The following is a 72089-nucleotide window of genomic DNA, read 5'->3' as shown; positions in this document are numbered from 1 at the left end:
AAGCTAAAGCTCCAGCCACAGTCAAGGATCTGCATCTAGCAACACAAAAGCAGTTGTGACTTTACCTGTGCAGCATTGCACAGTACCAAAGCAGTGTGTGGGGACTCAATCTGGTCTCTGAGTGTGTCCCTTGTGTGTGCTTGTCCCTCCAGCAAACATGAGTATTTCAGGCTCTTTCATCATTACTCCTGGCTCAGTGGCAGAGGGATACAATGATGTAAACCACCAAAAAATGTCAGCAGCAAGTTGCAGAAAGCAAATAGAGGCTTTGCAGCACCTGAAGCCTCTGCAGGTTTCCAACATGCCAGCAGAGGTGAAGCTTTGGAAAGGAAAACCAAGACTTTTGGTACCTTGCCTGGTCTCAGCCAGCCTTGTACAGCCTGAGCTGCCCCTATTCATGCTGCAGCACCAGATGCTAATATCTAGCACAGGTGCCTGGCATTTTTTAATGTGAAAACATGCCAGAGGTGGCTGTGATCATCAGCTAATGGGACAGCAAAAGCCCCATCTGCAGTCTTTCATGGCTCTCCATCACTGGCTTTTACTATAGTTTTGTTCCACTCATTGGTCTCAGAATGTTAATACTCTATTGGTTAAGCATGGCATAACTTGAATAATATAATGTAAGCGATAAGGAATTCCAGTTCCAGGCTGTTTATAGGCTAACCAGAAATGTGGCTAAAACAACTCAGATTAGCAAAAAGCATACTAAAAATCATAGGCTGTGTGTGTGTATTTTATGAATAATAAATAAATAAATTAATGGCATGCACTTCTTGGTGTGAATTGCTTGCCTGCTTCTAGCTGCTAACTAGCAGATGTTCCCATCTGAACCTGCTGTTTTTCACATATCGCCCTTATCCAGCTAATAATATAAATGAACCACCAGAATACAGTAATCGATAACTGAAATGTTAGTTAATTAGCAGCTACCCTACACATTATGTTGCAATAAGTACAGCCAGAGAAGTAAGATAACTTTGGAAATCCAGACAGGTATGTCTGTCTTCATACAAAGGAGAACATGAATACTCAATAATTAAAATTTAAAAGATGAGGAATTTTCAGTTTATCTGTACTTTTGATTTTGATAATACAAAAAATGGGAGATAATATTCATCATTAATCCATATCAAATGTCTAATATTTTTGGCAGGCTGTTCTCATATGGAGCCACAAAATCTCTACCCAGCCCATTTCCAGGGACCGGATCCCCCAGCTGCAGGAGAGCAGGATTACACAAAAGACAGCCTCAGAATTGGTTTTGAAAATAACCAGATTTTGAATGCTGAGGAAAGAACAGATAATAATTGAATATCTATTAGAAGATGCTCTCAGAGAACAAACACAGATATGCCAGTGGCACATGTTGTTAATGCATAAACATAAATGCCAGTTTGTAAAGAAAATTAACATTCATATCCCCAAGTGGCTACGATTCAATGAGATGTTTGTGTTGAGATATTAGCACAGCCAGGTGAAGAGACAGACTCTGACAGAGGAAGCACACAAATTTCAGATGCTGGCTCTGACCTGGCAGTTTGAGGCCATGAGCTCTTACTGGGAAAGGTCCAAAATGCAGCTGCCATGGTTACAGCTCATCCTCTCCCCGCAAGGGGATGACTTCTTTTCTGTGTGAGGTACCACTATGGGAAATGTACAGACAAGATGCAGAATGCGTCCTCTCTTTCCTAAACCCATGTTCTTCAGTGTAAAGCAAAGCAAGCGCATACAGACACCTGACCACATTGCTGCCTCCTGGCCAGGACTGACCAAAGCTCATTTTAGCACTATAACATTTCTTTTCAAAGGATCAAGCCATAAAAAGAAATTCATTATACATTATACATTAAATAACATCTATATTCCAATAGCAAAACGAACAGCAGCAGAACTTCCCCCCAAAACTTGGCAAGAACATGTTGCCTTCTGCTTTTCTTGTCTCTATCCTCCTTCTCCCTTTGACTGACTTTCCCTTCTTTCTTTTCATCTGTCTCTCTCCACCCTTGCATGTTAGCTATTTTCTTGTGCTGTTAGAGAACTTATTTCAGGCAGTTTAAAAGCTCTTGGAGGCATATGAAAGGGTGAAAAACTGTACTAGGAGCCAGGAGTTGCATCTTTATATTAGACCTGACACTTAGTCAGAGGGTTAGCAGATGGGCATGTGTTGCCAGAACACATTTTGAATTTAAACAAAATTACACTGGCTCTTGCCAGGCTGCTGCAGTAGCACAGTGACCTCAGGAGCCATTTCTACCTATGTACAGTGGTCAACGGTGAGATGTGCTAAGGTTTAATTTACTTGATTTAAAACCTCTCTGTAAGAGATGTGAGTAATAGAGATCTAAAAAATATTAAAATAGTTCTCATTTTCCCTAACCTCCTTTCCTGCAATTCTTTTCACCTGTTTTTTATTATTCTGGCTTTTGAATAGCTCTAAGACATATGTTTTTTAAGTATTTCTATCTAACAGAAGCCTCTGGCCTTTGCTTTTGAAGACAAATATATAGCTGTAAATAGCAAAATAATGAAAAGCAAACCCCAAAGCATTTCTGTGTCAGTTGGCTCCAACTATAAACACGAAGTAAGAGGCTTGCATGGGAAAAAGTCTCAAGAATATGGCTTCCAATGGAGAAGCGGTAGCTGTGCCGACACCTTTAGGTTTTGGATTTTAGAGACTCGTGAATAATTTAAACTAAACGCAGACTTAAGACACCACTCTGCTTTGGACTGGGTAGCATACCACTTGTGGGTGCTTTAAAGCCTGTGGTTACTGTCCCTTGCAGATAGACCTTTATGGAGGAGTTTGCTGAAGCGAGGTATGACTTTGATACATGGGATTTCTGTCATGAGGGAGACCTTTCAGGGCTGTCTTTCCATCCAGTGCTAGTAAAGGGTTTTCTTGCTTAGTTTCAGATGGGAGGCTCCTGATTCTCCCTTGGGGAGACCTCTGCTCAAGCTAATGGACTGCCCTGTCAGAAAGACCTGGGTTTACTGCGCTTCACTGCCTGCGCCTGAGGCCAATTTCTTTTTCTGACTTAAGAGCTAACAGTGCAATCTGCACACATTTGTTTGCATTGATCTTTCACACTGAAATCTGTGACTTGCTCTGTCAGCTTCCACTCTTTGGAAGAAGCTCACAATAAACTGCAGATGCACTACGCCACTGCAAAAAGCTTTCAAATCGCCTCTGGGTCTAAGAGGTGACATTCACTCTATGGTTTTGCCCTACCACAGCATCTGCAGAAATATTCCAAATTTTGTTTTCAGCAGGGAACTCTTTCCAGAAAGGACCTGGCCTTCCAGGAAATCCCTTCATGCCTTCTCTAGCCAACAATGCCATCACACAGATGTACCATATCCTGATGGCTTGCTCTGTGCTGCACGCAGCCATGCTCCACATCAAGGCAGCCTGCAAATGTCTTTCCCCAAAATAACCATTGAGTCATCAATATGAGGATGATAATAAATCAAGAAGTGCAGTCAGGGGCCTAGTCTCAACTTCAGAATGCCTTTTACATCACTCAAAACCATAGTGTCAGCAGAGACAGAAGTCGCTCTCTTCATTGAGAGGTCAGAGTTCAAGTATCTTAACTTCAAATTTTAAATTATCATCGTAAAGCATGTTTTTACTATTTTGTGCATTCCAGAATGTAATGACCTTTTCTTTACGGACTGAATGAATACTCTAGGTGGCAAAGGCTGGCTTTTGCTAGCAGAAGCAGACTCTATAAGCCATTGTGTTGTTAATTTTGCAATTATCTTGGCATCCTTAATATAACTTAGCTGTTTCTTTTCTTTATTTGTACCTTATTCGGCTTGATTCTGTTTCACTTTGAAACTCCATTAATGGGGATTTAATGCATTTTTTTTCATGCTGTGCAAAATGCTGATGGAATCTTTGTGCAGACTCTGTGGTGAGAGAACAAGGTTATGCTTATCCTCCCCTTTGTACTGTATCTCTAGAAATCCATGCACATGCTCTGTAGTCACACAATCTGCACAGAATCATGAAGAAATAATTTTGTTTTATTCACTACAAAAGCACTTTTTTTAAAGATGAGTCTTTATAATTGTCCTTTTAAAAGTCTGTGTATGCATAATGCATTGCTTTTAAAAGGAACTTGAATGATTTGCTCCAATTATACATACCTTAACACTCAGGCTGCTGTTTCGCTCAAAGGTGAAACCATCTACAGTGAAATCAGATGTCTGTATTCGATCTGAATTTAGAAGGGGAAGTATTTCATTCACTGAGGGCAGTGGTCAAAGGGCCCCATCTGCAGTCTGTACCAGTCATCCAATTACTCTGTTTCTGGTATTTTCAAGGATGTGAAACCCATCTGGACTTTTTATGATCCAAATCCACCCAATCCTTGATCTATAAAGGCAGAGAAGAAAGAGTGAGCTCCCATTCCCCCCCCTCTAGACACACTTCTATTAATTCAAGCTGCTTTCTATCTGCTATCTTGGCTTCTCAACAGCCTATGGCAAGGATCAGCAACTATCAAAATTAAATGGCTATTGACTAAAAGTATTCAGAAATATTTTTATGTAAGAAAGAACCATGTACATTCAGTGCATTCCAGCCAGCCAGCCATGCAGCTGCTCCTGATTCACACACAAGTAGCAGCTGGACATTAAGGCATAGTTGTGATATCCCTATATTGTCCATATGCCCACTTTGAGAAGCTTGAGAGACCTCTGCCTTTGAAACAATAAATAAAAGTAATTAAATAAAGCAGCCAAATACTAAAACAGCTGTCGAGTCAGTCTATTTCCTTATTATGCTCTGCATTACTACAAATTCACTTTGCAGTCAGGACACATGGGGTTAGAATAATTTTGTGCCATTACATGTTCCCTGCCACTAAAAGTAACATGGTGATGATCTTCAATAAACAAATCTCTCTTTGCTCTCAAAGTTTGTGTGCACTCTGAATGCATTTGTGACATCAGATTTTCACTGGGGATATGAAAAAAAAAAAAGCTAAAATGCCACTTTCCTGAAAACCCAAGAAACAAAGCTGGACATCTTTTTGAAACACTCTATGACTGGGGAAAAAAATCATGTTCTTAGAATATGCAGTACAAATTGGGAAGTCAGTAAAAGAGAACTTTCAAACTGAGACTGTCTCTAGTTACCATTCTTTTGAGCTCTTCCTCCAGAGGATGTTCTCAAGCCAAAATTTAGAAGGTGTGTGACAAAAGCAGGAGGTAGAAATGAAGCAGAAGAATCACAAGAAACAGCTCATGGAAGAAACTTTCTGTAAAATAAGAAGGACCCTGGGCTATGTTAGAATCTCTTTATCTCTTTTTTTCCTCTTTAATTCTCTAGTATTTAGACAATAATTTCTATTCCCCTTCTTTTGAATCAATGTAACATGCAAACTATATTTGGGTGTGGGTAGGCTGAGAAGGATAATTGTATATTAGATCTGCTGAAGCTGGGAAACACAACTGTAGTGAGATAAAAATGAACTTTTATAAATTACATGGAAATACAACAATCAAAAAACTTCTGATGGCTGAAACACATCCTTCCCATCTCCAGCCCTGCCCATCACTGTGTTAGGACTCCTTGGAAATAGCTCTCCAACAGCATCGTTCTGACAGGAATTAAATAAGGTTTCCATAAGGCCTCAATGATGCAGTCAGAAATATTTGTCATATTCAGTGTAAGTGTTTGAGTAAAGTAGTTGAGTCCATTACCTTTACTTTCCCAGGTGCTTTTGGATTATGTGCATGAAAAGAGCAACATTCCAGCTGCAGCTCTAAAGAACAACAAAATCATTTCTGAGGAAAACTCATACCTATACATCCCCTAACTGCCTTTTTATTCTGTGTATGCCTCCTTTCCGGAAGTGAAAACACCTGTAAGAGAAACAAGTAGCAATTACCTTTTCTGCAGCAAAGCCCCGCCTCATCCTTCAAAACCGTATTGTCATTTGCTCCTATACTGTATACTGTTGGTTTAATAGTTAGGTAAACATTGCAGTGCCTGGATACTACAGAAAAGTGTATTTTTAAAGTGCACTCCATAACAGAAGACAGTAATAACACCCGGAAGTGCCTTTAAGTAAAGCCAGGCCCTATTAAGCTCTCCTGGCTTCAGGTACAATTACCGCTTCATTAGAAACTGGCTCTGACACCAGTGAAAAAGGCATCCCAATTCTTTAAATAAGATCACTATGCAGGACTGTTGCTTTTGCTTCAATTGAACTGACCAGGGAGAAAATCCCATATAGGAGAATCTCTGTGAAACAGGTAAACTAATGGTTTATAAAATATCAGCTCTAACAGCTACAGTTACTATTTCTATTAAAGATTGTCAATACTTCTATCATAGATGAGCTGGGGAGAAATCAGGATTTAATGTTTAATTATATTTAGACCTGCATGCCTAAATATAAGAAAGAAATGCTCACTAAATGGGAAGTTTTCCTTAACTCCAGTGGAGCCAGGCTTTTCAGAGTATCAACTGCATGTACATCACTAAAAATAACATTAACGATTTACAGTGCAGTTTAAAAATAATTAGAAGCAGACACAGTGTCCAAGTTACATGCTCATACTAAGGAAAGACTGAGAAAAATCATGCAAAGCTTTAAGGCTTTAAAACCTGAGAGGAGAAAAATAAAATAAGCATGGGGTGCGGTCTAAATCAAAGCAATCTGTATTTTCCATTAAAGCCATTGTGAAATTGGTCATTTTGCAAAGGTCTTGATTGAAAACCATGTGAAAGTTAATGGTTTTGACTTGGATGATCTTCATCACTCAAATAAGAAACAGGGAGAAAGCAGACCCACAAAAACAGAACTTGGAAAAAAAAATAGTACCACAAAACCATGACATCAAAGAAACAATGCAATTAGCTCTAGAAAACCTTATAAATTGCTTTGTACCAACAACTAGAGGGAGATGCAACAATGCAGATTCTCATTATAATTTCAGCACTGTATCTTTTTTTTTCAAATAGCATATAGGTCATATTTTACCAATATTGTTTCAATATGCTGGAGGCTTTATTATCTAGTCTTTACACTTGATATTTTTCTAGTTCTTTAAATAAAAAGCAATAGACGTGTACTAAAGACTTCATTTTTAATGTGGCTGATATGAAGGTTAATTAGCACGTTCATATCTGCCAAAAAAGCCAATGTCTTTTCTATTCTTAATTCTGGGTTCTTCTGTGGTTTGTTTAACTAAATTTGTTGATAAAATTCTTGACAAAAAAATAAGCAGGAAAACAATAGTTTAGGTTAAGTTTTTCAAAGGCAATTAATAGTGCCCTTTAAACTAAGGAAGGATAAATATAATTTTCTAGGTTGTTGGTTTGTTGTTTTTTTTTTGAGTAATGGTATCCTTAAAATTTTAGCATTTCTTTTAATGCGAATAGTCAGGAGAGAACAAGGAGCTGGCATGGCCCAAAATACCTTCCTTTCTTCTTCTCTTCTAAAGCAAAAGGCAGAAAATAAAAATTATGGAGATGCTGAAAAACAGGAGTTCATAATTTAGAAGGCTGCTGACAACCTCTTACAGTGCTCTGTTTCTGAAGCTATGATTTCAAGAGTGAGCAACGTGGATCATGAACACTACTGATAAGTGAAAATTAGGAGATGAAGAACACTTCAGAGTGTTTAAGTGTGGTAGGTGTGATTACAGCAATCAAACTTATACCCCTTTTTGCTACACATTATCTTGAACAGCAAGGATAAAAAAGAAAAAAAGAAAAAAGGAAAAAAAAAACAGAAAAAGCTAGATGATCCTAAATGTTGCAGTATGCATAAATGTTAGCAATGGTCCTGAAGTAGCCTACACAGCAGCTGACCTAGAAGGTAACATGGTATTTATCTTGTTTTGTACCTTTAATGAAAGAGATTCCTGCTGCCTCTTCAGGAGAAGTTTCACTCTTATTTTATGGTCTGAAGTTATCGTTTGTTGATTTTGCGTTGTGGACTAACCTGTTTCTCCAAATATATCTATGAAAAAAAAAAGAAACCCAAACAAAAGCTTCACCTTTAGTTATAACACTGGGGCATTGACAAGGATGTTTGTATATGTAATTCACTGGCATGGAAGGACTTGGTGTATATTATCACATATGGCCAGTACAGCAGTGTAGTGGCGTTTGTCGTAATATCTGAATCTGGTCTCATGACCAAGAATATAGTCTCAGTTGCTCCAGGGAGTGAACATTACCTAGGCACTTATATAGAAGTTGCAGTTTTATCTCTTCTGCCAAGCTATTTTTGACTACTTAGGATGTTTTCTCCTCTCCCCACATTAACTTCATATGCAATTTCAGAGCAGATGTTTGTGCCCTTCAGCCTTGTTAGGCAATTGCTCTGCAGTTTGGGGCCATGGCCCATGCCAAGGGCTCCAGGGTGAAGCTGGCAGTAAACAGTATCACCTCTCTCCTCTCTTGTGAAAATCGTCTCCTTGCTGAAGATGCAACATCTCCAAGGACCATTGCATAAACCTCACTACCTTCCCTACAAAGTGCAAAACACCTCCATAAATATACAGTGACACAAACAATAAAAACTCTGACGAAGTCATCTGCAACAAGATGTCCTATTTCAGCAGAGGACAATAGAATAAACAACAGGTGATAAACGTTAGGTCATTCTCATCTTAACCCAGTGTAACTCCATGCTGCTGCCAAACATGAATCCTCTCTTCCTTCTGTCAGCTGAATCAGCAAACTCATACCAATTCATTGGGGAGCTGCCAATGGACAAAGAAGGAGTTCAACAATATATAAAGTGTGATATATTAAAGGCACTAGAAAACAAAGAAAGAAACAAAAACCCCACCCTAGTATTAATAGTAGTACCCAATGCAGGGTAAAAATGTAAATAAAACAACTTCATGTGTTTTTAATCCTAATACTTAGGAATAAGTTGAGCATCAATGTCCACATGCCTTGTCCACTATCCTGTAAGCTGAAAGGTTGTAGCACTAAAATAAAATTTAACAGCAAATAATTAGGACAAAAACTAGGGACCCGGAAGTTGTAATGCAAAAATACAAATTAAATGAAAAACAGTCTTGTGCAGTTAGGAAGCAACTAAACATCTTTCTCCACTTGTTCCAGGCGTTGAAGGGAAACCAGCACAGACACGTGAAACTCTCAACTGAAGATGTGTACTTCAAGCACAGAATTGGCAGCTAGCTTCTTTGCAACAGAATCAAAGATTTTAAGACCCAGGGGGATTAATGTGATTGACTGATTTGACCTTCCATATAACAGAGGCCAGAAAATGTCATGCAATAATTCTTGTCAAATCTAAGTCAAAACTTTTAGGCTAAAGTAGGACATATATTCATAGAATCATAGAATCATAGAACAGTTAGGGTTGGAAAGGACCTTAAGATCATCTAGTTCCAACCCCCCTGCCGTGGGCAGGGACACCTTATGCTAAACCATATCACCCAAGGCCTCGTCCAACCTGGTCTTGAACACTGCCAGGGATGGAGCATTCACAACCTCCTTGGGCAACCCATTCCAGTGCCTCACCACCCTAACAGGAAAGAATTTCCTCCTTATATCCAATCTAAACTTCCCCTGTTTAAGTTTTAATCCATTGCCCCTTGTCCTATCACTACAGTCCCTAAGGAAGAGTCCCTCCCCAGCATCCCTATAGGCCCCCTTCAGATACTGGAAGGCTGCTATGAGGTCTCCACACAGCCTTCTCTTCTCCAGGTTGAACAGTCCCAACTTTCTCAGCCTATCTTCATATGGGAGGTGCTCCAGTCCCCTGATCATCCTCGTGGCCCTTCTCTGGACTTGTTCCAACAGTTCCATGTCCTTTTTATGTTGAGGACACCAGAACTGCACACAATACTCCAGGTGAGGAGGTATCCAGACCCAGCTTTCAAGATTTGAAAAAATGGACTGTTCATTGCTAGCCCCATAAAATTTGATCTACCTGCCCTTATTGCTGAGAAGGTTTGAGTAATACCCAGTTGCAATAGCTCTTTCTTCAGCAGAGGTCGACCCCACACAGATTGCTCTCAGTGCCCATGGTATTGGCTGTGATTCTGGAAAGCACTCCTTTTTTCAATAGGGCTTCACTTGCTGGCTGTTCCTTGTACATTGGGCTGTTCTGTTCCCTGCCAGGGTTATGAGCTGCTGATGAGGCCTGAGTGCTCCCTTCACATAATCTTGTAATGTTAGCAGCAGAGAGAATAAAGATCCTGCCCTTGTGTAATCAGAAATCTGTATTTACCAATTCGAAAGTTTAGGAGCTTACATTTCAAAAATCTTGTGTGTAGGACTTATTCCTAGGACTAAGTACAAATGCAAAGCAAAACCAGTGGGGCTTCTGCAGACTCTAAGCAAGTGCTCCCACCCAGCAAATAAGCAAATAAAATAATTTCAGTAATTTCCATAATAACAATAATAATGTAATAGAAATTCCTCCTATGTTTCCTTTTCCCCAAAATATTAAATTTTGCCCCTTCGATGTTCTCTTGGTCAATGAAACAGCAATCAAAACTCTATTCTTCTTGCTCATTTAACTTCCTTTCCCCCCTCCATGTGAAAGCATGCAGTACGCTCTGTGCTTGATGGTTTTTGGACTTTCTCTCTAAAGCCAAAAGCTTTCACGCTCAGCTTAAATCTTGATCTAGCAAGAAACTGAGGCTGAAATTCTCTAAGACTGCTACCTGTGCTGCTGCTCCTGCTGCTGGGCTTGGACAAAGCCCTTTTCTCTTCTTGCTATTGCTTTTGAGGTCTCCCCCTGGCTTTCTTCTCTTCCACAGGCTGCCCTCACAGGATACTGGGGGCTTCTGCTCATGCCTCTTTTCCCTGTTCAAAGAGAGACATTTCTGACTCTCTATACCAGACAAATGAAAAATCAGTGTTTCAGCCATGATAAGGAATAAAGGCATAGCTGGTCAAGCAACTGTTTGGATAGAAATCCCTCAATCTTCTCTCATTATACCCTTTACCATTCCCAGCAGTTTTCTGACTGTTTTCACCCCAACTCACCTGCAGGCAGGAAATTCACTTTTCCAACCCATTTTAAGTGAAACTAATACAAACAGAGTAAAGAGGTGGATGAGAAACCTTTCGAAATACTGTATTTTTTCCTTTCCTCCCTGGTAAACAGGAGCAGGGCAAATAGGCCACAGCAAGGCAATCAGCATTATTGAAATTCGCATGTTTATTTTCTTCTACAGGATAGCAAGAGCTTCTGGGGTTCTGAGGGAGCATATTAACTCCTGTGCAAGTAGCACTTACTGTACAGCTCTCTGGCTTTTTTGAATTGGAGTGTTTTGGGAGAAGCCCTATTAAAAGCTAACTTTGTATCTCTCACAAAATTTCCCTTAGAGGCAGACCAAGCACAGCAAGCAGCGATGTTTTTTAACTTATGCTTTAGGAATTCCTACAGGTTTATCTGTGGCGTATCAAAGATGGACTCCAGTTCTGGTGAAATCTGAAGACTTCTATTGCGTGTCTCGCTTCTCTTTTATAGTCTACTAAGCACTAAACAGTAATTTTCCACTCCTCTTATTTCCTTGTCATCCTGATTCAGCAAAACCACTAAGGGTTACAAATATTTACATTGTTTGGTCTGTTCTTGAGTTGCACATCCTGCTTTATCTTGCATAAAGTTATTAAACTTCTTGGAGAATAAAAACATGCTACTATGTAATGACTTAAAAGTGCCAGTCATTTCAAGTATGAAGGACTGATTCCATACATGCGACTGAAACATAATTAAACCAGCATGCAACTGAGTGGAAACTACAGAAAATTTGGCCTTCTATACCATTAGAACACCTCTTCAATCGATTTTATTTGGCACATCCATAAACCAGTTACCTCTTGGCAATGGCACAGACTCAAAAAAATTATAATGTAATACTTAGCCTAAAAGTAAAGGGGGACAGTCTAGTGAAATCAGTGATTTCTAGATTTTATTTCTTTGTAATATTCTGCTGTTCTAGGAACATTAGGAGGACCATATGACTAAGTAAAATTTTGCTCATGCATGCCTTAGTGCATAAAGGCAATTGCAGAAAAAATCCTTATACCAGACTGATCTGCAGGTTATCTGCATATGTCAGGTGTTTAACAGTAAATTTTATAATAGGAAAGGCTTAGAAAACGTATAACATTTTCTCTCTGAGACAGTTCTCAGGAATATGTTTAAACCAGCTGGAACACTGATACCAGTGTTAGCAAGGATAATACAGATAGGACATAATACAGAAAGGATAAAAAAATTACCATATATTTCAAACCAAAACAAAACACAAAACCAAATGAGCAAAAATGTTATAGTTACTGAAGCATCCTACTACTAAAGAAGCAGCCCTCACTAGTGCCCTTTTGTGTGTCATGGATTTTCTGTGTCCCCATCAATTCATTTTCTGTTCGTATTATGCTTATCTTAGTACCAGTCTGTCATTGTCAATTAGGAACTCAGGAGATCTTCAGGTTCTCTTAACTGGTCATTTGGCCATCAGGTAACATCAGAACATCATTACCATACCATTTATCAGATTTTCTTCTTTAGCTTTTACTAACTTGCCCAGCTCCTGAGTTGTCCGGACATTTATGAATATAACATGTTAATTGTATTTCTAATGATATACATGTTGCTGTCAGAGACTGAACTGAAATCAGAGCCCACTGTCCAAAAACTGGTGTGAGAAGCTGAGGTCCACTATCTCATAGATGGGTGTGAGGAGCTGAGATAAGACTCCACCTTCCATTGTCTCAAGGATTGGTGTTAGGAACCAATTATATCAAGGATTGCTGACAGGCACCCTAAGTTGAAGATTTGGCTGCAAGACCAGTGAAATTGGATGCACATGATCCACCAAGGATGTGCAGTATGTGACATTAAGAACAGAGGTACTCCCCCTAACACATAACAAAGGGGAAATAGCTAATCACCGGGAGGCCACCCACCACTAAGATGACTACGGACCCTCAGGATGCCACTGGATGGTGGTGACTATCTCTCTCTGCACTCTGAATGCTTGCTCAATTTCTATCCTTTCTTCTTGCTCTAATAATAATCTTTTCATCTTTTTATAATAAACAAACTGACCAATTGCAATACTTGACCTCGTTTGCGTCTTAATTTCACTCTGGGGATCACAAACAGAATATTTCCAACACTGGGTTTTATCTAGTCAGACCTTGACATTTGCCTATGTACAACCTACACAATTTATTCTTACAACATATGCAGGTACCATTTTTGCTGTCTGTATGAAGCTGACTATGAAATCCTATACAAATGACTATTAAACAACATTTAAATAAAGGCGTAACTGCTCAATGCATTTATTCAAACAATAGTCCATTTGCAGCTTCTTAGTAACCGACTTTTAAAATAAAGTTCAGATCTATTTTGCTTCTTGATACCTTTCTGAATGATTAATTTTAAATTTTTCATCCATGCATCTGAACTGCAGAAAACCTGGGCATCATTCAGAGTTTAACGAGTTCCTCTCTGTCCTTATTCCTGTGAAAGCTCTGTAAGGAATGGAGATGAATTATTATTTGGAATCAGCCTTGAGTTCCCACTACAGTTGTGCCTTGTCTCTCAGAGCACCCTGTAATGTATGCTTTAAAGGATGTAAGAATAGGGCTTAGAGAAGAAGTTTCCTTCTTCATCCCACCAGTGCTGCTTGTCATTATTTTTCTCTACTCACATGATTGTAGCCACTTTCTAAATAGCATTTTCCTCATGAAGAAATTACTCCCCCTTTATAAAGTCCCTTCATTATACCCAAGGAACAAAACTGTGCTCTCAAAGGATTACCCAAACACACTAGGGAAATGTTGTGAAAGGAACATGCACATTACTTTTGATTCATCTGCTCTGCGAGCAGCCACCAACACTAAATGCTCTTGAAACAGTTCATTGGTGGGGGAGAGGGAAATAAAATCAAACTAAACAGAAAACCCCACCTTACAAAGCAGAAAAGCTCTTAGCTGGGCACTGCTTCCCTCACCTGTCTTCTGAGACTTCATTGGTGTTCATGGGGTAAAAAAAGGAGGCAGTATTGAAGAAAAACATTTCTTTTAAGGAGGAGAGTTTTGCAGGAGACCTGAATGTGGTGAGAAAATCAAAATATGCATTAAAATGCAAGTCAGTTACATGAAGGGTGTGCACGGATTTTGCCTTTTCGGTTTGCTTTCTTTCTGCTTCCCTATGTCCATAAAATAATTTCTTTCTTCAACTCTTCCTCTCTCTCACTTGGCACTTCCATCCTGCAAGCCAGCTCCTGTTTTGGTTTGGTTTGGTTTTTTTTGTATGCTTTTACCTGCCTGTCTTCTCTCTTTCTCTCTCTGTTCCCTTTCACACCAAGTCCAGAAAAGGACATTGCACAAGTAACAGTTGAGCGTCAGCAGGCTTGTCCCCAGTGCCACCTCTGGTTACTGTCTTGCAGAGAGTTAAACCTCTGCAAGTGTTCAAGTGTAGAAGAGAATAATGCAAAAGTAAGGGTAATTTTTAATAAGTCAGTTGAAGACTTTGGTGTGAATCACAGCACAGCACTGTGCACACCTCATGACCCTAGTTACACTATTATTCCTCTAGGCATTTACAAATTTGTACAGGCTCCAGCCATCCAAAAGGCGTTGCAGAGCCTTTGAGAAATACCTTTCAGCAGGCTCAGGGACCGCAGGATGTATTGGCCCAGCGTTCCTTGAGCCAGCACATGCAGCCATGCTGAGCCCTGTGTGCATCAGGCTTTACAGCGAGCAGCTTGACCAGCGATTCAGTCAGCAAGTTTATGAAGTGCTTCACTTTCCTCAGAAGCCACCAGGGACACTCAAATCCTGTCTAAATGCCTAGCTCTCTTCTCTGCTGCTACCATTTTGAGGGCTGAGTTATATTTTGCATAAGTCTCTCTGGAAGCAAAATCTCCCATATCTGCTACTTCAGCTCAGCCCAGATTTGGTCACTTTTCTATCTACCTCATTCTTGCACTTTTGTGAAGGAAAACTAGAGAGTGAGGATAGTGGATATGTCTGTCTATTGCTGAAATACATGTGCAGGTGACCAGACAATTCAGGGCTTCTCTTCCCTGTGGAGAAGGACACAGTGCACCTTGTGCCACTGAACATCTCATGGATTTAACTAGCAAGTCTCATTAACACATGACTTCAAAGATGACACAACTCACTACCAATGAGTTGGCAATACCAAGAGATAATCGGGATTTGGGACACCAGAATGTATCAGTGACAGCCTTCCCAAGTTTCTCTGGTTTAGCCCAGAGAGGCCAAATTTTAAAATCCATAAGGAAGAAAAAGAGGAAGAAAAAGTTAAAAAGAAAGAAATTTCTGTGTTTCCCCTAGTCACACACCTTCAACTGAAGGGAAAGATTTTAGCACACATGCATGCTTCTAATAGCAAGCTCTTTTGCCGTCTGATCAAGGGGCAGTGCAGTCACAAGCACAAGCAGTTCACACTCCCCAAATACAGCATCTCTGCCTCTTAGGGCAGGACTAGGATAAGGAAGCTACCTGGAAATCACATGCTGAGGTCACCTTGTCTTCAGCAGCTACTTTCACAATCTATAAAAGAAGGCTCCTGGCTATCAGGGATTTGGGCCAACATGTACATTTGGTTTTTGCCTGCAGTAATAGATAATACACAAATCCAGCTCTTGGCCAAATCTTCCACACTGAACAAACTTGACAGGGGAACCAGTGGTGCAGAAAGAATGCAAATCAGGATGCCAGTTTGTTTTCCAGTCAGTTCTGCACATAACTAGAATCTAATCTGGTTATGGGAAATATTCAAAATCTTGTTGTAAGGTTTAAACGTATGTAAATTGCCATTGTGATTTTTTAAAAGTAAACTAGAATACAGCAAATCCATCTCATTTCATTACTCTCTGCAGCAGAGAAGAAAATTCAGTTGCCAAGAGCAAATTAAAAATATTAATACTAGCAACACATATTTTACAAATGCATTCTACTTCTTAAAATATAAGGCCCCTGGATGCTATAGAAGCCAATAAATTACTGCACAGGCTCTACACAAAGTATCTCAGCACAAAGTAGGTGATTTGCTCATATGTAAAAACCAGAAATGGTGCCACTTCAAACCTGATTATGCTGCTATCGGTGTGTTCTACGTTTTTAATGAAAATTTTAGAAGCAATCATTGATGACTATGCAGAATTCATGTCTGCTGCCAGAGCTGTCAGTTTACATAAACACCTAGTGGGGAAACTAATATTATTAATGGCTTCAGCTCCTCTGTACCCGGAAGCTGCCTTTGGCTGTGAAGACGAGCTAAGGAGGAGCCCCAGGATCTCTGCCCTGCTCCCTTGCCAGCTTGTGACATATCTTTCAGAAGGGTGCCATGAACAGACATGAGAGCATGTCTGCATCTCCTATCACTGTTTTTAAAAGCAAACTTGTTTTCCAGCAAATGAAAATTAAATGGCTGTATAGCCAAAATCGCACTACGCTATTTAAACTGCCTTTGATATATTTTTCTGCATTGCCCTCACTTCACATTTCCCCAGTTCTTGTCCAATACCTGCAGAAGCCAGTAGCTCCACTAGTACCTCTCAGGCTCCTTATGTTACAATCTGATATAGGATCCTACACTACACTATTAAACAATGCAAATTATTAGCAGTCGAGTTAATATTCAAGAAACTGAGAAATTACTCTGATAATTGATATTGTCAAATATGTAGAATAAATAGCAACACTCACCTTCTTGAACTGTATATTTCTCAGAAGCAGAATATACACCATGGCAGAAAGGAGCTTTGTTTTGAGAAGTGGTACTCAAGTATAGTCTATGTGACCGTTGTGGACTACAGGTAAGCCTCCTTGTTTGTATAGCAAACTTCACCTGGTTTTGACAAAATGCAATCTAGCTACATAGGTCCCTTTAACATGAAACAGTATCTTACATTGCAAGGTACTTAGCAGCAGCCTTCAGGTTAAATAAGATGGGTTAAGGTCAGGTGGGATGGCTCTGAAAGGCTTCCTCCAGTCAACCTGAGATTTGTGGCCTCCTCCGAGCATCCAGTGTTCCCTGAGTTCATTCCTGCTCTATCGAACACTCTCAATATCACTTTAGACTGGGTATCGAAATCACTTAGCAGCAATAAGAAAGAGAAGTGCTGCAGAATCGAATCCCATTTTGCTCAGCACACATCTCTAAAGTGTGTGAAATGAAATACAGTGTGAAATGAAACCTAATGTCTCCCATAGCAATCCCATCTTCTTTGCTTTTTTGTTTTTCTAGGAGCATTATGATACACTAAATCTATTTGGACACACAATGCTGCACTGGTTGTACCACATATTTCAAGAAGAGATTTCCAAACTTATGTAGCCATTGCAGGATGTTGCCGTACAGCCACCACACTCTCACAGAAAAATCCATTAATAAAGATAAAAAGAGACAACGTAGACACCTTATTGTGCTGGTTTTGGCTGGGATAGAGTTAACTTTCTTCACAGTAGCTAGTATGGGGCTGTTCGGGATTTTTGCTGGAAACAGTGTTGGTACTTCAGAGATGCTTTAGTTACTGCTGCACAGCACTTACACAGAGTCAAGGCCTTTTCTGCTTCTCTGTCCCCATTGGATTCTTAATTACTTCAATTTGATCTACAGATAAGATGTCAGTAATGAAGTTACTGTTACCTGTGACCCACTTATGTTAGGTCTCATGGTAGCAGGAAAGGGAAAATGTGACTGAAGCTCTGCAGTTTCATTCAGTGCCCTCTTTTGGCATGTGAGCTCTATGATGGCATAGACACTACAGAAAATGTGACCAGTTGAAATCCAAAGGCCTTGACTTTTATGAAGAAAACAGAGCAACTGCTATGGGTCTGTGCTATCTGGGACACAAGCTCTCAGTACTGCCACATGCTCCCTGATTTTCATAGTCTTGTTTTACTGTTCTTTCTGATGCCCTCTCTTTCTCTCCAACCACATCTTCTCTACCATAGCACTAGAAGTTTTCCTGAAATAATGTAGAAGGCAGGTGATTGATCTGCAGAGCCAACTGATAAATTTGCAGGGCAAATAAGGATGCATGCCCCAAGAAGGAGTTTTAGGAGAGGATTACTGTGTTGCCAATTACTGAAAACAGATGTGGCTCACAGAGATTGGGTGGAAAGCTCATCTGATTGTTCTTGCTCAAGTTTAGATGATGGCTAGTCAACAAAATGAGATGCCCAAGAGACTGTGAAACTAAACCCTCTGGAAACATGTCCAAAGAATAAACCAAGTGTAAGGCAATACTGTACAATAAATCAACTGATCCTCTTAACGGTAACAGAGTCAGATATGCATACAACGATTCTACTTAAACCATCTGAGAAGCTTGTCAAAGATATTCTATTAAAACAATACACAGAATTATTTGTATCAAATCCAAGGAAATAGCCTCTAGTTTTCCTCAAGTGTAATAATGCTATTACTTTTTGTATTAATGAAGACAGCAGTCTCTTTGGCTAGCTGCCTATTACAGTATCTTGTTTTTTTAACTCCTCACTACTATTTCTGGAGGGCACTAGTTTCAAAAACATCAGGAAGGAAGGATCTGCCATGTTAAGTCCTTCATGCAGTTTATCAAAATAACAGACTGACTAGTTCTGAAGTAAAAACTAAATCTCTGCCCTAGTTATCTTGAGTGGTGAATAGGAAAATACAAGCTAAAGATGAATGCTATTTTAAATATCTATCTACCCAACAGAATACAACAGAATGAATTTATTGCCTATTACAAAGTAATTAGCTATTTCATGTCTGAGAACAAATACCATGTCTGTAGTACTTCTATTAGCTCTGAAACCACACTGACTTTCAGGTAGAAGTTCTTTTGTGATAGCGGGTACTAATCTGTTCAATAGTATTCTTGCAAGGACATTTCCAGCAACAGAGAGCAGAGTTATACCTCGGTAGGTTGAGCAGCCTGACTTTACACCTTTTTTCTTATACAGAGTGATGATGATTGTGTCACAAAAACCTGACGGTAATTTACCTTGTTCCCAACAGTGCACAACTAGCTTGTGAAATTTAGCATGAAGTGCTTGGTCTCCATGCCTCCAGATTTTGGGTGGGATTCCATCAACCCCAGCTACCTTGCCAGTTTTCACCTGCTGTATAGACTTAACAGTCTCTCCCATGGTAGGGGCTATATCCAATTTGTTTTTCACCAGATGTTGTAAAATATGCTGGATTCCTGCACCTTGGACTACATGGTTAGCACTAAAGAGTGTTTGAAAATGTTCAGACCAATGATTCAGGGTGGAGATTTTATCGCTAAGAAGCATTTGGCCATCTGCACTAAGTAAGGGGCTTTGAACCTGGTATGTGAGTCCATACACTGCTTTCAGAGCCTCATAGAATCCTCTGTGGTAACCCAAATCTGCACATAGTTGAGTCTTTTCTGGTACGTTGAGCCACCACTTGTTCTGGATGTCTCAAAGTTTCTGTTGGAGTTTTACTGCATGCAAGACAAAAGGCTGCTTTTCTTACATGGCAAAATGGCTGAGCGAGGTGTGCTTGATGGGCAGATCTCTTCTTTGTCAGCAATTCCTGGACCTTCTGATTGTTATTGTCAAACCAGTCTTTGTTTTAATTTAAGGAGAACCCAAAGGATTCTTTGGCGGACTGTAGGATGCTATTTTTAATATGTTGCCAAAGCACTTCAGGAGAAGAATCTATAGGATGGTCTTCAAGCCTAGTTTGAAGGTTAGCCTGAAAGCTCTCCCTCACTGTGGCTATTTGAAGATTATTAACCTTGAGCCTCCTCCTTGGAATGCTGCCCCTCTTAGGTTTGGGCTTAAAGTGGAGGTTAAGTTTGCAGCGCACAAGGTAGTGGTCTGTTTGACATTCTGCACTAGGCATCACATGGGTGTGACAGACATCATGAACATTTCTCTAGCTCACTAAGACACAATAAGGTGTCAATGTTTAGATCGAGGATGCATCCAGGTTGTCTTCAGGCTGCCTTTCTGCTGGAAAATAGTATTGGTGATGGTAAGCTGCTGCTCTGCACAAAACTCTAGCAAGAGTTGTCTGTTATCATTGCAGCTACCAATACCGTGCTTGCCTAGTACTCCTTTCCAGGCTTCAAAGTTCTTACCTACTCAGGCATTGAAGTCACCAAGGATTATGATCTTATCATCTATAGGAACCTTTTGGGTGAGGCAACGCAGGTCACTGGAGAATTTATCTTTTTCTGCAGGGTCAGCTTGCAGAGTTGGAGCATATATGCTGAAAGGAACAACGTGTTGCTTATTGTATAGTGGAAGGCGTAAGGAGATAATATGATCAGAATGACCTATCGGCAAATTTTCAAGTATAGAGACGATGGAGTTTTTAATCATGAAGTTAACTCCAGAAAGACGACTTTCAGTTTTGGATTTGCCTGACCAGTAGAGTGTATAGCCAGCACCATGTTCTTTAAGGCTACCTTCCTCATGAAGGTGAACTTCACTGACAGCAGCAATATTGATGTTGAGTTGTGACAGTCTGTGGGCAATTAGCGCAGAACAGGACACCCACTGACCTCTGTATCAAGCATGGCTCTGATGTTCCAACATGCGAGTGTCAATCTGGACATACCTTTGGAGGCTGGTGTATGCCTTTGTCTCTGTCTTTGATCGACCGCAACAGAAGATGCCCGTTGGCTGTGTCTAGCCAACCAGGTGGAGGGGGAGACGAGCTTTGGTTAGGCCACCTTTTCTAGGCCTCTCTCCACATGGAGCAAGCAGTGCCCTCCTTGAAAAAAAGGCTGCTTGGTCATTCAGGATGTGGCCAAACAAGACTGTGATCTCCTGACTCAATCTCAAGTGACCAATGCCCTGAACTGCCTGCATGCAGGGTTGGGTCTGCGGCTTCCAGTGCTCCTTATCACCTGCCGTTTCATCCCTCGCCTGTTGCTACAGGGCTTTGCAAGGGTGAGTAAACCCTTCGGGCCTGCGCAGTGGATTTTTTAGGTGAGGCACGGCGTGTGCGGAACTGGCCTCATGGCTCTATGTAACTTTTGTTGACCTCACCAAAACTTTTGACACTGTGAGCAGAAAAGGCCTGTGGCTGATCTTGGAACAACTAGGTTGTCCCCTCAAGTTCCTCAAAATCACAGAATCACAGAATCCCAAGGGTTGGAAGGGACCTCAAAAGATCATCTAGTCCAACCCTCCTGCAAGAGCAGGGTAACCTAGTGTATGTCACAAAGGAACTTGTCCAGGCAGGCCTTGACTATCTCCAACGTAGGGGACTCCACAACTCTCCTGGGCAACCTGTTCCAGTGACCTGTCACTCTCACAGTAAAGAAATTTTTCCTGATGTTCACATGGAACCTCCTATGCTCCAGTTTATACCCATGGCCTCTTGTCCTATCACTGGACATCACTGAAAAAAAACTAGTTCCATCATCCTGACACTCACCCTTTACATATTTATAAACATTGATGAGGTCACCCCTCAGTCTCCTCTTCTCTAAGCTAAAGAGACCCAGCTCCCTCAGCCTCTCCTCATAAGAGAGATGTTCCATTCCCTTAATCATCTTTGTGGCTCTGCGCAGGACTCTTTCAAGCAATTCCCTGTCCTTGAACTGAGGGGCCCAGAACTGGACACAATAATCCAGATGCAGCCTTCACCAAAGCAGAGTAGAGGGGGAGGAGAACCACTCTTGACCTACTAACCACACCCTTTCTAATGCACCCTAGGATGCCATTGGCCTTCTTGGCCACAAGGGTGCATTGCTGGCTCATGGTCATCCTCCTATCCACCAGGACCCCCAGGTCCCTTTCCCCTTCACTACTGTCCAGCAGGTCAGCCCCCAACCTGTACTGGTACATGGGGTTATTCTTCCCCAGATGCAAGACTCTACATTTGCCCTTGTTGAATTTCATCAAGTTTCTCCCCGCCCAACTCTCCAACCTGTCCAGGTCTCGCTGAATGGCAACACAGCCTTCTGGTGTGTCAGCCACTCCTCCCAGTTTAGTATCATCAGCGAACTTGCTGAGGGTACACTCAGTTCCCTCATCCAGGTCGTTGATGAAAATATTAAACAGCACTGGTGCCAGCACCGACCCCTGAGGGACTCCACTAGTCACAGACCTCCAGCTAGATTCTGCCCCATTGACCACAACTCTCTGCCTTCTTCCTTTCAACCAGTTCTTGATCCACCTCACTACCTATCATCAAGTCCACACTTCCTTAGCTTATCTATGAGGATGCTGTGGGAGACAGTATCAAAGGCCTTACTGAAATCAAGAAAAACCACATCTACCACTCTACCATCATCCATCCACCTAGTTACTTGCTCATAGAAGGCTATAAGGTTGGTCAAGCATGACTTCCCCTTGGTAAAACCATGTTGGCTGCTCCTAATGACCCCCTCATCCTTGATATGTCTAGAGATGGTGTCAAGAATAAGTTGTTCCATCACCTTTCCAGGGATGGAGGTAAGGCTGACCTGTCTATAATTACCCAGGTCCTCCTTCTTGCCCTTCTTATAGACTGGCATGACATTTGCCATCCTCCAATCCTCAGGCACCTCTCCTATTTCCTATGACTTACCAAAGATGATGGAGAGTGGCCCAGCAATGACCTCTGCCAGCTCCCTCAGCACCCATGGGTGTATTCCATCCAGACCCATCGATTGCTTAACTGATCCTTAACCCAATCCTCATCTACCAAAGCAAACTCCTCCTTTATCCTGACTCCTTCTGGAGTTATAGGAATCTGGGTCCCCCGGGGAGAGTCTGCAGGAGTAGAGACAGAGGCAAAGAAAGCATTCAGCACCTCTGCCTTCTTTATATCCTCTGCCTCCAGGGGACCCACCTCGTTCAGCAGTGGTCCTATATTGCCTCTTGTGTTAGTTTTATTTGCTATGTATTTGAAGAAGCCCTTTCTATTGTCCTTAACCCGACTTGCAAGATTAAGTTCCAAGGAGGCCTTAGCTGTCCTAATTGCCTCCCTACATTCTCTAACAACTTTCTTATATTCCTCCCTAGTGGCCAGCCCCTCCTTCCATAATCCATAGATTCTCTTTTTCCGCATGAGTTTGCCCAGCAGTTCCTTGTTTAACAATGCTGGTCTCCTGGCTTCCCTACTTGACTTCCTACCCATTGGAACACTCTGATCCTGAGCTTGGAAGAAGTGGTCCTTGAATGCTGACCAACTATCTTGAGCCCCTTTACCACCTAGTACCCTTTGCCATGAGACTTCCCTTAGCAATTGATTGAAGAGGCCAAAGTTTGCACTTCGGAAATCCAGAATTGTGGCCTTGCTAGGTATTCTATTCCTCCCACACAGGATCCTGAACTCCACCATCTCATGGTCACTGCAGTCAAGGCTGCCATTGACCATCACCACTTCAACCAGACCCTCCTTGTCAGTGAGTACTGATCCAGCAGTGCTCCTCTCCTAGTTGGTTTGTCCACCATTTGTGTTAAGAAGTTATCATCAATGCACTGGAGGAACCTCCTAGACTGTGAATGATTGGCTGTGTAAATCTTCCAGCACATATCAGGGTAGTTAAAATCCCCCATGAGGACCAAGGCATGTAGTCGTGAGGCTGCTTTCAGTTGCCCGTAGAAAGCCTCATCAACTCCTTCGTCCTGATCAGGAGGTCTATAATAGACCCCCACAACTGTGCCACCCATACCAGCCTGTCCCTTAATTCGTACCCACAGACTTTCCACTTGCTCCTTATCTGCCCCTGGACAGAACTCAATACATTGTAGTCTCGCTCTCACATAAAGAGCAATTCCACCACCTCGCTTTGCTGATCTATCTTTCCTAAAAAGGACATAGCCATCCATTACCACATTCCAGTCATGTGAGCGGTCCCACCATGTCTCTGTAATTGCCACCATATCATAACCTTCAGACTGCACAGAGACTTCCAACTCCTGTTTATTCCCCATGCTGCGTGCATTGGTGTACAGGCATTTCAGGGAGCGAGCAGAGCAGGCTAGTGGCACCCTTGGGAGGTGGAAGGCCTTCTGGTCTTCATTCATACTAGAACATTGCCCCACTAGTTCAAACCCAGCTACACCCCCCTTGCACTTTGAATCTAACCTAAAGCTCTGTGAGCGAGCTCTACTAACTCTTGCCCTGGTACCCTTTTTCCCCTGCGGCACAGGGTCTAAACAACTATACTTTCCCTCAAATGAAACAATAGATTGAGAGTCCTCCCTAGTCCACCATCCTTCAAGCCCTAGCATGTTTCTCTTGGGCTTGTCCCTAACAGGCACAGTTATCTCCCCTTCCCCCTTCCTACCTAGTTTAAAGCCCTGTCAATGAGCCCTGCTAACTCCTGCCCCAGAAAACTTCTCCCCCTCTGGGACTGGTGTATCCCACCTGCCACCAGCAAACCAGATGTCTCATATAGCAGCCCATGATTGAAAAACCCAAAACCCTGCCTTTGGCACCAGTCACGTAGCCATACATTAATCTGCAGACTCTTCCTATTTATCTCTTCACCCTTGCTTGTAACAGGTATGGAGGCAAACACCACTTGTGCTCCAGACCCTCTAACCAGCCGTCCCAGGGCCCTGAAGTCTCTCTTCATTGCCCTTGCCCTGCTTGTAATAATTTCATCACTGCCAACCTGAAAAAACAGCAGCGGATAGTAGTCAGAGGGCTGCACCAGACCAGAGAGTTTCCTTTTAACATCTCCAATCCGAGCCCCAGGTAGGCAGCAGACTTCCCTGTGGGATGGATCTGGTTGACAAATGAGCCCTTCTGTTCCCCTCAGAAGGGAGTCACCCACTACAATTACTCTTCTTTTCTTCTTGGTTGAGGAAGTTCTAAGGCATGGGGGTGAGTGACAAGCCCTACGTGACTCACTAGATAGATCTACCCCTCCATCTCCATTTACCTGGCCCTGTAGTTCCAAGACCTCGTACCTGTTATTCCAGGGCAAATGGGAGGGAGAAAGGGTGTCGTGGTTTAAAACCAGGCACAGCTCCTTCACTCACTGTCCCCACCTCTTCTTGCCCTCCCCCTACTCCCGGAGGGACGGAGAGGAGAATCAAGAATGCAACTCTCACGGGTTGAGATAAGAACAGTTTAGTAACTAAGGTATAACACAAATCACTACTGCTACCACCAATAATAACAATGATAAAGGAAATAACAAGGGAAGAGAACACAAGACCTCACTACCAGCCTACCGATAACTTGCCCCCCCCAGCCTGACCAAGCACCAACCGATGCCTCCTCCAACCCTTCCGGCTAACTCTCAGTTACATCCTGGGCATGACATGCTGTGGTATGGAATACCTCTTTGGCTAGCTTGGGTCAGGTGTCCTGTCCCTGCTTCCTCCCAGCTTCCCCTTCTCCCTGGCAGAACATGAGGCTCACAAAGTCCTTGGCCAAACCAAAACATCCTTGTTATCAGCTCTGTTCCCAGGCCAAAAGTCAAAACACTGCACTGCACCAGCTACCAAGAAGGAGAAAAATGACTGCTACTGCTGAACCCAGGACAAAGGGATTGTGAGGGTTTTCGCTTACCTCTCCGAGGAGGGACCTCTCTCCATACCTCCTTGTCCCTTAAGTTCACTCCTTCTGTCTGATGGTAGGAGGGAAGGGGATCCATCATTTTTCAACCACTTCCCTCTGCCCTTGCCTTAGGGTGTGGCGCCACCAATCTATTTCACTTTCACATTCTCTGATGGCTCTCAACCTTTCTACCTCCTCCCTCAGTTCAGCCACCTGCCTGAGCAGATCATATATTTGCTCACACCGCACACAAGCAGCGTCACTGACTCTCTCCAGTACAAGTGCCGGGCTCAGGCATTTACTGCAGCCAGAGACATGCACGGTCGCATGTCTGCAGGAAGGCTCAGTCTGGGTACCCACATTATTCCTCACTACAGCTTTTGATCTTGTGACCATGATCTATCTGGTCGATCGGTCCGTCTATGTCTCTCCACACAAGTAAGCAGTCCTTCCTCTTCCTGCGCTCCAGGCTATTCCTCTTGATCAGGCGGTCACCCCGCTCACCTGCCCGTGCGAACTGCTGCACAAACTGCCTCGACCCGCTCTGTTCGCCACGCTCCTGGTTGCTCGCGCTCCCTGGGCAGGTTTTTAACCACTCACAGCTGGTGCCGCTCCTCCTGGCTCCGCCCCCGGTGAGTCAGCTCCTCACATGAGCTGAGCTGCCGGCTCCTGGGCAAGTCCTGTCGAGGACTTGAGGCTCCCTCCTCAGTGGCTCTTGTCGCTCTGAGGTGAGGTTCCTGGATGCTGATCTCCCCCCATTCTGCTCCGGTGTTGCAGGTGTCCTCTCTCAAGCTATTCACCCCAGCAATTGACCCCAGCAATGATTATACTTTTACATGAGGATCAGTGCGGCCAAGTCAGATATGGCGATGCACTCTCTGAGCCCTTCCCAAAAACCAGTGGTGTGAAAGAAGGTTGCTTTCTCGCACCAACTGTATTCACAATCTTCTTCAGCTTGATGTTCCAAAGGGCTACGGTAGACCTCAACGGACAAAATGGCATTTACATTTGATATTGTACCGATGGGAGCCTATTCAAGCTAAGGCAACTGAAGGCCCACACTAAGACCCTAAATCACCTTGCCCATGAACTGCTTTTTGCTCTTGTCCACACAGAAGCAGCTCTGCAGCGCTTAACATCTTGCTTTGCGGAGACAGCTGACCTTTTTGGGCTGGAAGTGAGCTTGAAGAAGTCAGTAGTTCTCTACCAACCTGCACCACAAGAAGATTATCATCATCCCCACATTACTATTGGTGAATCAGAGCTTAAGTCAGTTCAGCAGTTCAGCTATCTGGGAAGCATTATTTCCTCGGATGCCACAATCAACAAAGAGATAACAGAATAGCGAAGGCATATAGAGTCTTCGGAAAACTCCATAGAAGAGTCTGGTGCAATAAACACCTGAAGAAAAGTACAAAGATTAGTGTCTATACAGCCATTGCACTGTCTACTCTTTCATATGGGTCTGAATCATGGGTTATCTACTGCCATCACCTGTGACTCCTCAAACGCTTTCATCACCGCTGCCTCTGTAGAATTCTAAACATCCATTGGACTGACGTGTCAAATGTTACTGTCCTCGAACAGGCAGGGGTCACCAGTATCGAGGCCATATTGCTGAAATTGCAGCTGTTCTGGGCAGGGCACGTCTCCAGGATGAAGGATAACTGCCTCCCTAAGATTGTGTTTTACAGTGAACTCGCCACCGGCTGCCACAAGAGAAGTGCCCCAGAGAGGAGATATAAGGACTCCCTGAAACAATACCTCAGCCTTGGCCATATTGACTACCATCAGTGGTCCACCCTGGCCTCCAATCGAGAGACTTGGAGACACACCATACATGATCCTGTTGTCTCCTTTGGGAACACATGTAGAATTAGTCTCAAGGAGAAAAGACAATGTAGAAAGAATCGTGCTTAGCCTATACCACTCAAGGAGACCTTTCGCTGTGCTTTTTGTAACTGGATTTGCCTATCCCACATAGGCCTTTTTAGTCATCAGCACGCTTGTAGTAAGTGTGGGTAAAGCCCTTCCCAAATCTTTGTTTGCAAAGTCAAGCCATCAGCTATTTCATGGTAGGATCAGGATGTACGTTTTCTTCATGTAACTTTCAAATGGAACATGACAACCAGTGCTAGACCAGAATATGAAACTATTGCTTCATTGAACAGCATTTTATGGTGTGGAGTAAGATAACATTTGGCATGAACAAAGCTGTAACATTCCGTCCTTTTATTCATGTTCCAAGTCCATCAGAAACCTACTGGAAATTGTACTTTCAACCATCTTAGATTTCACCTGTAAAATATAATTGCTGCTTAAATGAAAGCACTAAGTTGCTCCAAAATATTTTGGATGTGGAGATTGGGTAACTCCAAAACTGTATATTCAGTTTCTCCTGCTTTTACAATCAACTTGCATAAGACATGACTTAAGCAAAGAGCAGCCATACCTTAATGTAGGAAATTGAAAATACTGCCCAATTTGACACTGACCCTGCAGAATCATCAGCAGTCAGGAGTAAAGTGATAACCATAAGGGGGAACTTCTAGCTAAAAACCTGGGAATTAACAGCCTACACCACATAATATCCTCTTGAAGAGGCACCTGTCTCAGACATGGGAGCCCTTTCTCTGTCTGTTTTTCAGCCTAGACATGGACAAGGTAGTTTTTCTCTTTCCTGAGATGTCTTCCCTCTTTCCATTACTTTCTTTAAACAAACAAGAAAGTCAAGAAAATGAAAAGAAGGGCCAAAACCCCAAAATGAGCTCTCATTCTCTATCTTCAACATAGACAGCAGCATGCAAAGTAAATGTTTGTTCTTACTTTTCCCTGATTAGACTTGAATTACTAGTATTAATAATCACTGCAATTTGCTGTTACCTCCCTGGAAGGAAATTTCACAGCATCTCCATAGGCACTGGAAACAGAGCAATAAAAGCTCTCAGAATTCCTCAGATGATGAACAGATGAGTGGAAGGACAGGTGGAAGAGTCCCTTTCTAAAGTGCAGGTATAGGGCTCATATCTGCACCAGTTCTCTCCCTTCTCCTGGGCCATATTTCCAGGAGATGGATATTCTAGCTTAATGTAAATTTTATTTCATAAGACATAGCCTCTTAAAGTACCTTTTAGCCATAAATGTAAAGCAAGAATACTATGACGGCTGTTGGACCATGATTCGTCTTTTAATTATTCTTTTTCACTCATACTGTAGCAGTATAAGTCTCTTTTCAATCACAAAGTATATTCATGACATACGTATCATGCAATAAAATTGGCACGGATATGAGCAACTGGTCACATTATTCTGTGTACCTAAATCAGAAGACAATGCAACTGCAGAGAATTTGTCATTCAGTGAGTTTCTTGTGGAAGATTTTGAAAGATCCCATTGCCATAAATAAATTATAAACCAAGCAGCAATAAACTGGACAATTACAGAATACATGCTAAGTGCTCAAGGCCAGCTTGGACAGGGCCTTGAGCAACCTGGTCTAGTGGAAGAGGGCAAAGAAAAATCTTTAATCTTGGACTGCTAGCAACAAAACTTGTAAACATTAAAAAAGGTTGACTTTTTTTCTTTTCCCCTAAATAGCTGTTTAACCTTATAATTAGAAATTCTATAGCCTTGATAGTGAGAAAACAAGAATTATTCTAACAGTCACCACAAACAGGCCCCATAAGTCTAAGACAAAGGGAATTTTTCTAGAGCTTCTCCAACACAGATTGCAGTCAGATTAGGTCAAATAGAATGGAGCCTCAAAGTTCCTAAAGAAATTCAGCTTGGATTAAAGTGTGATTTTTCCTGAATAGAGTAAAATCTAAAAGAGCAATCAAAAGATTCATGAGATACAAGGATTTAAAAAATAGAAATTTAGGCAAAGTGTAGCCACTGAACAGCTACATACACATTCAACCTAGTCCCAGTGTACAGTTTACATATCAGAATGTATTCCTTTACAGACAAATTAACTGACAGTTCATTATGAGTTAATAAAAAACTAGTTACACTTCTAAAAAAAAAAAGGAGTTTTTTTCGGTAGACTGTTCTTTATCTTACAGGCACAGTAATTTTTAGTTGGTGCAACCTTGTTTTCTTCACTAAATCACATTGACATAAGGCTGTTGAAATGCGGACGACAATCAAAATCTTAGTTTTAACGGCTGTGTTTTGCACCTACATGACTGTCATTTGTCTGTTTCGATAAGACAGAACTGTTGATTGAATTAAGTTACATAAATGCTATTTTTTTTAATTATTATTTTTGTTTGTTTTGGAAAAATGGGTCTTCTGTGCCAGAGGATATTCTGTTAAAGACAGAAATGTAGGGGGAAAAGTTAAAGTTAAAACGTATTACATGTTACTGGAATTTTCCTTGCCCTATACATGCAATTACAATGCAGTATTTTGTTCTGTTACACAAATGTTGACAACTTCAATTTTTTCTAATCTTAATATGGATCTGTAGAAGTAATATCCACATAGGAATTTGCTTGAAGCAATGAAGTAAGTTTTTACCAAACATTCTCCAAGAAAAGCTGCTGTTTTATATATACCTGGGAGACAGACACAGCAATGAACCAGTTATATCATCTACCACACGGTGCAGTCTACATATGCAAGCCAGATATTTAGCACTATTTGTGAGACTGTAGCATCTAGGGGGAATTTTGCTATTTATTTGGAAAACATTTTATTAAAAAAAAAAACAGCATATCAGCAGCATATAGCTTGTTATAGCAAATGTACAACCTAGAGCTTTTGAGAACATCAGATTTTTTAAAAAAGAAAGAGGGTTTAGAAAGCACTCACACACTTCAGCTTTAAAAAGAACAGTCTTTGTTGATCTAAGATAGGCTGGGCCACTCTTGCCCTACTATTTCTGAATAATAGCAGGTCATTATTAAGAAGAGAATGATAACACCAGACATTTTACAAAACAGATTGTCACATATTAGCACCCACAAGAATAACATTCAGGGTCTTTCATGTTCAAGAATAACTCCAGCAGAATAAGATAAGGAATAAAGGGTTGGATTTTTTATGCTTTTATGCTTTTTTTGTTTGTTTATTTGTTTTTGTTTTCTGTGAAAACAATTGCTCTGGACTTATTTTTCAGCAGGCTGAAGATACCTGAAGTTTCAAAGGTCACTGTAATTGGCTGCTCATTAGTCTTCAAACATCCTTTAAATAGGCAAATCCAAATCAGTGGCATTGTAAACTGGTCTATGATGCCCCCAGTATATAAACATAAATCTCTGACTCCGATATTGCTTGGCCACCATTCAACAGTTACACTATTTCCAATGACACTCGATAACCCCATATTCTTTACACATACATTACCTCCTTGTTTTTCTGTTAGTCTAGTAACTTACTGCAATGTGCTATAAACCATTAGCCTAGCCTAGCTCAGTCAAATGCCAGGGTGGGAGAGAAGCCCACAGAATTACTGCTGCCTTGGTGGGCTGAATAGTGCAATATTTTCATGGTCTAAATAAACCAGTGAAAGTGACATACAGGATCTTTTCACCTTCTATTACTTACTCCTCCTAAAACATAGCTTCCATCAGGTAACATTTCTATTCCTACAGAATGAAAGCTTTAAACCCATGATGCAGGGATCAGCAGCTGCAATACCACTTCCAAGTGCCAGGCTGCAAATAAAGCCATTCATGTAGACAATGCAAGGCATTGTACAGCCTATGAGTAAACACAGAATTTGAGATACCTTTTCAGATGACACTAGCTGCAGTCTTCTCTTCAGCAGGCTAACTGAGTCAGTGACACTTACACAGTTGACTACATGCAGAGCAAACGTGTGATTCCTGCTGAATTCAAGCCATGGCATTGGCCATCATTTTAAAATTAAAAATAAATAGAAAACCTAAGAAAGATTGTGGGATGGGGTTTTTTGGAGGGATGGGGAGTAGAAGAGAGAAGGAGAAGCATCTGCTCTGCTATTGGTTTATCATTACACTGTTATGACTACAAATTTATCTATGCTGAGTATCTATATGGTGCCTTTCAGTCCCCTGACAACCTTAAGAGACATGGGGATATTATGGCTAGCTCACATCTCTCCCCAGGGACTAGATACCCCACAGCTCTATTTTAAGTGTGATAGAATAGAAAATGGAGCAGGGATCTCAAATGGCCTCTAGCTGTTAACCTCAGGAAGCAGCTTTAAAATTCTTGTTTGTTATTGTAATTGTTAAGTTTCCAAAAGGATGACTTCTAGGACTGCAAGAGCTCACTGACTTCACATACACACATCCTTCTCTGAGGTTAAATGTAAATTGTTCATGAGCACACAGTTGAGAGAAAAATTACCTAATGAAGTGCACTTGCCTGAGCACAGACAGTGCTTTTTTTAAAACATAAAAAGGAGCTTTTAAAGTGAAAACCTGCTTTTGTTTGAAACTTGGAAATATTTATGGGAAATTCTGCCTCTAGGCACCAAGACATAAATGCATGCATAAATGCACACAGTACTACTCCCATTTACATCCCTTCAGTCTCAAGGGTGAAAAGGTCTGAAAAACAAATCTGATTTACAAAGGGGCTGAAATCAAACTATGCAAGTTAGAACACCTTAGTAACAGTGACAGCCAAAGAATTTACCAAGGCAGACTCTGTTGAGATCCACTCTGTTGACAGGCCCTTCAGGAAACAATATACAAAAGTCAAAATCATGAATTTCGAAGTCAATATTGCAGAACTCCGCATTGAACTTTCACCAACTGATGATGAGAAAAGACGGCATTAGATACTGATATTTCTTTCAGGAACTGACAAGAACAATAAATAAAATCCAACATTTTTGTTCATATAACTGGCAGACTTCCCCTTGGAAGTTTAATTAGATTGGATTGACTACCAATATTTAGAAAATTAGTTAGAAAAGATCCTGCAACCAATGTTTACAAATTTAGAGCTGTATTTTTTGGAACTTTTTTTTTTTACTGGGCCCTTGAGAGTGTGCAAGATGTATCTTTTCCCTACTATGCAACAGGAAAAATATAACGATGGCAACACTCTCAAACTGTTATAAAATAGAAGGTTGAGGATTGAAGATTGAAGACATGATTGTCTATGCTTAGACCACAGGGGAGTTAAACAGAGACAAAAGAGACGTCAACTCAGCATTTTTAGATTTTTTTTAAAAAGAAAGCAAATACTTCAAACCTATCTGTTAAGCAATGCTGTTTGGGAATGATTTCATTCCTCTTCTAATGCCTTCCCCATTGGAAAGAGGGTGGAATGCATGTGCTGATTTCTCTAAAATGTCTCTCTAATAGGGCTGTTTAACTTTTAGGTAAAACTGAAACACAAATAACCTCACTCAATTTACATACAAGGTACTCTGACAAGCCAAATGCCTTCCCTTGGCAACAGCTGAAGCAACACAGCCTATGTCTGAGGCATTTCAGCTGCCTTGCTTGTTCAGTGTTGCTCAGGCACCTCTCATTCTGCAGGAAAAGAGGATATGGTTACTTACAATAAAGTTGGGGAGAAAATTCAGTAAATTTTAGGCCTTTGAATGTCCAGTGCCAGCTTTCTTCTTAATATTTTGCTTCAGCAAAGTATTCAGTATTGACAGTGAAGAGAACTGATAGTGTTTGTTATTCACATTCTTTTAGTGCGGTGAACTAAAAAAAGTGAAAATATTTATTGTCAGACAGCTTCCATCAAACAGCTGAATCTGACTATGGCTTGGTTTTCCTTTTGATAGGTTTCTCACAGAAAATACCTCTTTTTCTCTTGTTCCTTTTAAGGACTCTGCATAGAAGCTCAAACTTAAATGCTTTTAAAGCCTTCTTCCATCACAGCATGGCTGTCTCTCTAAATTATGTTTCTCTTCCTCTCTCAGTCTTTGTTGACAGTAAATCAGCTTTAGGTAGTGAATACTGTAGACAACACTGCCTGTTCCTGGGAACCCCCTCTGCAGAGAGAACAAAACAGTTCACTCTCTTGTCCAAGAGGGGATCTGTGCCATCTACAAAGGGTTACTGGCTTCATTTGCAGGTAGAAGTGCCTCTCAGTCATTCGTCCCATATCTCAGTGGTGGCGTGTCTGCCAAGCAGGAGAGACTAAGCCATATGAAGAGAATTCCCTAAATGCCAGAAGTGGAGGAAAAACTAGCACAACTCTCTGGCCCATTTGCTGCAACACTTACATAGGAACCATTTTGTTCAATATTTAATCCTAAGGTTCTTTTAGCGTCTTGTTCAATTACTAGATGAAAGAAAGTTAAAAAAAAAATCATCAGCATAGATAGAATTAGCCAAGGCTTCCCATCCCCACCACAATTCATCACCATCCTTGAGAAATCAAGTCTTTTTATTCTCTCCCACTCATTCCACTCACATTAGTACTTCTATGTCAAATACAGATGATTCAAAAGGATTGGTTTGGAAATAATTTCTTCTCAAGTAGCCCAGTAATTTGAGCGCTATTTTGAACGGTGTGAGTTCTCTTTTGCCTTATCTAAGTTACACAAGCACTATAGCAACATACTCAGTGAAGCAGGAGAAAAGCCTCCCTCTTTCTCTGCAAATCCTGGGGGGGGTAAGGGGATGGAAAGGTATAGAGAAAGGGCATGCATAAATACTCCAGGACAGGCTGTTGATCCCACTAACATGGAAGTACAAGAAGTTAGGCAGCCTAATACTGGTCAAAGACAGCCTTTTCTTATGTCCCAAGCCCCTAATCTGAAGTATGTTCCTTCAGAGGCACATAACTCACAAGTTCTAGCTTACAGGAATGATCAAATCTACAGGTAACACACCATTCTGTGGCACCATACATAAGCATAACACCTTATTAACTCACACTTTTCAAGAGCCTCCCCTGGAGAAACGTAAAGGCTGAAAGTGTCATGGTCTCTCTGAGAGCAGCACAAGTATGTTCCTTACCAATGAGAAGTTTTGCTACTGCAGGCAATGTTTCCTCAGCTGCACTATGGAAAGGAGCAGCTGCCATTGTCACTGTGCATCATTGTCCTGGGTTCAGCAGTAGCAGTCATTTTTTTTCCTTCTTAGTAGCTGGTACAGTGCTGTGTTTTTAGACTTTCAGCCTGGGAACAGAGCTGATAACACTCAAATGTTTAGTCTGGTGAAGGACTGAGTCTCATGCTCTGCCAGGGAGAAGGGGAAGAGGGGAGGAAGCAAAGACAGGACACCTGACCCAAACTAGCCAAAGAGGTATTCCATACCACAGCACGTCATGCCCAGGATGTAACTGGGAGTTACTCAGAAGGGCACTGACTGCTCGATCAGGCTCGTTTCGGTGGGTGGTATCGTATTCTCTTCCCTTGTTATTTCTTTTATCATTATTATTATTGGTGGTAGCAGCAGTGGTTTGCGTTATACCTTAGTTACCGGACTGTTCTTATCTTAACCCATGGGAGTTACATTTTTTCAATTCTCCTCCCCATCCCCTTGGGGGGGGGGGGAAGGGAAGAAAGAAGTGGCGGGGAGTAGAAACTGTGCGCCTGATTTGCCGACAGGGCTTAAACCATGACAATCATGCACTTTAAAAAATGCTGGGGAACCTTTGCCATGATTAATCCCTTTCCTGACTGTCACAGCATGTACAAAGAGTCTTCTTCTTGAGAAGCTTTTTCTACTTATCTCTATTTTTTGCTACAGAAGCCATGTCTACACAAGCAAGGGATTGTATGTAAGAATGAATAGGCTCTGATTTATGCATATCGAATCAGACAGCCTTTCAGAGGCTTCTTCTGGGTCAGCATGCTCCATTAATTTCCAAATGTCACAAAAAGGTATTTAAATCAACAGCCAGGAGGCCATGGATTAACAATCAGAGAAACACAAGTATAACAGAGCAGTTGCTACAATCACAGTAAACACTGTAACCCCCGTTCTCCAGTGGCCCTCTAACAGCAGCTGGGATGGGAGCTGTGCATGCTACCTGGATGTACTTTGCTGTTCCTGCCTTGCACATGACTATTTTTGGATTCTAAGTAGAATCCACCAACACCCATGGCAAGACCTTGAGACCTCAGCTCCAAGGCTACCAGCACAGCCTCTTCACCACCAGGTTCAGGATGAAGCTGCATGAGCTGGGACACATAGTCTCACAGCTCTTCCCATTTCCTAATTCCCTCTTTATACCTTTCCTGAGTCCCTCCTTGCCCCTGGATGCCCTCTCTGAGCTGTCTGCACCTGCTGTCTGGAGGGGGACTGATTGAACTCACTGACTTGACAGAAAAACCCAAGCAATAGGAAACAAACTAAAAAAAGGAAATTAAAAAGAAAAAAGAGAAAGCAGATATATTCTGCCTCATGGGTGAGCAGCCCATCTCACACGAAACCCAGCAGAATGGTGATGCTCAGGAACTTCACCCCCTGCTTTCCTACCTCTCCTTCCCTTACAAGCACAACACTACTTCCCAAGCTTGGCCTCCAGAGCTGCGCCAGTTGTGGCTCTGGGGCACTCTCACTCCACATTGGCAGCCTTTGAGGCTGCCTGTGGCAACTGCTTCTGGTGGATAGAGATTGAAATGTAATTCCCTGGTTGTGTTTTTATTTCTGTTATCACAGAGCACTGCTGCTCTCCCTCATTACTCCACAAATCCTTACTCTCAACTACATCATCGTCTTAACCCAACGCTTCACAGGATAGCACTCAGTTTGAGTTTCTGTGTTTTCACAGTATCACAGTATGCTAGAGATTGGAAGAGACCTCAAAAGATCATCTAGTCCAATCCCCCTGCCGGAGCAGGAACACCCAGATAATGTTACACAGGAATGTGTCCAGGCCAGTTTTGAATGTCTCCAGGGAAGGAGACTCCACAACCTCCCTGGGCAGCCTGTTCCAGTGTTCCGTCACCCTCACTGAGAAGAAGTTTCTTCTCAAGTTTAAGTGGAACCTCTTGTGCTCCAGTTTGTACCCATTACCCCTTGTCCTATCATTGTTTGCCACTGAGTAGAGCCTGGCTCCATCCTCGTGACACTCCCCCTTTATATATTTATATACACTAATAAGGTCACCCCTCAGTCTCCTCTCCTCCAAACTATAGAGACCCAGCTCCCTCAGTCTTTCCTCATAAGGGAGATGCTCCACTGCCTTAATCATCTTCGTTGCCCTGCGCTGGACTCTCTCCAGCAGGTCCCTGTCCTTCTTGAACTGAGGGGCCCAGAACTGGACACAATATTCCAGATGCGGTCTCACCAGGGCAGAGTAGAGGGGAAGGAGGACCTCTCTCGACCCACTAACCACCCCCCTTCTAATACACCCCAGGATGCCATTGGCCTTCTTGGCCACAAGGGCACAGTGCTGGCTCATGGTCATTCTGTCATCCACTAGGACCCCCAGGTCCCTCTCCCCTACACTGCTCTCTAACAGGTCGTTTCCCAACCTATACTGGAACCTGGAGTTGTTCCTGCCCAGATGCAGGACTCTACACTTTCCCTTGTTATATTTCATCAAGTTATTCCCTGCCCAACTCTCCAGCCTGTCCAGGTCTCACTGGATGGCAGCACAGCCTTTCTGGCACTTCCAGAAACACCAGTCTGGGGATGATAACTTTCTATCAGGTCAAATCTGACACCTAAAAATAAAACCAAACCAAAACAAAACAAAACACAAAAAACCAACCAACAACAAAAAAACAAAAACAAAAACACAAAACCCCAACATACACATATGCAGGCATTTCATGGCTTTTAAATATTAGTACCAACAATTATTTCTGGTTCACTTCTTACACATTTTGTGAGTTTTAATTATTTAGAGTTCAGCCTACTCAAAGATGTATTTTATTTAATTTTTGATATTTGCTTTTCAACTGCCACACCTTCTTTGTCGCAGCTTCAAATTTGCTGCAACTTCGAACTTTCTGAGAATATGTCAAGGGATTTGATGCTGGTACCAACTCACAGATTCACTCATCACATAGCTATTTTGTTACCTTCAAATGCCATTGAGATGTCCTGACTAGAGTCCTTTCTTCAACCACTGCTGAGGTAACCTGTCTCCATTTTTCTAGGGATAAAAAGAACAATAAACCCAAACGAAAATTATTTTTGCACATTTTTCAGAATAAAGGAACTTAAATTGTACAAAATTACAGGAGGTGATATCTCCACAGGATTATGGGCCATCCTGGTGTCTTGGATATTCAGTCAGGATGAGTGATTTGCTCTTTGTTCATATAGGAGTGGGATACTCACCAGAAAAAAATAAAGGTCTTCATAGGATGCCCATTCTAAATCTTCACACTGATGCTCATGTTAAATCCTAAAGTGTTGGATGATATAAACCTAGTCATAGAGCTTCAATTTGAATCTACATTTTTCTAGAAATATGTTAACATGCAACAAAGAAAGAAATTAACAATCAAAACCCCAAGCCCCAAATGCACTGCGCCTTACCATTATGAAAATATGATTTTTGAGGTATAGTCTCCTGATTGGGCTAATGGATATATTTTCTTTTATTAACAAGAAAACCTTATGACCTCTCTTATATGTATGTGGACTGCATGCCTGTGTCTAGATGGCCATAACACACAGTTCTTGAGCTCCCTTTCCATTTTCAGGCATGCTAAATTTGCATCCACTGCTTATTTCAAAGTAAAACTTCTACTAGTAGCTCATTTTCCAGTCCTAACCAACTAATTACACTAACTGATATATAGTATATTACAGTATATCTATATTAATAGAAGCCAATCGGCCCCATCTCTCCCAAGAAATCTGGACAGACCCAGTGGTCTGTTCATGGAGAATAGGTTTTGGAAGCAAATATGTCTAAGTTTCAGTCTGAACAGGTAGGTGCTGAGAAAATAGCTGTCAAATCAAAATGCAGAAAGACTGAAAACTGCTGACAGTGCTCTAGAAGCTCTGGAGGTGAAATTGGAAATTCAGGTGGGTTTTGGGGAGAGCCGCTGGGAGCTGGTGGGATAGCTCCTCTTCCCAGGAGCAAGATCCCCTGAACGCCAGGTCAGCATTTCAGCTTCACCACTCTTATATACTCCTGGATATTAAGTAGGGAGGGTTGGTTCTCTGGCATCAAGGGCTGGCCCACTCTTCCTGAAGGTCCACAAATCAGCCTCCTGGACTGAGGCTCTGCACCAGCCAGAAACTTATTCAGGGACTGGAGATGTGCTTCAAGTGCATGGGGAGTCTGAGAGCAGATTAAGCTGTCCATGTAGACATAGCCATTCTGCAGAACAAAGCTGCTTGTGCGAACAGTTTGGTTAGGTGTCTGAATGCAGATTAAAAGGTGCTCACTTACGCAAATACTGCCTTTGTTCTGGGTTTCTTTACTACTGCCATCACCCAGACAACACGCTGCCTTTAACATATCTACCAAAACTGCTATTGGGGTTTGAAGCAACAAAGATGGTGTAACTTGCAAGCAGCTTTGATTAAGAGAGAAAATAGCATCAACTTACATGAAATACCATTCAGTGCTTGTTTGATATTTTGTGTTATTCTAATAAAAAGGTAAATGTAATCTTTTGTAAATTGTTGTTCACCAGAAAAAAAAGGTATAATTACATGCACTGCCTGCAAATGCTGTATTTAAATATTCAATAGAGCTGTGCTTGTGGAGAACTGACAGAAAAATCCCCTGCTCCCTTTTCCTCCTCATTCAGCAAACCAGGTGGAGGATTTTGAACATAAATTCAGAAACAATTTTCATAGAGTATTTCAGCAGTTAAGATTGTGACTTTAAGCAGTTCTGACTCTTCTCACATTCTCTTCCTATGCCTTGGTGGAAATCAATCAAACTCTTAAGCTGCTGCAATAATATCCAAAAGATGGAACAGATAGAAAAAATAATGGGATAAGGTACCTTACGAGTAAGATTCTGGCAACAAAACCTAACATCTCTGTTCTTTACCTAAATGTTTACACTTACAGTTGCCAAAACCAAAATAAAATTGTTTGTTGGGGTGGGTTTTTTTGGTTTTATTTTGTTTTGGGTTTTTTTTGTGTGTGTGTGTGTTTTGTTTCATTTTTTTAATATGTGGTACATTTTATATTTAACACACTTCATATATCGACACAAGTAATATAAATCTGCACAGAGAAATAAGTATTCAAAAGAGCAAAATACTCCACTGTTATCCACTATATTTTGTAACAGACCACCAGAAGAAAAGAAGACCATACCTACAGGCCCAGACATTGCAGTCCTTCATACCTGCAGCCACAGATCCACTAGCCTCATACAGAGGGTCCTGAAAGGTGGATGATGGTGGGCAGTCCCCAAGCTGCTCCCATCTGTGGTCGGTGCTAGGGATCCCATAAGGCCAGGGAAGACATGTCATCTCCCTCCTGGATAGAAAAGCAAGTCAGATAAAATAGGATTATGCCATTTGCTTGGTCATTGTTTGCTTTTGATATGGGTACTATCTCACACTGCTGTATTGAACTAAACATTCAGGACAGGTTGTTTGTTGGTGACCTTTTGGGAGGTCAAAAAATGTGTCTACAAGGATTTTTCCAACAAAGAACCTGAGAGTAAATAGGTACCATTAAAAAATTCCAAATTTGAATATATTAAAAATAACCTGCACTCCGCAGAGTTTTCTTGATTGATACAAAATTATCCTCCCTTACTGGAAAACCACATCAGTTTCTAGAAGGGATTTTTTTTTGAGCAGCTGAAAGCACATTTAAAAAATTGTCCAGAACAGAGCTTTCATGCATCTGTATAACTCGATTGTGCACTATGAATTTGCAGTGAGATATACCAACTTGAATCAGTGACCATTCTCTAAGCAAAATACGATTAAAAGCTGGCAAAATACATACCAAGAGGATCGCTGTGCAACCTCAGACCTGTAGACTTAAATTCATGTAGAAAGTTTGAAGATATGTAGTTAATATCTTGAAAAAATTACATTTTAGGGAACCTTTTTTGACTAAGAACTGGGGGCAAAGAAATTAGATTTAGAGATTAGGGAAATAGAAACCCATATTGATACATAAGTAAGAATGTCTGCATATGTCTGTGTGCAGAGCCGTGAAGCTTAAAAGCACACATAGCTTTGGGGGTTTTGGTTACTTGCTTTTAATCTGTTCCAAGTTGTGATCCTCAAACTGTGTTTTCCATAATTGGGTTTAGCTAAATCTTTATCATCCATGGTGGGTTTTGGAAATTAATATTATAATAAACTTTGTATCATACTAGTAATAACTGCAAGAATCAAGCTAAATATTTACTGTTAGGAAAAATGTAATGCTTTTATTTTTTAAGTGAAGCAGCTGCAAAACCACTAGTAAATGTAATTTTTATTTCAGTATTGATAACCAAGTTTTTATGACCTCATCCAAAAAACCCACAAGAATCTGGCTGTTGTTTTTATATTATGTTGGTACCCTTTACATCATTTCATACTTCTAATAACTAATGATGATAGGTAATTACTTAACAGATGGTAAAAGCTCTTTAATTGCTTTTAAGGACTACTGAGGTTTTCTGTATTTTGGGAGCATTAACTGTGGCGACTTCTCATCTTCCTCAGGTCATTCCGAGTTTGTTCAGCCACATCAAATATTCAAGAGCCTGTTTTGTTTCTTTTGTTTTCTCCAGACTCACTGAATGGGAGGTTAGTAACATGCTGCTTCAGACTTGCTATTTCAAAAACCCTTCTTTTGTAAGACCACTCTTAAAACTGAGAAAGCACCACCCTTCTCTTTTCTCCCCAGGCCTGCTCAGTACATCAGCCCATGCAGCCCAGGGCATCAGACCTTTAGTTACCAGAGATTCATTTCTCTCCAGTAGCAACATGCTACCAGATCATTAAGAGGAGACTAGGGGAAAAAAAATGTCAAACCTCAAAGTTAAGTGGGCTTGTTTCAATAATGTCTTACACTGCATTTATACTATCTACCTCCTGAGTAACACAGGCAGGAAAAATTTCCAAATCAAAATGGGCAAAAATAAGGAAGGAAATTCATAGCTCAACACAAAAACAGTTAGTGACTTCTTTATACTTCTCTTGCATTTTGAATAAATTGCACATTAACCACAGTAAACACTGGCCTAATCAGTAGAGGTACACTATACACCACCACCATCTCTGCTGAATGCTTTTTCGTTTCTAATAGTTGCTTGTCTGGAGTTGTATGTAAATGCATACAAGGAGCTGTGGCACAAAACTGACTGAAATAAATTTACTGCATCACAAATTAGCAAAAAGTATGGCTAGAAACAATTCAGTTTTATGATTGCAGCTAAAATAAACTATATGACTTTTGCATTTTGCATGAGACTGTGAAATCTGAAATAATAGGCAAATGAAGTCAGGATGATTTCTTTACATTTAGGATCAACAGCCCTCCTGGTGTATAGCTAAGGTTACGATTGATTAAGTTGTATGCTTTTCTTTTGATGTGAAGAGCTGCACAGATAGTACTGAATAGAGCATACATGAATTGTGGCTAAGTGTGCCCAGAAGTGTGCTTCATTATTAAAAATAAATATTTATAACAACTCTGTTACTTGAAATAAAATAGGTACATAATATGAATGTAACAAATAGATTATAAGGCAGAGGTTGTGAAACTTTCATTTGAAGTGTTCAACGTAAAGGTTTGGTTCTTGTTTGGGAGGAACGCAGTCAGGCCTGACCAGAGAGAGGCTGAATCCCTCCCTCCATCCTTTCTTTGGCTGAGGGATGGCCGTTTATTGCCTTCATGCATGAGTATGTATTTACAGTAAGGTAGCTGTCCAGGACCACGTGGGACTCAGTAGCATAGCTGCCTCTCTGGACATTTGGTCAATATCTTAATATTTAAGTAACAGCCCCTGGAATTATATAATGCATTTGTTCTCATAACTAAGAAAAGTACAGGGTGACATATTTATTCTCCTTTTTGAGCCTCTGGATTGCTCAGAGTATAAATGTCAAGTTCCCATTTGTACGCACTGAAACTTAATAACTCCTGTAAGATTGCAATTTTATTCTTGATTGAAAAGAAAATGATAGTTATTTGCTCAATGAAAACTCAAATATTACCTCAACTTGTATTTTGTTCAGTAATCTCTAGGCATTTAGTAAACTGCTGTTCTGAGCGGATTACGTTCAAACATGGAGTGAATACTTATAATCATCACTATGAAAAAAATGGACTCGCTAAGTATTAATTTTTGATGTCCTAAGCACTTCCTTTGCAATTCCATTGTAATCTGGCATCATTATACCATAAATTTAGAGTGTTGCCTGGAATAGCTCTGCGTTCTTTTGTAACATGACTCCTTACAATTCAGCAAGTCTAAGCGGATACAGCTGATTGTATAAGCCATTTGCATTTACTACTGCTTAGGAAAATATGAGATACAAACTAAAAACTTTTAAAATAAAACTATCTTTGCATGGCTTAATAAATTGTTATGAATAAGCAGAATCCCCACTTATGTTACTGAACTTTACAAGAATTTGTAACTGATGGGAAAAATGAGCAAAACAGAGAACAAAACAACTATAAGTCTTGGAAGGAGCCATATGAACAAAGCCAGAGAGATGATTAAATAAGGAATAATCACACTTAGGGGAAACACTAGTAGGTAATTATTATGCCTCATTTTGCCCACTTTTTCTTACCTGTGACCAGAGCTGTGGAACCTGAGATCCCACACAGGAGTCCTCCTCAAATGGACTCTGGGATTTGGCTCCTCTTTTCTTGAAGGTGGATAAAATGCTACAGAGTGCCACAGATGGGTGTGCAAGTTTATTGCAAGCTTTCTGAAAAAATCATGTGTGCTGCTCTTTAGAAACACAGGTATAAAAATAAAAGCTGAAGAAGCAGCTGGACTCTCAGACTGCCACACCTGATTGCAGCTGGGGTTTGTGTTTCTCCCTGGCCTGCCAAACTCTTCGGTGGGTGCTGACCATTTCACTGTCTTCTTCCCTACCCGCTCAAATCCTCAGAAAAGCCTCGTCACATGAAGGACTGTGTGGCAGAGATAGCTAAAATCTCCTCCATGTGGGCTAGTATTTAGATGTGGCTTTGGAGGAATGAGCCAAGTCTGCATTCACAGGTCTAGGAAGTGTGCCTGCCTGAAATGCAAGGGAGAGAAACACAGAGTATGTGCCTCTAAAACTCTTCCAGGATTCTTTTTTTTTTTCTTTTTACTTCTTCTTTTTAAATGTTTTAACATTGTTGCAATTTTTTTTACATTTTAATATACTACTGCATCAAGCAAAATCATATCATGAAACTCTGCATAAGTAGGAGGCATATATAATATACAGTATTTACTCTTGCAGGCTGACATAAGAAATGGAGTTCCTCTTACATGCCATATTTTAAAAGCTGAAACAGGAGACAGAAAACAGATCCTTTTCCTGCTGAAGTAACATAAAGGGTTATGGCTGAAAAACTAAGTTCTCTTTCTCAAAAGTAAGCTGTAACATGCTGTCCACACTTCGAAAAGTTGACAAAAAGCAATGTATTTGCATTAGGGTTTGCATATTTTTTCTACATTTTCCTATTTTCCACAAACCTCACATTCTTTGAAGTCCCACAAGATCCTCTAAAAGCAAACTCTTTGAGGGAAGATCCCTGAACATTAGGGAATTAAACCCATGAATGGTCTATCGCCTTAGTTACAGTCCATGATTTCCAGCCCCAGTAAGTTCACTAAGCTAAGTCACAGCCAACCACAGACTTGCCATCATTCCAAGAGTGCCAGGTCAGAGGTGTTCGTGAGACAAAGCACAATTCTGAAGCATTTTAGGCTTTCCATCCTTGATAATAACAAAATATACGTAGGGAGGGGAAAAAAGTACCACCTACGGTTTAATTAAAAGCTGAAAAGTCACAGTTAGCTTCTGATAGATATTTGAACTAATCACAATCCAAAATTTTCATTTGCTACATTTTTTTAGATTTGCTGCAGTTTCATGGCTGCAGGAGAAGGCATGTGTATAAATATGTTTTCAAGGTTCTTAGTTAACAGGTAACTTTCTGTCTTTATCATATTTATTTTGATTTAAACAATAATACCAGAAATGCTTCTATAGCCTCTGGGTACCCTAACATACAACTAGCACAATAGAAGAACTCTCTCAGTGCTAAAACAATTAAATTAGCAGGATCTCTGTGTATTTATGTCGTGGTTTAAACCCAGCCAGGTAATTCGTTCGCTCACTTTCCCCCCCTTTTCTTGCCCTCCCCCTGCTCTTGGAGGGACGGAGAGGAAAATCGAAAAGAATGCAACTCCCACAGGTTGAGATAAGAACAGTTTAGTAACTAAGGTATAACACAAATCACTACTGCTACCACCAATGATAATAATGATAAAGGAAATAACAAGGGAAGAGAATACATCATCTCACCACCAGCCGACCGATAACTCACCCCCCCAGCCCGACCAAGCTCTGACCGATACCTCCTCCAACCCTGCAGTCTCCCAGCCCTTCCGGCTAACTCCCAGTTACATCCTGGGCATGACGTGCTGTGGTATGGAATACCTCTTTGGTCAGTTTGGGTCAGGTGTCCTGTCTCTGCTTCCTCCTGGCTTCCCCTCCTCCCTGGCAGAGCATGAGGCTCACAAAGTCCTTGGCCAAACCAAAACATTATCAGCTCTGTTCGCGAGCTGAAAGTCACAACACTGCACTGCACCAGCTACCAAGAAGGAGAAAAAATGACTGCTACTGCTGAACCCAGGACAATTTATAATTATAAAGAAAACCTATTTTCAGAAAGTGAAGTAAGCATATTGACATTATTAAGAGTAACAGCAGGTCAGTCTGGAGAAAGGACAAAAAAATGAGTTGAAGAAAACATTAGCAAATAACACATATTGACACCACCCATCCTGCTAAAATTGTTTAAAGCAAGGCAAGAAGTCATCTCTAAACCAGTGGTCCTTATTCTAGAGAAGACAAGAGGGACATAGAGGACTGGCAGAGCCCCCACAGCATGCTCCAGAATTATCTAACTGCAACAGGCATCTGCTTGAAGCATGGTTTGCTTTGCTGTCTTCCTTCCAAGGACATCTGGGAAGGGAGAGGAAAGGAGTTCTCACCTTAACAAAGAACTGACTGGCACCTGGATTCCCTGGATTCAGGGGCCTTCTGTGGTTTGCTGGAGCAGAAGTACCCATGGAGTCACGGACAGTCCTGGGGACAATCTATCTTCAGAAAGAAAGACCCAGATAAAAGTCATTACTCCCACAGGTCCTGGAGTATTTGTGCTGAGATTTCTAATTCAGGTTGCATTTACTCTACAGAGATTTTTACTCAGAACAGGTGTTTGTGGACCTGGTCCATCAATTCACATCAGAAACTAGCTCAAAATAAAGGAGTATTAGAGTACAAGAATGCCTGGGTTTCATCTTTTGATTGGAACCTAGTAAGTTCCAATTAGTAGAATAATTAAGGAAGTGGTTCAGGACAAACTTGGTAGGCCTTATTAAGGTCTATCTCTGTCCTGTTGACCACTTGTGAGTTAATGTAAGGAAATACAGTCTACATCAAGTTACCATAAAACAGTAGCTTGCAAAATTCGTTGCAGATTTCCTCTTATGCTGTGAGAATATTTCACCCTGAGAGCATCCTGCCCTGGTTCAGCCTTGTGGCTGGATATGCAGGCCATGGAGCAGGGTACCTGTATGTGCAGCTTCTTGGGAAATAAGGAGGGCAAAGGAGCATGCAGTGGTCCATTGTCTGTCAGGGCCGGAGTATCTGGCAGCAGAAAGGGGCAAAAACATGGTGTTTCTGTTCTACTGACTAGTTTGATCTATGAGAAACTCTACAGGCATTTTTTCATAACGTAATCAGTTTGCTTGCATAATTCAAGCTTCTGTGGAAAGGTACCTGTTTTGTAGAAAAGTACCAAGCAGTGCTGCCAAAGTACTGTCAAAGTTTGTAAACCCAAATGACTATTTTGAAAGCTCCAACAGAAGACTTGAAGACTAAAATAAACTTCATAGGTTTTATTCATCATCCCAATAATCCTCATAAAATAGAACCTGTGAAACTTCTGCAGACTGGGAAGCTAGAGAGAAGGAAAAATGTTGGTAGTAGTAGCTATGTTCCTTTATTTCTTATACTACTACAAAAAACCCTCAGAACTTGTCTCCACTACAGTGGAAGTAAAAAAATAATTAGAAAGAGGAAAAAATCAAGATTGAATTGAATCAAAACTTGATTGTTAGATAGCAGTTGGGATTCTGCCAGTCTGGTGCTTAAACCTACATGATGCTTTCAGGATCTCTATAGTGCAACCACCATCTGTAATTTCAAAGCTAAAAGAACAGCACAACTGAAAAGAGATGATATGAAATAAAGATAACTCTTGGTATTATAAGTTTACCTCCTTTTCTTTCTCTATTTAATTTTCTATGGATGAAATGACCAAAGAAAAGACAGAAACAGGTGATTATTTCTGCTGGGATTTTTACAACTGAAACTTAAAATATTTTTCAAAGGTATGAAATTATTGTGGCTGTGTGTCTATACCAACACCACCTTTATCCTTGAAGTACATACACCTGCATTTATATTTAAGGAAGCAATTTTTTTTCATCTTAATGATATGAAATATCAAGCATTTTGGCACAAAATTACAGTTTTTATTTTTAAACACAGGCCTGCATGTAATATTACACCCCATACTCACAGTCTGTACAATTATTAATAGCCATCTGATGAAAACGAAATCCTGTTTTCAGAACACACCTGCGGCAACAACAGATAATTTTAAACTAGAACAACATAGTATACGTTTTGAGAAAATGGCTCAACTACGAATGAGAATGTCTTACTACAGGAAAATGTTTCTATAACCCCATGGCTGAAAAAATAGTTACCTTGGAAAATGGATCAAGATTTTCTTTAAAGCTCAGCCATTACGAAGTGTGTTTGGTTTGGGTTTGTTGTTTTTTTTTTTTTTGTATTTTTTAATCATTGGAAATCCAGCAGCTTGGGGATTTTTTATATTAAGGAAGGATAGATTTTTCTTATTTATATAAAACACCTGTGGAAAGAAAAATCCTACTTAATTCTTCATAATAGATCTCTGAGCACAAATTTCCATACAGTGACCCTATGTTGCTCTGAAAAACAGGAATGGAGCTCTGGTTACAGTTTACAGACTCGAGCTCTGCTCTAGGCCAAATTATAAGCAAATAAAGATGAATCTTATTAAACTAAAGCTCTTCATTTCCTCCCTTACACTTCAGCACATGTTGAATATGATTTCAGGAAAGATCACATCTGAGCTTTGGACTTTCAAAGAACTGAGAAACACATGTGCCACTTAAAACCTGTGTTTTTTTGATCTGGGATTACAAACTGCGGCCTGTGCCACAGTGAAAAGAGAGGAAGGACCATCAGAGCACACCTCTGGAAACAGTTCAAGGAATTTGGACTTCCACACTGCTGACAATATTAATATTATTTGCTTCTTTTAACATTGGGTGATCAATTTTCTTTGAGCAACATTAGTGTCTTTAATGTATAGATTAGGAAAATGAACTACAATGTGGCTGACGTGTTTGAATCAAATCGTGTCAGGGTTTGGGGAAAATGATGGATAATATTCTTCACAGATTTACTTAAGGTTCTTTTTCATCATTAAAAATGTATCCCACATAAACTGAATGCACCATATTATCTTCTAAATATGCAAGTAAAAATCGCTTTTCGATTAAAATTACACCTGTTTAGACTGCATGCAGAAGCATGTAGTCACCTATTTTAGTAGTTTTATCTTTTAAAAGAAAGAGGGACCAGAATGAGAAGTGCAAAAATCATTACAGAGGTAGATATGTATGCAATACAGGTGCACTCTGGCTTAACTACAGACTGGGACAGACAAGAACATGTGGTCTTTAACTTCTTTCCCACTGGTACCCCAGATAATCTGTGTTGCTTCTTAAAAGTCTGATCAGTAGATCTAGCTAAAGTGTCTTGTGTTTCAGTAATATTTCAGTCACTGTTTTGTTGGAGCAACCACCAATCATATCAATCACCAGTTTATTTCCTTCCCTTCTAGTCTCTGCCCATTGGTGCAACCTTTCTGTACACTTATGTTAAAATGGGACTTCGGGGATTTGTTTTATTATTTTAGTTCTAGGCGTGGGTACGCTGCTACCAAATGAGGTCTGGCAGCGTTTCGTTCTTTTCAAAGCCTGAAAATGTAGTAAAAATAATTTATTACATTACTGTTTTAAAATTATATTGTTACAAGTAAGTAATTACGTAATACCATAGAAAAGCAACTGCCCTAATGCATTCCTATCTAGAGACAGCAAACTTTGAATACCTTGGAAAAATTGGTTCTTTTGGAAAGTGAAATAGTTTTGCTAACGCAAGGCTCATGGAGCTTAGATAATACTGAGTGTAAGCTTCCAGCATTTTACAGTCCTCTGAACTGAATTAGGAATCTGAAAATGCTGGTTTGCCAATTACCAGGCAGTGTGTTTCCTCAGACTGCTAACAGAAATGCGTGTCACAAACATACACCTGTTCAGAATACCTGTTTCTTACTGGAGTATCATGTAAACTCTTGCAGAAGAGGAAAAGAAAGAAAACGTTGAATTATTAACAAAAAAAAAAAAATGATTAAGATAAAAAAATACACAACCCTGTGCTTTCAAAAAAGCAAAAAATATTCCCATGGACCCAGGAATTTATCTGATACAATATTAATAGATTTTCTGCCAGAGGGCTATTTTTCTTCCTTCAAGGTGTTTGAATACATCAGCAGCCATGTGCTTTAATTTACTGTTTTATACTGATTTCAGTGGCATTTTGCTTCTGATGAGAAAAAAAATTTAAGTAAATGATCTAAAAATCTATGTGATGTTTCAAAATGAGTTTTCATTTAAAATGTATAATACATATGCACAATCCTTTGGAAGAAAATTGATTTTAATTTTGCCAAAACTTCTCCAGCAATACAATGACGGATTGTAATTTTGTAATACAGAAAAATAAGTAGAAGTCATGAGAGAAGAATAAATTGTCACTAAAGAAGACTGAAGCTTGGTGCTATAGAAAACCTTCACTACTGTTTGGCAGCTATTGTTTTGCTCTGGCCAGGCAACATCACTGCAGAATTTTCTATTTTGGATGGAATGTAGAGACCATGTTAGATGTACACATTCTTGATTCTGCCTCAGCATAAGGGAATGTATTAGATGATCTCTTGAGATAACTTTCAACTACAAACTTCATTAGTCATCTGCTTTCTATACTACATGAATACTGGACAATTCTGCTTCAAGTATGCTTGTGACCTTTAAAAAAAAGATAGCACCTAGTAGAATGCTGAGGAGCATGTAAGAGACTATAAGGGACATGCAAGAGACTGTTTCCTGACTCAGATTCACCTTGATAAAGACTTAGTTACCTGATCCATGTAGAAGTTTTTGAAAATTAAATACATGAATATCTTGAAAACCTGTCCCAAATTCTAGAGTTATGGCTTAACTAGACTTTTTTTTTTTTTACTGCAATTAAGAGTACTTTGAAATTTTGCTTTCATACAAACTGGAGTTACTAAAATAGATCCTTTCAAATAGAGGATACTATCTTATTAATGAAATTAAGTTGTATTTACAAGAGTGCAATATAACATGTGGAGTGGCATTAGGAAAACAAAGATAAGTAAATTTGTCTGGGATGCAGGACTTCTTGGCTCAGAATTATTGTGTAGGCATTGATAGTCTAAGTGAATACCATGGACATTTCATGAGGAGCAAGTCTCCAGCTAGGTTCCAATGAAAGATTCATAGAATTGAGCTGATCTTCATTGCTGATCCCTTTATGTAACCTGTGGAGTCTTTCATTTTATGGCTTATACCAAACATGGTGCAGTTTCAAGCAGCTTGATAACAGCGCCTTTGAGAATGAAAAGTGAAATTTTACTTTAACCCTAATTTATGAAATAACTTTCATTCTTTTTCATTCATAAAAGGTGCATTTATGTTTTTCTAAAAAAAAAAAAAAAAAGCCAATGATGACATTTTTCCAGGTATGTTCTTTTGAAGGGTTCACTTTGAAAGTGCACAAGGGTGAGATAAGGACACTGAAAGAATGCTTCTCCTTCCCAGCAGTGAAAAAGAGTGATTCTGAGAAGTAACAAAGTAACACTAGTAGTTCAAGTGTGGAGTAAAGGTTTGAGCTGCTTTTACTTTAGAAGTAAATTTTCATACAAGGGCAACATCCACATATATACAGGTGCTGTGTCACTAAATTACTTATATAACAAGCACATCTAAGGTGCGCAGTAGGCATTATCCTCATTAGCTTGTATTTAGGTGAGTTGGCCAAGGTTCAGCCCAATCTCACCAGATATGCTCATTCTATAATCCCTTGGAAAACAGTCTGTTTCCAACCATCAGTGTATTCCATGAGGAATACAGTGACCTGAATTAATTAACGGAAATCAAGACAGTTTTATAAAGGAACAAGACCAAAGAAGATGTACTGAATCTAAATAAAGAGGTGAGCTGTGACTTTCAGCAAAGCCTTGACTGTGAACTTGAGGAAAGCAGCTCAAGCAGGGCAACCTCATGAGAGTAGAGGAGCAAACAGGGAAGGGTCTGAAGTAGAATTTAGTAATTTCTTGTTACTGCGTATGACAGAAAAATACTGCCATCTCTCAACACTTCCTTGGGTTTCTCATATGATGAGCAGCAAAAGTAGTCATTGGCTCCTCTGTTCTTCAACCCAAGGTTTGACAGCTATATAATACACCTAAGGGCTTTTTTAATATTATTACTCTCCCTTTCACAAATGAATAACAATGCTATTGCCAGGCTTTTGTGAGTATTTTTTCTATCATTGCCTCTTTCAACTGCAGCTGAGCATACAAAAAATAAGAATTTTCCCCTTCTGAAAACAAGCTTAGCTTGTCTATACAGAAATCTACTTTGTTAATTTGTTTTCAGATGAGATACAAAATATCTAAAGCATGTTTCCTGCATTTTTTTCCTGCAGTTTTCTTTTCTTCTTTTTTTATTATTATTATTTTTAATATGCGACATATTTGGGAGAGTGAAAGTCTGTCTTAAGTTACTCCTTTCATTTATTTGAATTACAGCTTTCCAATCCAATACTGCAGAGAAAGTGCTCCAGGGTAAATCCGGAAGTCTGTTTCATTATCATCCCGTAAGTATAATGCAATTATGCCATGAACAACTAACAGTTTAGAAGCAATTATTTTATGACTAAGGTGAGTTTCTACTTCATAGCAAATATTTCTCACATTTTTATGTGCTAGCCTTTTCAACTGGAGCTAAGAAAATTAGAGAGATTAAAGAAGCATTTACAATCATGAAAGGAAACCATGAAGAATCTTACTGTTGTTTGAGGAAGCTGAACAGGGAAAGTGGAGGACTTGGGCCAGCTGTGTGTCCTACAGCAGAAGCTGGAAGGTAATGGAGTTCTGAAGACTTACCATGTCCACTCATTAGATGCTTCAGAGGGTGTGATCCTGCTTGCTGTGGTCAGGCTCTCCTGGATGAATGTAAGGTGGGAGGCAAGTCATGGCCCCCACCTGAGAGGTGGGTCTAGAAAGGTGGAAGCACATGACACCATCACAGTGTGGTTTAGCACAGAAGCAGGATGAACACTGAGAAAATGGAAGGGAATTAACATTAACAAACTAGTTAACTGCTCTATTAGAGAGTGCTGAAACGCACAGGTGTCCTAACCAATGCAGGACTGTTACCCAGGCAATTACAGCTACTTACTCCCTACTAGGAATATACAAGTCATAAACATCATTACCCAGTTTGGATATGTTTGTACTTACACTATTAGAGTATTTTGGCAACACAGGTTGTCCAGCATTATCATTTTAGCCAACACCTCTTGTTGCTTTCTCAGGCTCCTGAACAGCTCTGTGACAATGCCTGAGCTGCACACCTGGACCATTACCCCATTGAAAGAAACATCATTCACATGGAAACCATGGATGGACCTATCCATATTCCCAGATCCTGTGGTTCACACTAAAGCTGTAAAAGCACCAGTCTGAGTTCAGGGAGTGCTTCTCAGGGCTTGAGCCCAGAAATCAAGCCCTGAAGGTACTTTCAGGTTCCTGACTTACACGTAGGAATGAATATTAGCATCAAGCTGAGCCAGCACTCAGATCCTTGTCCTCAGAGTCTTTGCTTGAGTTATGGCTCCTAAAGCTCCTGGGTTCCCTTGTGTGAATGCAGGGCACTTCTGTTGCAAGAGCCCAGCCACAATGGATTATTACAAGAGCTTCCAGGATTATGAAAGATTCAAGTGATCTGGTTTCCAAATAAGGTGTTGAAAAACCTAAAAGGATGGCCATCAGAAAATTACCTCTGATTTGACTATTTTTTTTGAAATTATAGCTGAAGCATACCTAAATGATTCCTTCAGCCATTTGAAGGAATTCTTGCCCTTCCTCATTAGGGTTGTGTAGTTTACCAACCATTCTTTACCACGCCACCTGAAAAAGAGCAAAATAAAAAGTGCATTGGTATCTGCTTCTTTACTAAAATGTCATTCAAGATTAATAAGTCTTGCCAACTTGAAAAGGGAGCTCCACACACCTGTGGCGTAACTCCCACTTTAAGGATTTAAGCTCACCAGAAGCATGGCCCTCCTTTCATTATTTCCCTTTTAAAACAAAGTTACACTAGTAACTATTGTAACAGTCTGCATATAACCTGCTAAGAATAAACACCCATGTAATGAGCCTGAAATGATATGGTAATTTATTAATTCAAAATAATTACATGTCTATTTGCGTCCTCTAAAATAAGGTATTACTTATTCAGCTCAACAAATCACTGTGTGCTCAGGTTTTGAACTCTGGTAAACAGTAGCACAGCAGTCATCTGAATACTGAATCCTGAAACAATTTTATATGTTTACTTACAGAGAAATAGAATCAAACATCTATCAAGGCAACAAGCAGATTTTAGTACAACCAAGGTTAAAACAATGAATAGCCCTTGAAAATGTGACTGAATACACAGCCAAGTCAGAGTGCTACAAGGGCACCAGCCAGCTCAAAGTCACTTAGCTGCCCTCTAAAATGTCTCACAAGTTTGAAAATATTAGATAAAAGAACAGCATTTGTTCAGTTTATTTTGGCTTGTCATTTGTATCCAAGTTAACTGCCTATCTCCCTGTGTTGCCTGGAGATACACATAGGAAAGCCACCACAGAGATAAAAATGGAAGGAAGGAAAGAAGGAATGTGGGCAGACATTCAAACCATCAATTCCAGCAAGCTTTCCTCCAAATCCATAATTGTCTTCCACTGGCTTTAATGGGGGCTCAAAAAGGCCTAGATTTTGAAGCACTAATAAAAGATTTAAAGATCACCTCATTGTAAGTAGTAGTAGAAAGCTTTTCATTAAATTGAGCAATGTAAACTAGAGACACTCCTGAATGCTGACCTCTCAAAGGTAACTTTCTGCTTTTTCAGACTGGTCCTCGTAAGAAGGGAGGACCTGCAAGTGGACTGATGCTGCTTTGTGGATGAAGGCATATCTGTTCAAGGACCAGAGTGGAGATCAAGTACTTCATATATATATAGGTAAAAACATACTACATGAATGGACTAAATTGAGTGCACTACTTTTCATCTGTGATGATTAAGTATTTGGGCTGGAAAGAAAATTAAACCCACTATTTTGTATTCCTGTATTTCACAGCTACTCCTCATTGATTTCCCTTTTAATTTAAACACATTAGATCAAGTTTTATACCTGTACTTGTATTTTTGGAGTTACTGACTTCACTTAAAGAAATTAACCTATACAAAGATCTGGCATGCTGTTTCCTGCTTCCAGAAGTTAGATAAAAAAAATAAAAAAAATAGAAACATCTCAAAACTGGTCGATTTTCCAAAGAAATAATACAGGCTCTGTCTGGTTTTGGAAAGTTTTCAACTTACAACAGGGCGATCCAAAACATATGATGACTCAGAGTCACTGCTTTGCGTTCAGAAGCATCTCAGATCTGCTGCCTATAAGAGTCACCTGCTGTTCTAAACCTGTAAGAAAGAAAAGGATTGCTTCTTTCCTGCCAACATATATGAAAAAAAAAAAAAAGTAAACTTTGCCTGACTTAATTGGCAGCATTACTTTTATGCAGAACTTTAATTATTTTTCAGCATTGAGTATCTCTTAATCTATTTGAGTATTGTAGTTGGACAATTCCAGTATTTTCACCTAGCATTCTTGCTGCGGAAAAATCAGCATTGGGCTCTGCTTCATTTGCTGACAACATTAAACGTATAATTTGGTAAACCTGACCTTATGGAAAATTTCATCTTTTTATAGCATTGCCAAGAGTTAGCGTTAAAATCCCTCAACATTATGTTCAGTATTGTTTGAAAATAAGCTGCATATAAGACTACAACATGATACTATGCACTGTATCATTTAACTACTTAGCTAATGTTTTCCAGGAAACTGCATGGTTTTTCTTTCATTATTCGTATTTCTTATTGTTCATGAAGTAGACTACACGTGAAAGGTTGTCTTCCTGGAAGCAGTTCAGGAAGTAGATTACACGGTGTGAAAGGTTGCCTTCCTGGAAGCAGTTTTCTGGTTGTTTTACCTGAGGTTGTGTCAAGAGGCTTGCAGTGTCCAATACATCTTTCCTGCAGGTAAGTGGCTTCAGGCTGCTTTGTGCTCTTTCATGCAAGGTCAATTTAATTCAGCTCTGTTTTTTCATAAGGTTGCCTTGCCATTCTGCACACTACTACTATTTTAGATGTTCTCAATGGTAAATAGCTTGCATATTTTCATGAGAACCTTGCTGAGGCCCTAAGCTAAGCTCTCTATAGATTTTTATACCAGTTCTTCACAGCACAAGAGGAAAAAGGAGAATTTTTGGCCCTGTCTTTACATTTTCTGTTTTGTTTTGTCACAATCAATAGTGAGTGTGGTAGCTTAAGACACCACAACAGTAAATAGCCCCACCATCATTACTTGTAAACAAAGACAAAATTACCCATAACTCATTTGTTCCATCCTACATTTTTTAAAGTACAATTGATGAAGATTTCTGACAACTTTAGCTGCCTATAACGTGCTATTCCCTTGAGCACCAACAGGGTTCAACATTCAACTTTCAGCATTCCAGTACTGCTAGAAGTGCATTCAGGTCCTTCTGCCTATTTTGAAACATGATTTCCAGATTATCTTAAACAGATCAGTTACGTATTTGACTTTTATTCTAATGTGTCATTATATCCACTCAGTATCCAATAAATTTATCCACCTGAATGATACTGCTTTCTTCAGCTTGTTTGGTTTTAATTCAGGCCTGAGCTGCTCCATAATAATTTATTCAAGTTTATGACATTACACAGTGTTGACTCATAGCTTCATTTTGCTGAGTTTCCATTCATTACTGTCACTGTCACAGCTGGATTTGAATTTCTGTAACTTGTCTATCCTGGAATGAATCTAATTTCATTGACATTTAACACCAATCCTGAGACCTCTTCTTTGACTGTTTGTCCCCTAAAGGTCAAATGCTTTTGCTGCTGACTTTTGAAACCAGTTATAATCTAGCAAGATTTGGCTGAGAGGATAACATAAAGTGAAAGGCAGCATGTCTTAAGACAAAGAGTTTCACAATGCATTAAATGAGTTTGATTCTCCAAGTGCAGAAACAAAAGGTCTGCTAACAGAGGGGAAAACAGCAACACACAACCCCCCTGCAATCCAGAGCCATGTCTTTTCTGCAATACTTGGAAAATGTGCATAAATCTATATTGCAGTTGCTTATTTTTAGGATCTGGTATAAGAGAGAAGAACCCCACAAAGTGTTGGAGGGATACACAAATCCTTTCAAAGGTAACCTTTCCTCTTCCTTTAAGTGCGTGCTTCAGCTCTTCCTGTGACATCCTCTATTTTTGGTTCAGTCAGAAAAAAAAGAGAACCACAAAACAGCACAGGTTGGGGGGCGGGACCTCAGAAGATTATCATTCCTTCAGTCTTTCCTCCATGAGCAGATTCTCCAGCCCTTTGATTACCTTCCTGGCCCTCCTTAGGAGCCTCTCCAGTATGCCCATGTCTTTTTTCAAATGTGGAGACTAGAAGTGGACATAGTACTGAAGGTGCCACCTTACAAATGCTGAGTAGAGCAGAATGATCACATTTCTTTCTCTGCTAGTAAAAAAAATAAAATAAGTTAAATGATTCCCTATCAATAAACCCCTTTATTTACTTAATACTAAGAAAATATATTTTAAAAATCTAACTAAACTCCAATTTATCATTTCCACAGCAACATTTCTCTTTCCACTTTCCAATATTTGTAGTTTCATTAATTTGATATGAACTAAATCTCCACGTCCAACAAAAAAAATTGAGGCAAACTGAAGTACTGTGCTACATGATTATTCATCAACAGATAAATGTCTTCACTTTCAGAGTCATTCCTTATCTATATAGATGACAAACACAGATTAATGGAGTCCTCAAAAAAAAAAATAAAAATCCAGTAACTTAATGGAACAAGCAGATGTTTTCTTGAAAATACTTTCACACTATGAATAATAGTTCTTCTTTAAATTCCCAGCAAGCACATACTTTCTAATTCACACTCTGAATTAGACTGAAAAACATTTTAAGGTCACTAAAACCAGAATCAAAATAAATATATTTTAAAAACTCATTTTAACATTATACTGAACAATCACAGAAGATACACATAAAAATCCAAGGTCTTTTGTCTAGCAGTTCTTAGTGATGAGTTGCTGTTATTTGATCAATAACAGGGAAGAAGCTGGAGGAGAGACGGAGGCAGAAAGATGAAACACATGATGGAGAAGCAGATCTGGGGAAGATGGAAAGCCATGAATAGAAAACTTAGAGAAGTTAAGGAGAAGACCAGGTGGGCTGGCAGAAAAAGCTAGTCAGAGAAGCCCAAGATAACATAATTGCTTAACTGGGTAGCATGCCTGAGCCAGGATCTGCAAGATTGCCCTTTACTTGTCTTTCTAGGCTGCAGATTGCTACAGGTGTCTTATGTCCTTCTGCTTTTCAGTTTCTCCTTCCCACAGTTGAGAACTTCCCCATTAAGGAGAAATGGTATATGAAAGACATGAGCCTAGGGAACCCTAGCAGTACAATGTTGGGGTAGAATCTTTGTAATTGAAATATAAACACACATATATAATGTAACTGCTGGTGCACATACAAGATGTTAAAAGCAAAATCACTGTGTCAGAGCTCAGCATTAATTTACTTTCCAATTCCAGTCAATTTGTTATCACAAATGCCCTCAATTAAAATGTTTTATTTGATACAGGGAGAATTAAAACTATCTTTTTATTCTGATGATAGAGATGCACTTAGCAGCATATAAAATAGTGATTTAATGGGTACCTAATGGTCTGCAGCTTTAAATGAACAAATCATAAATTAAAGCTTTCATAGCATTTTATGCTTTCCCATTTGGATCCTAAAAAAAACAATTTGCATTCATTATGTGTGGCTGATATACAGAACCTTGTCTCCCAACGACATTCACCTGCACCACAATATTTGCCCCCACAGTATGCTCGACACTGTTGCCTTTTAAAGAGCTTTTAATTTAAGGGCTGGGTCACAAACCTTTCTTGACAAAGGTGGACAGAATGATTTCAAACTTCCTGAGGCAACTTTGAATTTGTTGTAACATCCAGATTCTGAGCAGTTGCTGACAAATATTGCTAGTGGAATCATGTACATTAGCTAGTCTTCCACTCTTCCTGAGTCACTGATTTTCAGTACATCAATAATTTGGCAACTGAATAAAAAAAAAAAAAGAATCATAGAAACACCTAAGTTGGAAAAGACCTTTAAGATGAACAAGTCCAACCTTTACACCAGCACTGTGAAGTCCACCACTAAACAGTGTCACTAAAGGCCTCATCTACATGGTTTTTGAACGCTTCCAGGGATGGCAATTCCACCACTTCCCTGGGTAGCCTGTTCCAATGACTGACCACCTGCTAGGTGAAGGTACTTTTCCTAATACCTAATCTAAACCTCTCCTAGCATAACTTGAGGTTGTTACCTCTTGTCCTATCACTTGTTACTTGGGAGAAGAGAACAACCCATGCTTCACTACAACCTCCTTTCAAGTAGTTTTTAGCATTCTCTTCTAAAGATTAAACGCCCCCTAGTTCCCTCAGCTGTTCCTCACAGGACTTGTTTTCCAGCTTGTTCACTAGTTCTGTTGCCCTTCTCTGGACCTGTTCCAGCAATTCAGCAATCTCAGGCCCAGACCTGAGCATGGGATTCAAGGTGCAGCCTCACCAGTGCCCAGTACAGGGGGATGATCACTGCCCTAGTCCTGCTGGCCACGCTAGTGCTGATACATGCCAGGATGCTGCTCTGGTGGGGCTTCCAAACAGTTTCTCTGTTTTCTGGAGGTTTTACTTGTTTTGGAACCCCCAGTGCACCACACTGGAGCTCTGCTCCAGAGTCGGAGCACACATGCTCACACGTATCTAGCCAAAGGTAGATTTTGGATTAAAAATGTTATTTTTGATAATAATAAAGTATTTACCCATATAAAATAATTTCGAAGAAGAAACATTCAAAACTAAAAAATAAAAATATTACTACCAGTAAAAAATATCATGCTAACAATTTTTGCTAATATCATGCTAATCAATTTCCTGGATTCTTTTCACTTATGAATTCCTTCTGAACTGTCAGTGTTTCTACCTTTCTCTTTAGCACTAGTATCTGCCAACAAGGCATTTTCAGGCTGTCCCAGTGGTGCCACATAAATGGAGCCTGTCTATTCATGGAGCCATAATGTGATGTGTTTGCATTTTTCCCTCTGCACTATATCATTACTGCTTACCTCGTTTTTACAGGCACTGTCATCTCTAGGTCACTGCAGTTTTTCCTGCCTTCTCTGCAGTTTCCTCACATTAAGGACCTAGGTTTGTGATAATTCTTTCCTGAGCGATTAGTTTTGGAAGTACCATACTGCATTTCCTTTGCTTCTCTCTCTTATGTCCATTTTCAGCTTCTTCTATATCTCAAGTCTGACAAGACTGCATAGTGACAATATTAGTATCTCAAGTTATATCTGAGATCTGACACCCTCATATTACTGTGATTGCTATCATCAGCTAATTCTCCCCTCCCCCCACCCAGTATTATAGGCTGCGGGTTTTTTTTAGAACTTTATTATTATTTTTAAAAATGAAAAATCCCTGCCTTTTAATATCATGTAAATTAATATGTGAATCATCTGTCACAAAAAAATTATGTATGGAAAAGAGATGTGAAATTAAGAAATAGGTAAAAGAATTTAGATTAGATTTCTCAATGTATTGTGTTTTTCCAAAATATGTTTCTAGTTCATTAATATATATGATATAATCAATTCTTCTCTGACTCTTTCATCTGCTTCAGGGTAGTATTCATCTTGCTAAAACAAAAACCATCTTTATGACTTGTAACGCAGTGCCCACTGTTTGTCCAGCTGCCTTTGGGACTGTCAGTACAATATGTCATGTAAATAGGTAGTATAAATAAAACTAAACAAAACCAAAGCATTCTCACTTTTCATGTAAAAAATCATCTGTACCTTCCAAGATTGAAATTTGATTTAAAAACAAACAAACAGTGAAACAAACCCCACAAAAGCAACAAAACGTGCAAACCATTATTAGACTTTCAGAAATTTATCTCCTTACACTCTTCCTATTCCTGTCATCTTTCAGGGCCTTTAGGCTATTAAATGAGTTGGTCTAGGATACCCTGCAAAGAAAGGACTTTGAAATTTGCATACAAATCAAGTGGCCTCAACTTCCTTAATCAAATTTACTATAAATAGTCTTTGAAATGTTCTGATAAACATTTGTGCACTTTTACTGAATTTATATATCACAAATACGGAACAGATTAGAGATGTGACAGTCTGAACTATTACTGGGGTGTTAACACATACCAGTCTTGTAGTAGTAGTTTCTCAATGAGGTTAAAGCCTAAAGAACTTTTTTATAACGAGAAAGGCTAACTGCACTTTCTTGAGATTCACCAGGCAGGTTTCGAGATCACATCCACAAAGTGCGCTTCTTCGTGCATGTAGGCCCTTTCTTCCTCTGGGTAAATAGGCTAGCACTGAATGCACCTTTAAACAGCTACTGAATATTACGGGATGCTGCCTTTTTGAGCTCCTCAGAACTCCTCATAGGGAGGAGAAGAGCAAGACAAAAAGGAGAGCACTTCCTTCTGTAGCGCTCGAGACATGCATAATAGAGAACATTCAAAAGTAGATTTCCTCCCACTGTCCTCACACTCCTCCCCAGGGTGTGAATCATGCTGATTCATTTTGCACACTAAATATTAGTACCTTTTGAATAGTTTAAAAGTTTTCTCTCTAAATTTGCTTACAAACTAATAGAAAACCCCACTTAAGTAAGTGGGGTTTTAACCTTAAGTCCAGGTTCTTTCCAAAATGAACATGCATGCTGCTCTCAGGGAAATCCGACTTGTCAGACTTGATGTCATTCAAGCACGGAGACAGACTTGCCTGGGAAGTCCTCCCTGGTTCCACAAGACGGACACAGGCTGCAAGATCCTGTCTTCAGTAGCATGTTGGCAAGAAATTCTACAAACAAGAAAGCATTATGCAATAAAGCTTTTCCATTTGAATCTTCAATATTACTACTTAATTGCAAGTTTTCTGCCAAATGTTCTTTCATCCAAGTCCATTTGCATTCCATGCTAGATACTGACCCAAAACAGGAACAGGGGTTTCCTAAGAAGATTTCAGACACAAGAATGGTAGAATGCCAATGAATATTTTCAAAACTGATCGGTATAGTTAATGTAAATGTAAGGAAGAAATAGCAAAATGATCCAATGTAAAATTCTGACCAAGAGCTGTATCAACCACATGCTGGATTTGCAAACAGGTATTGAAGTGTAAAGAACACTAAATACATTTCAGCTTTTATCTAGTTACATGAAAAAAAAAAAAATTTTATTCATTTTATAATTATGTATTTTGTCAATATTCTGTATTTCTGAAATACAGAAGGATACAGTACAGTAAATGAATATGTTATTTTGATACTTACGGTAACATCAAACCTCTGCTAATCAATGATAAAAAAATAATCAGTGATGAAAATACCCATTTTGTAATCTACTGAAGAAAGGTTATAGCAAGGTTGTTCATACATTATACTACCATAGATTTTTACAATACCAGGCAAATTTATGAAGATAATTTTTACAGACTATAGAAAATATTTACTTTGTCCCTTATGTTGTGCAATTTGGACATTTTATTAAATGCAAAGCACCAAGAAACTGTGTGCACAAACATATCTGAGTATAAACACACATGTACTCAAACCAATATCAATGCTTTGTACTTTTACATCATCGATTTTTACATTTTTATATTATCAATGTTTTAGGACAAGAGAGAACCAAGATGGCCCCTGCTAGTCTCTCCTTTTCCTTTTTTATTCTCTAATAGTGACATAAATGCATCTACAGCATCATTCATAGGAAGACATTGCTTATACTAACAGAAGTACGTGCTTAGGTACAACCATTGGCCGTGCTCTTTAAGCACTAGCTCAGCAATCAGTAATGCACTGGCCTGCGTGTTTGAGTGTCAGTGGGGAACTGGGAAGAAGCACCATGCAATTTCCTTCCATGATTTCCAGAGCTCCTGTATATTAAATACTGTCAATCACAATCATCTGTTTTCAAGTCTGTTTTTTACTCTATGGATTACTAAGTTTAATGAGGATTCCCTAATCAGATATCAAAGACTGAGTCACAAATCTGCTTGTCCTAGAGGGGAAAAAAAATAAATCATCAGATTTCATGGTTTTATTTCTTTTCCTTTCATCTTAGGTTGAAAATAATTTTGCCATTCCTGTCTTTGAAGACAATCACAAAATTCCATGCAAAATGCTTCCAAGGAACTATTTAAATGCATTTTCTTAAAATGTTAGATGTGTCATCATTATCCCCAGCACCCCTGACCCTTTCAGGGACCATAACATACTTTTTAAACCTAACAGAAAAATAACAGTTCTCAAAGTTCATTAAGTATTTGAGAATATGAATGTGGAGTATACAGGGGTGATTCGTGTCAGCAACTTAGAAGTCCTTGTGACCATTGTACCATGTGTGGGAGAATATAGGAATGATCATTATTATGATAGATGTTCCTGTCAACACAATGATGAAAGGGAAGAGGAGACAAAAGAATAATCCCTTTTACTCAACCGTTTTACTGTTCAAATAGAGCTTTGTTTAACCGCTTGAATGCCTTTAGGGGGATAGATAGCCAAGAGATACACCCTGTTACAGGATATTGTGAAATTTGGGTACTAGGCAAATAGCCATATAAGGTATAGAACAAAATCCTACGTCTGCGGCTAAGCTTGTAAGCGTTTTCTGTTAGCACGTTACCAAGAAGTTCAGCAACGTCTTTGCTGGAGAAATGTAAGCGGCGAGGAGAAGCAGACAGGCCAACCCAATATGGGTGATAAGCAAACTTCTACTTTATTTGTGACGCAGTTCACTTATATAGGCATGGTATTTAGCCACGCCTCCTAGGCACAACGGTATTGGTTAGATCCACACAACTTCCCCCACATTCTCCTCCCACATCCGGTTTCCGGTTACCTGTGGGGCCTACCCCTTGCCTTGCTCGCACAGGCCTCTAAGGCTCCACGGCCTTGCTCTTAGAGCCATTCTGCAACAATTCCCCCCTTTTTCTTTGTGCGAGCAAGACATTGTGGGTTATTCTGTTCACCTGTTTTATCACTCAACTATAAGCAAGTCTAATAGCTACAATGATTAACCTAAGCGCAGTACTTCAAACAGCAGTGTTTAAGTCAACCTGTAATGCCCCATGAGGACAACCATTTAGTTATCCCTAGGTTATTGCTCACTTACGATTGCTGGGTTAGCTGAGTCAGGGTTCTCAGCTGTGCGTGCATCGAATTAGAATGATCAGAGAGATTCATACAACACATTCCATCAAACTCTTCACATCCATGTCCCTGTTCCAACAAAAAAGGTTCTGCAGTGTTGCATGTCTTACAGAGTCAACATTAAACAACAAATCAGAGATTGCCTTCGATGCAGGATTTGTCTGCTTAGCAACTCAGCAACCCAGTCTGTTTAGCTGCGCCAAGGCCCCGGCCGACGCCGTACCTGGCGCGAGGAAAGAAACTGTTACAGTAGTGTCAGGTGACCAAAACTTACATCAGATCTACAGTTAGCAGTAAGACTAAGTACAAAGCGTTTTAAGCACCTTAAACGGTGCTGTCACTGAAGTGTTAGGGGTCAACAGGGTCAGTCTTCCAGTAACAAGGTCCCCTTTTTTGTTTTTGAGGGAATGCCAGGCCAGGCTGGATCGCCGCTGATCAGAACATTCTGATGAGCAACTTCAGGGGATGATCGGTAGAGCGCGAAGTGTTGCGGGAAGCATACCTGAACCACACGCTGGCACTCCTGTAATCTAAAGGACTAGAATTTACATTTGTCGCAGTATCATTCACCTTAGCTTAGGCGCTTGTTCAACTAAATATTACGCAGGTACCCATTCGCACGGCCCCTCATAATTCTACTCCTGAGGTCCATTTGGGGCAATAGGCGAATATGGTACCCAAGTGTCCCAATTGTCTGTTGTGCTGTTGAGGTTGGCAGTGCTACATACAACATGGCAGATGGGCAAGGGCCAGTTGCCTATAAGAATACCAACCAAACATATTGGAAACGGTTTACCAAGGGAAGGTAAGGTGAGACAAATGGCGTTCTGCCCCGCAAACTTAACCATCACCTCCCACCTGTTGTTCCTGGGCTGCGGAGGTAGACGGCTGGCCATTTCCGGAGTCTTCATTATTGTCAGGAAGAGCAGGGGAAGATAAGGACACTGTTTTGGTCCACTTCGCAGGGACCCATTGTGTACCTGTGGATGTAAGCACACACGTAAAACCTCGCCCCATGTACTTCACTTCTGCCGGGCCCTGCCATAGGCCCGTGCTGGGATCACGGTACATGACCATCATGGGTGCCTTAGATTCGGACGCCGCGGCTCGGCCATGCACTTGAGCAGGGGGAGAGTCCTGATCTGCAAAAATGCACAAGTAGTTCAGAACAAACGATGCCTTAGACAGCCTTTCTTGCACGTCGTGAACGTCACTGAACTTTTCAAGGTACCGTTTCAGGGTCTGATGCGCCCGCTCAACTATGGCCTGTCCCGTTGGTGAATGGGGAATGCCAGTCACATGTTTGACTCCCCATTGTTGACAAAATTGGCGCATTCTCTCACCTACATAGGCAGGCCCATTGTCCGTTTTTATTTGCTGAGGCACTCCCATAACGGCAAAACAGCTAGTTAGATGCCGTACTACATGGAAACCCTTTTCTCCTGTCTGGGCTGTGGCCCACAGGAATCTGCTATATGTGTCAATTGTGACGTGCACATACTTTCGGCGTCCAAACTGCGGCATGTGTGTGACATCCATCTGCCATACTTCACAAGGGCCCAAACCCCGAGGGTTCACCCCAGTTCCCAGCCCTGGTCCATGATGGCTGCAGCTGGGGCAGGCCCTGACAATGCCTCTCGCTTCCTCCATTGTAATCTTAAATTGACAGAATAGTCCCTTGGCATTCTGGTGAAAAGTGTTGTGGGCCTCCCTGGCCTTTACGAAGTCACTCAGGGGTGAAGCAATGGAAACTAATTGATCTGCTCTATCATTGCCTTCCTCCAACCCCTGTGACCATTTATGACTCCGTATGTGGATGATGGCGTAAGCACACTCCCGCTGATGAATGGCTGCCTGCAGCTGACGCAGCAGGTCAAACAACCGCCGGTTTCGACACTCTCTGAGCCGAGCATCCTCAATGCGTTGAACCACACCTGTGAAGTACATAGAATCAGAGATTACATTTATTTCTGTGTGATGCCAGTTCAAAAAGGTCCAGACGACCGCCGCTAGCTCTAAAGTCTGCAGTGAGTCCTCTGCTTCTGCGGCCAATATCTGCTGGTGCCACTTCTCATCCTGCATCCAGGTCGCCGTGGCACACCGAGACTTCTTTCCAGCGTTTGTAAAAACCATTACTGCATTGGCCAGCAGGTGCTCACTCCTTTTTGGTATCCTGATCCATTCTTGCTGGCTGATCCAGTGCAAGGTGGTGGATTGCAGTTGCTCTACCTTAAGCTCTGCAGCCTGAGACAGCAGGCTGACTTGTAATGCCTGTGAATGCTGGAGATACCACTCAAGGTCCTGCCATCTTATTGGCAGGTAAATAGTTCCGGGTTCCTGGGCCGTTAATTGCAACACCCTCATTCGGCCCTTTTGGACCAACTCTGCTAAATTTTCTATTTTCTGTTGAATAGTAGTTTTGGGCCGGACAGCAGTAAAAAGCCACTCCAATATTTTCACCTCCTCCCCCCTTTTCTTTTTGCACTGTGTCAGTGCACCCAAGAGTTGCTTAGGGCCTTGTAATATTGTAAGGTCTATGGGAAGGTCTGGGTCTCGACGGTCAACCCATCTCTGTATGATTTGTGTGCTGATGCGCTGAATGGTTAGCCGCTGTTTCGACGTGGGTCGCACCGGCTGTGCTGGGTCAGTGCCTTGCAACAGGGATCTCAAGGTGTCAATATCATCATTTGAAATGCCCACGACAGGACGCAGCCATTGTATATCTCCAAGTAAGCGCTGTGCGTCATGTAGGGTCGAAATTTGAATGTGAAGTTGCAGTTTCTGCGGTCGTACCTGGCCCTCTGTACTATGCCAACCTAAATATTTCCAAGCAGGGCCGTGCTGAATTTTTTCAGCCGCGATAACTAGTCCTTGTTTGCTCAGTTGCTGCTCCAGTAGTGTCTCTTGGTCTCTGGTGAAGGGTTGATTTTGGGTGAATAGAATATCGTCCATATAATGATAAATTTATGTTCCTGGCCATATATGGCGAAGGGGCTGGAGCGCATTTGCCACAAACAGTTGACACAGGGCAGGGCTATTTTTCATGCCCTGTGGCAGTACAGTCCATTCAAAATGGCGAAAAGGTGCTGATTTATTTGGCATTGGCAAGGTGAAGGCGAATTGTGCAGTATCTAATGGATGCAGCTTAATTGTGAAAAAACAGTCTTTAAGATCAATAACCAGCAGGTGCCAACCCTCTGGGAGCATAGCAGGGTTGGGCAACCCTGGCTGCAAGGCACCCATCGCTTGTATCTGTGCATTCACAGCTCTCAAGTCCTGTAGCAGTCTATATTTTCCTGATTTCTTTTTTATAACAAAAATTGGCGTATTCCAGGGGCTCATGGAAGGTCGTAGATGTCCCTGTTGTAGTTGTTCCTGCACTTAAATCTGCGCTTGCTCTAGACTTTCCTTTTTCAGGGGCCACTGCTTGACCCACACCAGAGTGTTAGTAGTCCATGTGAGCTGGATTGGGAAAGTCCATTGTGCAGCGACCGCTCCTAAAAGTGCTGGTTAGTCAACACCAGTCCCAGCTGGTCTAGCACATCTCGGCTGATTAGGGCATTCACCCCAGTGGGCAACGGCATAATGGTTGCATAGATAGAAGCAATCTGACCTTCGACAGCCACCTGTATTAAATCAGAGCTGCGTTGCACAGAAGCAGTGCCGCCAACACCTTCAACCCCGCCAAGGGTGGGGTGGCATGGCCACCAGTGTGGCCACTTGTCAGTGTTTATTATGGTGATATCAGCTCCAGTGTCCAGTAATGCTTGTAAATTTAGACGCTCGTTCCCTCGAGACCATGTGGAGTCCACTACAGGTCTGGTGGTCATTGGGACAGTTAGCATAACAAGGCCTCCCATGGAGCCAAATCCTTGGGACCCAAGCTTGGCCAATGAACCAGTATCTTGCATTGCAGCAGTTAATTGTGGCAAGGGGACTAGCTGGGCAATCTTGCTCCCTACAGGGATATGAATCGGAGGAAATGATGTTTGAGCTACAATGCAAATTTCTCCAGTAAAATCTGCATCAATCAGTCCAGGTAATATAAACAGTCCACTGGAGGATCGCCCAAGCAGCAATGCTCCATGGGCTTGTCCATTTATCATTAGTGGTCCCCGTACTGCTGTGGGGATCTTACACGGCCGTTGTTCAATGAGGGTCGCATCTACTGCGGTTGCCAGGTCCAAGCCGAGGCTCCCTCTAGTGGCGGGCTGCAGGTCGGCTGCGGGCAGCAGCTCCCGGCTGATGGTGTCGCACTTGGCGCTGGCCACTGGTGGCGGCCGGAGCAGGGGCCGCAATTGTTATCTGCGCGCGGCAGCCATTCGCACTCCTGTTTCCCGAGCAGCTGCAGGCTTCTGTGCTGTGGCTGTTTCGGGGACAATTAGAACACCAAACAGTCCTTCTGCAGTTTCGTTTCAAATATCTTCCGCCACATCTGAAGCAACGAAGCTGTGGCTTGCATTCACGTCCTGATTGTGCCGGCACTATGTTGTTGGACCGGAGAGGACCCAGCGCTGCGAAAGCATGTACCTGAGCCTGCGCTGCCTCCCTCTGTGCCTGAGCTATCTCTTTTCCCATTTCTCTGACAGTTTCTACAAGTAGTGCCTGAGCTCCTACTGGCACCCTGCTCATGCGTTCTAGCATAAGTTCTATGGTGGCATCTGCGGGTAGGGTGACTAAAATATCTTTTGTAGTTATTTTCCATGACACACTGGAGCAGCAGCGGACCCCTCATATAATCTGGAGTATCCGCTAAGTCGATGGCTGTGGTTAGTCTATCCACAAAATCAGCAAATGTTTCATCTTTTCCCTGTTTAATGGGCATGTACGAGGGGGTGGGGGGCGCCGTGCGCACTCTCTGCATGGCTTCCCAGAGAGACGTCTGGCCTCATTTGCACTTGAATATCTGCACTAGCAAATCGCCCAGTTCCCATCAATTGTTCTGTTGTAACGCCAAACAACGGGTCGTTTTGGCCTCTGGGCAGGTTTGATGATCTATCACAGAGCTGTTGCCAATGTGCCTGCCACAATAGCTGCTGCGCTTGTCTCATGATCATTCTAATTATTCCCTTAATATCTTCAGGGCATAAAACTGTACCGCTCCAAATATAACCTAACATCTGTTTAGTGGGCTCACCGTGCAATCCTGATTCATTCACCGTACTTTGTAACTGAGTTAAAAATTTCCAATCTAGGGCATAATGGGTTCTCTGTGTTCCTCCCAGTCCATCTGGTTCGTACCGGACTGGGAAGGCTCGCAGGTCTTCTAGATCTCTCACTAGGGCGTAGTCTCTATTTTCTACTGCGTGTTTCAAAATGGCGCCCCAATCGATCCGGCGGCGAGGCACCACCCTCCTTCTTTCGGATTCCTCGACATTTATCATGCGTATGCCTTCTAACACACTCTCTCTGTCCTTTTCAAAGTCCCTACTGTCAGAATCCCTCTGCTTTTCAGAACCCAACTGGGGTGGTGGGGGGGCAGGGAGTTGCGCATCCTCTGCTGCACCTTCTGATGAGAAGGGAGGGGGAGAAAGGGAGGGGGAAAAACCCTGCGCTCCGAGCACAGGGAGCGCCCCGCAAGTTGGGGGAAACGAGTTATAATCTTCCCCCGGCCTTAACCGACCGGGGCCGTCTGTTCCTCGTTTCTCTGTTGCTACAGCGGCGATTTTCTTTTCCACCTTGCATTTTTTTATGCAATTTATTACTTCTCTCCAAGGCTTACCAAATTTCCTTGCCATTTTATCACCGTCAAGCATCGAGTCAAATAACTCATCACCAAACTTTCGCCACTCACTCTCCTCAAATACTGTATTAGGATCTACAAAAAATCCCTTAGCCTCCCCTACAGCCACTAGACCCGCTAGCTGCTTTAGAGTTTCAGGCTTAATTCCCCGCTTTTCTAAAAAGCGCTGTAATAAGTCCAGGGCTACCTCTCGGTCCATTTTCATGGCGGCTTTTTCCGGATCGTCTTCTCCTGGATCGTCCTGTAACCTCGGTCTCCGGATCAGCCTCCCGACACAGCAGTGTCTGGTTCGCCCCAGCGGCGGACTCCTTTCGGTTAGTCGCAGCACCCGGGTCCGTCATGCCACTGCAGCAGCATTGCCCGCGCTCCCCGGCCGCTGCCGCCGGCGCCGCTCACTCGCCGTTCCGGGTCCCTGATACTCAGGGCCCTGTATTCCAGGTCCCCGTTAACCGGGGCCCTGTATTCCGGGTCCCCACTAACCGGGGCCCTGTATTCCGGGTCCCCGCTAACTGGGGCCCTGTATTCTGGGTCCCCGGTAGCCGGGGCCCTGTAGTCCACGTCCCTGTTCGGGTGCCATCTGTAAGCAGCGAGGAGAAGCAAGACAGGCCAACCCAATACGGGTGATAAGCAAACTTCTACTTTATTTGTGACGCAGTTCACTTATATAGGCATGGTATTTAGCCACACCTCCTAGGCACAACAGTACTGGCTAGATCCACACAGCTTCCCCCACATTCTCCTCCCACATCTGGTTTCCGGTTACCTGTGGGGCCTACCCCTTGCCTTGTTCGCACAGGCCTCTAAGGCTCCATGGCCTTGCTCTTAGAGCCATTCTGCAACAGAGAAAGACCTCAGCAACAAGAAAAGAACAATGGAAATGAGCCACGTCGACCTCTGGGTAAAGAAGACGACGGATTGGCTAAAACCCAAGACCAAGAAGTGTAAGAGACTATACCCCAAATATCCCGGTGTGCATCTTTTGTGGAGCGGAGACTCCCCTGCGCACCCAGCACGGCTTGCTTATTGCCTCTTGATATTAATCAATTGTAATAAACTAATTGAATTAGACCATGGCTGAGACGAAGTTTCTATAGCACGAACAACCCTGCCAACAAAAGTTTTGCTTAGTAGTAACTTAACTGATATGTCTGTTTTGCAAGTAATCAATGTGTATGACTCAGGACTTGACAGTAAAAACTCAAGTTGTAAATAGTGGGTAACTATGTTTTGCAAGCAAATCCCTGTCCCTCTTCAGAAATCAGAAGTAAGCAGAACATTATCCCCTTTGAGTTACAAGTTTTAATCAAATACTCAATATTTAAGTCAGGTCAAAGGCTTAGTTTGTTAGGAAAAGCAGGCTTGTTTTAATCCAACACCAATTTTTGCAAGAATCTGATAAGACTAAAGGATGAGTTTATGCCACAGAATTCCTTTAAGAAATGAGTCTAATCCACCTACTGAAAGTCATATGTTACTTATAGCAAAACATATTTAACACATAGTTTTTAAACTTGAGAAAGACATATTTTTAAATTGATCTTCCATGATCAAATACCAACAAAAAAAAAAAAAAGGATTTCTACTATTTCACCCTTTTGCAAATCAGTTGTTTGGTAGCTTTTTCTGTTTTGGCTCAGAATATCTGACAAACTTGGTGAAATAGTGCACAATTCCATCATCAGGATAAAGCTGTTCACTTTGCAAGCCTCAATCCCAAACTGTTAACATCAATAAAAGGTTTTTATTGATTGCAGAACTGGTATTTTTATTGATGGGAGAACAAACTGCACCCAGGACTTGTTGCAAATTGCATTTGATGTGCTGTGGCTTTTCCCTTTTATATACTTGTGTGATTATACTAATAGGAAGTTCAGCTTAATTTTTTACTGGTTTACAATTGGATTTTTTTTCAAGAAATTACCTCAGTTTCTTCTGATATTCAGCCAGTTCTAAGAATAAATTTTTTCTCTGCTTTTGTTTCTTTTTCAGTTCATCAGATCTCTTTCAGGGCTTCACAAAATGTTTATTAATAAAAGCTTGAGAGAATCCAAAGGTCCTTCACTGCTGAAAGATAAATTTAAAATAAATTAAGGAATGTGTTTATGACTTTTGGTGTTCTAAGTTATTAGGAAAAGTTAATGAAATAAAGGTAAGCATTACAAACTTTAAATATACACAGATAATCCTATCATGAAAGGCTGACCAGCTGTGATTTGAACAGTAACACCTGTGAGACAGGCATGCTTAATAGGGGAAGAGCAATCAGGACAAATTAGCAGAGCAGATAGATTTCCCTCAGTGAGTCTTATTACAAAGTGATGGAGATGCTATTGTATTTTCTTGTTGCTTCCAAAGCCAAAATAATAGCAAGAAGTTGCTTAGAGAAAATAATTTTTAGCTTTCCGACTGAATAATATAATTGCCCTAGCGCTTCAAAAATTAACAGGAAATGTGCAACTTTACTTTGGATTCTGCTGTTGTCTACATAAACAGAATAATATCAGTGATAGATACAGGCAACAGCATATTGTATCTTGTGGCTCCAAGGCTTTGCAATAACAAGCAATTACAAATTCCTGCCCAATTTGAAACTCTGGCGACACCACTTCCAAAGCTGTTAAACATGCATCTGTGTCCAGAGTGAGTCCTTCTTGCTGGACTATCTGCAGCTCCTGAAGAAGCTGGAGAATGAAGCTACTAAGACACTGTCCATCATACGTGAAAAATCATGGCAGTCAGGTGAAGTTTCCGACGACTGGAAAAAGGGAAATATAACCCCCAATTTCAAGAAGGGGAAAATGGATGACCCAGGGAACTACAGACCAGTCAGTCTTGCCTCTGTGCCTGGTAAAATCTTGGAGCAGATTCTCCTGGAAGGCATGCTAAGGCACATGAAAAACAACAAGGTGGTTGGTGACAGCCAGCATGGATTCAC

The 72089-nt window shown here is 41.0% G+C and overlaps 1 long non-coding RNA gene across 1 annotated transcript; it reads right to left on the bottom strand.

The window, feature by feature from the left end:
* Nucleotides 1–38948: 38948 nt before the first annotated feature.
* Nucleotides 38949–45595, bottom strand: LOC134164776 (uncharacterized). Its single transcript, XR_009965257.1, has 3 exons — nt 45507–45595; nt 43078–43533; nt 38949–39802 (listed from the first exon to the last, which is right to left on the bottom strand). It is a non-coding gene; the product is annotated as an uncharacterized LOC134164776 (long non-coding RNA).
* Nucleotides 45596–72089: the final 26494 nt, after the last annotated feature.

This window comes from Pezoporus occidentalis, unplaced genomic scaffold, assembly GCF_034315485.1.
Source record: "Pezoporus occidentalis ecotype Australia unplaced genomic scaffold, CSIRO_AGI_Poc_V1 ctg224, whole genome shotgun sequence".
Taxonomy (NCBI): Eukaryota; Metazoa; Chordata; class Aves; order Psittaciformes; family Psittacidae; genus Pezoporus; species Pezoporus occidentalis.
This window is presented reverse-complemented; position numbering and strand designations above follow the sequence as displayed.